Here is a 72089-nt window from a genome sequence, read left to right as displayed (position 1 = left end):
CCCCAGCGGATAACAGCCTACGCAGAGGCAACAAAACCAGAAAATCAAAAGAGTCACCCGAATAAGGATAACCGGGATACTCCACCAACGTCGAAAGGACGTCAGCCAATCATAAGGCATCGCTCACCTCAGAAAGAGCATCTTTGTGTCTGCATCCCCAAGGAATCAGAATTTCCCCAGTGGGCACCAACTACGCAATGGAAAGTTGGGACACAAGAACCTATGAGTAACTGCACATCCCCTAGACGGATCCCTGCGTTATCCAACCCTCAGCGGCACCAAAATCAAAAACAACCGTCGAAGCAGCATCAGGGACTGTGGAGACAAAATCATCACAAATCCCTGGAGAGGGCAAACTCAGCTGCCAACGTCGTCAGAAACACAGAGGCATGCAGACCCTGGAGAGGGCAAACTCACGCTACCAACGTCGTCAGAAACACAGAGGTATGCACGAGCCTGGAGAGGCGACGACTAATACTCATGCTACCAATGTCGTCAAAAACACAGAGGTATGCAGACCCTGGAGAGGGCAAACTCACGCTACCAACGTCGTTAGAAACACGGAGGTATGCACGAGCCTGGAGAGGCGACGACTAATACTCATGCTACCAATGTCGTCAGAGACACAGAGGTATGCAGACCCTGGAGAGGGAAAACTCACGCTATCGAGGTCGTCAGAAACACCGAGGTATGCACGAGCCTGGAGAGGCGACAACTAATACTCAGCTACCGACGTCGTCAGAAACACGGAGGTATGCAGCTGCCAACGTCGTCAGAAACACGGAGGCATGCAGACCCTGGAGAGGGCAAACTCACGCTACCGAGGTCGTCAGAAACATCGAGGTATGCACGAGCCTGGAGAGGCGACGACTAATACTCACCCTGGAGAGGGCAAACTCAACCTGGAGAGGCTACTCAACAATTTTCCCACCTGAAGACACTACAAGTCGGAAGGATGGCTTACTCCCCGGACAATTGGGTCAACTCCTTTACTTGTCAACCGGTACACCAAAAAAGCCGTTCGACTAAGTAAAGGGGGGGCAGCTGTAGACCCCTAAAATTGTCCGGGTCAGAAATAAGACTCAAAGACTCTCGAAGACCGAAGGAAAGTCAGCCGGAAGGACTCCTGGAAGACCCTAGGATGACTCTTTGTAGGTCTAGAAGTCTTAGAGTAGCTTAGAATAAGGGTGTGTGACGATTGGAGCTCAATACGCCCTCCTAGAGGTTCAGTACGGCCGTACTGAGCCATTTGAACTACAATACGGCCATAATGAAATCAATACGGCCGTACTGAAGTTTTTGAACTTCAGTACGGCCGTACTGAATTCAGTACGGCCGTACTGTAGTTCAAAAACTCAGTACGGGCCGTATTGACTTCTTAGGCCGTACTGCGCCTCAATCCTATAAATAGGACGTCATTGGCTCGTCCTTACACACATTTGCATCATTTCTCCACCCTCTTGCTGAGTATTCTTGGGTTTTGGAGCTATTCTCTGCCCTAGAAATCTCTCCGAGAGCTAATCCGACTAAGTTCTTGAGTTCACGAGCCTTCAGCTTGAGACTCGAACAAGTCGAAGGGAAATCTCTTTGATTTCCATAGTTTATATTTATTTTAGGGAAAGGAGCGAGCGAACGTGTAGTGGGAAGGAACGCCAAAAAGCCTCCTAACTCCTTTTTGAATATATAAAAGCCCGCTTCGAAGGTTTCTTTCCAAATCCTTTCTTTTACCGCTTTCATTTATCGCTTTTTGATTGCTGCATTGCACGTTTAAAGCTTTCATCATGTAGATAGTTTACTTATAATCGTTCTAATAAATAGGGGTAGTTTAGTAATTTTACGCTATTATTTATGAAATGATCCGTCATAGGGAACCCGAAAGGGGCGTTGTGGGGTGCTAACACCTTCCCCACACGTAATCGACTCCCTTACCCAACTCTGGTTGTAATGGCCAAAGTTGATTTGCGAAAATCAATTGCCTTATTTCTTTTTCCAATGTTTTGAGTAAAACATTGGTGGCGACTCCAAGAACCCCTTTTTGCGAAAACCACTAATCCATGGAGGGTCCCGTTTGGGATTAACACGGATTGGTGAGAATCATTTAATAAAATTGTTAGTTCGATGAGGTCTCAGTTTGAGAATAAGTCGTTCTAACAATCCATCATTTTTCAAAACTAAAAAGAGTCCAACTATCGTCGCGAATGCCAATGTCCGTTTCGGCGGGTGGCGACAGTGTTAAAGGATTAAAAACAATTTCCTTATTTTTATGAGTGAAGGATATTTTGTTAGCGAGGCCATCATGTATAGTGTGTTTATCAAATTTTCATGGCCTACCAAGCAAAATATGACAAGCTTCCATAGGGATTACATCACATAAAACTTTGTCTTTATAATCCCCTATAGAAAACTTAGCCTTCACTTGTTGATTTACCTCTAATTCCTCACCTTCATTGAGCCAATGAAGTTTATAAGGGTGTGGGTGAGGAATAGTGGTAAGGGCTAACTTGTTAACCAACCTTGTACTACAACAATTAGAATAAGAACCACTATCAACAATGAGAGAACAAGTTCTTTTGGAAACCAAACATCTTGTATGAAAGATGTTCTCTCTTTGAGATAGTGAAGTGGGACAAGGTTGACTTCCAAGAAGCCTTTTGATCATAAGAAGATCACCATCATCAGGATATAACTTTTCAGTTTGAGGATCTTCCTCACTAGTCTCACTATCACTTGAAGTGGTAGAACTAGATTCATCAACACTACTATAAATGTCTTGCCCTCTCAAAATCATCACCTTTTTAGTGGGGCATTGAGAAGCTATATGGCCTCTCCCAATACATTTAAAGCATTTGATGTCACTAGTCTTACTACTAGAAGTGACAATATTTTTATTTTTATCTTTTTCTTGTTCTGTTTCTTTTTCTTGACCCTTACTAGAGTTCTTAGAAGAGTCATATTGACCCTCCCTCTTGTCTTCCTTCTTGATATAAGAGTTAGCTTGAGTTTTTCCTTTAAAAGAATTTTTCCTCAAATTTTGTTGTTCCACCCTTATACAAAGTTGGACCAAATCATCAAGGTCCCTATAAGGGAGTAACTCAACTCTATCTCTTATATCAAAATTTAGACCACTTAAAAACCTAGCAATGGTCAATCTTTCCTCTTCCCTTATTCCAGCCCTCATGAGATACAACTCCATTTTCTGTCTATACTCCTCCACACTCATGTTCTTTTGTTGGAGTCTTTGGAGCTTATCCATAAGCTCCCTACTATAATAAGAAGGAATGTGCCTTCTTCTCATAGCACTCCTCAATTCATTCCAATAAGTGATTGGAGGGTCATTGTGAAGTCTTCTCTCTCTCTCCAAGGATGTCCACCAATACATAGCTTGTCCTTGGAAAGCTAAGGTGGCTAGGGAAACTTTTCTTTCTTCACCTACTTGGTGACAAGTGAAGATTTGCTCCACTTTCATTTCCCAATCCAAGTAGGCATCCACATCTTCCTTTCCATGAAAGTAAGGGAGATCAACCCTTGATTCCCTCACTTTGGGTTCCTTAATGACTCTCCTAGGTTTAGGTTGGTAGTATGCATCCATATTCAAACTACCATCATACTCTTGGCTTTGAGAGTCATTGGAACTCTTAGTGGAACTTTTTGAAGAATTTTTTTGACTTTTTTTTTTATGGATTTTTTTTTAAAGTTTTTCTTCTCGTTGCTTAATCTTTTGTATCTCTTCCTCTAAAGCAATAAGTTGTACTTCTCTTTTAATCTTTTCTTTTTCTTTTTGAAGTACCTCTTCTTACTTTCAATTCAACCTCCTTGACAATTCTTCTAAAACTTTTAGGAGTTTCAAAGTCACTACTACTTTGAGAAATATGACTCATGATTAAACAATAAGAAATTTATATGCTATGCAAAAGATATAAAATGTTTTTGGTATTTTCTAGGAACAAAAATAGCACTTGGAAGTCTAAGTGTACAAGTTGCACTATCAAGGGAAGTGAGCTACTAAGAGCCACTTAATAACCAAGCCTTTTCAAGTGGAAATCACTAAACTCCTTTGTGGTATCTTTGATTCCCCAAAACTTTTCACAAAAAATTTTGTATGCTTTTCACAATTTGTTTGTTTTTGAAACTAAACTAAGCGTGAGCAATTAAAACTACACAAGTCTAGACGAAATTAAGGCAGCAAAGTAAACACAATTAAGGACAAGAAACTTAAAGGAAGCAAGAATAAGTAGCTAGTCGGATAACCCTAAGTGGAAGCTTGAAACATATGAAATTTCCAAGCCACTTCCACTAGTACTACACGTGAGTAGGCTATCAAGGAGTTAGATATACCTGACCAGCTTCTTAATACTCCCTCCAAGCTTTACAAATTGGTTTAAAAATACAAGAGAATTGACAAAATTTAAACTAAACTAGAAAGCAAATAATGGCGGCTTTTGTGACCCAATTAGTGACGGATTTGTAGTTCAACTTTTCTAACACTTGTTCAAGTGTTTTAATCCGCCACTAATCCTTGAAATAAGATGCTCCTTGACCTGCACAATGAACACAACAAAAGTGGTTAATGGAGGTTGCTCACAAGGTGAAAGGAATGGTCACTCAAGTGATGGAAGTTTAGGAAGAGTTTGGTCACTAAATTAGGTCAAATTTTGTAGTCTTAGTGTCCAAACATTTTCCTACTCTTTGTTGAGTCAATGCTTGATCCTTAAGCAAGGATTTGAGGCCACTTCCAGCACAGAAAGTTTAATGAAAGAAAACAAGACAAGCAACAAAGCACAATTTGAAAAGCTTATACCAAAGTGAAGAGTAATTATGTGTATATGACAAGACTCAAAGAGGTTCAACGCACTCCATTAGGAAGGTTCCTAGATATGTACTAGAGTAGATAAACAACACAAAAAAATTTTGGAAGCAATTGGATAAGAACACACCAAATAGTAGTCCAAACAAGCTAAGGAATCAAGTGAATTTTTGTAGTTGTACACCTCTCAGCTTTTGCTCTTTAAATTGCTTTCTATATATTTTTTTTATTCTTTCTTTTTATAAATTAAAATTAAGATTCCAGAGAAGGTATTTGCCTTTTGTTTTCAAATTTTTCAAGATTCCAAGCTATAGAAACCGAGACTACAAGTTAGTCAAAAATCAAGTGAAAAATGATGAAACTAGTGCACTAGTTTTTAGGTTTTGTGTTGGATTCTTTTTGTACACTTTTCTTTTGAACTTTTGAAATTTTCTTTTGTTTTAGGCTCTGTATTTTCCTCTGTATTCAGCCTCTTTACTCTTTTAAAATTTTGAATCCAAAAGATAGTGCACTAGAAGTAGGATTAAGCACTTGAAATTTTAAGTAACACAAATTTTTCTTAAGAAATTTTCAATAGAAAGTGATTTGAAAACTTAAGTACACAATGGAAACCTAACTCTAAAGAAATTGGCTAGAACTAATAGCAAATTATGAACTTAATAAGGTAAAAGAAAAAGCACATATAGGTAGGCAAGAATGAAAGCAAACCGAGACCAAAAATAATGAACAATGCATTCAAAGAAAATTAGGTCAACATGCTATTCAAGGAATTCTTAAACATATAAGGACTAAACGCAAACTCTAAGACAAAACATAGATTCAAAACCAAAATTGATGGAGGACCATCCTTGACTTCATGTGAAGCCCACCAATGGTTAATTAGAGTAGTCTAGTATTAAATTTTGTTTTCCATTTTTACCCTTGTATTTTGGGGTATTTTAGTCATAGGATTTATTTTCTTTGTATTTCCTATTTTGCCCTTGTATTATGGGGTGTTTTAGTTAATTAGGTTTTTTCTAATTGGGCTAGGGTATCTTAGAAGGAGGTGACGCCAATTTGGTAGCATTTTTGGACCATTTTTGGTATTAGAAAGGCTTAGGCCCAATGGTGGGCAAAGGTTGCATGGACTTGTCATGCACCTTGTTATAGCCAATCTAATCCCATAGATTCCAAACTTGGCCACCAAGTTGCATCTAGGGTTAATTTAGCATTGCATTTGGAGTGCATTTGGCTTTGGAGATTTCGGCCATGCAACCCTAAATGCAACCCTAAATGCAACTTCTCCTATAAATACCCCACACCCCACCACTTGTAAATACTTTGGATTATAGTGATATTGAGTGTGCATTCTTGCCTCATTGTCATTCTCCTTAGTCTTAGGAACTCCACGGCCCCTCCCTTCTCCTCCTCCCTAAACCACCGTGAGTGAGTGAGCTTGGCCTTCCTTGGTTGGCCTTCACCACCTTAGTGAAGTGAGCTAGCCAAAAGGAGCATCACCTCCACCAAACACCTTTCCTTCACCTTGTGCGCCACCTTCAACCACCCTAAACATCAACCTTTCCATAGTTCTAGGTTGCCTTTGGCTAACCTCCTCCCATCTCCACCATAAAAGCAAAACCCTACTTAGGTCTCATCCTACACTTGGATGATACTACCTTGAGCAAACCATCTTCACCATCATCTATTTGTGCTTCCGCCAACATCACCACCATTTTGGAGTCTCCTTGTTGAACCAAGATCAAGGGCGTGTATGGAACTAAGCTACACTCCATCAAAAATCTAATGCACATGCATGAGGTCCAATCACGGACACATACAAGGAATGAAGAGACTCAAAATAAACTCCAAATAAGCACAAGCAAATAGGTCCTAAAACATTGATTGTGGAAGAAAATCAAAAGCAATCAACAATGGATCTATAGAGCACAAGAATTCAAAACACAATAGATCCAAAAGAGAAAACTCAAACAAGACAAGAAGAACACATAGAACACAAAAACGGACACAAAAAGATGAAACAACTTATCTCCTTGAAGACATTGCTCTTGATACCAAAATTGATGGAGAAGGTAAGAGGAGTGAATGTTGTTCTCCTCCTATTCTTCACCTAGGCTAGGATCTTCTTCAAGGAGCTTGAATCCGAAGATGGAGTACTCTTGAAGGAGGAAGGAACACGGATTGAATGAGGTCTAGTATTGGATGGAAGCATCCAAGCTTAAGGAACAATGGAGTGCTCACTTCAAAGAGAAGGAAGAAAGTGAATTCCTAAGGTTTGAAGAAGAACTCTCAAGGTGACTTTGATGAAGAAACTCGACAACTATGGCTCTCAAATTTCATAAATGTCAAAGTGAGTACAATAGGTGAAGGAGGGAACATTTAAACATCCGAAAATTAGGAGGACACTTGGCGCCACATGTGAGGCCTTCACATTAGCGCCAAGATTTGAATTCAAATTTGAATTTGAATTCAAATCTTGTCACACATGTGTATGACCGGTCCCATGAGTGCTAGGTGCATTTAGGTTTGATTTAGTGTGCATTTAGGGTTGAATTTGAGTCACACATGTTCAGCCAAGGTGGCATCATCCATGTGACTCAAAATGCAACTTAAATGGATGCTAAATTAAACCTAGTTTTGCCTAATTCTCTTACACTAATAAACCTCCTTAAATCCTAAACTAATGACCTAAATACAATGGTCAAAGAAATACAATGAATAGGAAAAATTACAAGAAAGAGAATGAGCCCAATATTGGGTATCAAAAGCCCAAAGCCCATGAAGCCCAAATACAAGCCCAAAATTCACAAACCCTAATCTATGGTCAAAATACAAGACCAAAAACAAAGTAACTTCTTATTCTAAAAATGTGCAATAAAACATAAGAAGAATGATCATGACAAGATAGGCTCATGTGAAACTTGTCTTGGGCCTTCAAAGCCCATAGGGCCCATTGGGCCTTGACTGGCCCAATCTTCCATGTCTAGCCCACTCCTCTTGGATCTTTGAGTGTGTCACCTCTTGCATTCCCAAGTATGATTCCATCATTTTTAGAGAATCGACTGAATCAGTTTGGTTTTCGATTTAGTTAATTGGAACTAAACCGTAGTGCTACCTGTGATTGCATTTATGTGCATGATTATAGGTTAAACTCTAGGTTTGTCACTCTCATTCCCTAATTAAAAGTCTTTTCTACCAATGCCACCTTTCTCTCTTTAACCTAACTGCCCTCTTTCATATGTCTGTTATTCTCTCCCTTTCACCTAAGTGTCATCCTCTACCATTCTCTCCCTCTGGTCTTTGCACCTTCGCCTATCGCTGCCTCCCAAAGAAGACCCTGGATTATTCAAATATGCTAACAAGAAGCTTTTAAACATGGAGAAATAGAATCATTGTGTTAAGAAATAGCACAAGTTAATCTTTTTAAATCAAGTCAACCTACAACATAGCTAGAATGATTTTCTTGATAAGTATCTATTGTTGGAAGAATGGTTAGTGACCAAGCTTGTCCCTATTATGATCCTTGAAATTCCTCCACCAACTCATGATCCTCCTCCCTTTAGGAAGATTGATTACCCTTCTTTAGAATCTTTAGACAACTTTTCTCCCTCCAAGGAAGAATGAAGAATTTTTTTCTTATGATAAAAAGGGGGAGTAGTAGATAGGTTGCAAATTTTAAATTTTCATGGATTGAAGTTATTGACAATTATGATTGGTTGCACTATGTGTGCATTTTTGCTAAATCAATATTATTTTGATACCTACTTTGTTGTAGGTTGTAATTTGAAAGTTGATACCTCTAATGTTTTGTTTTTCATGTTTTGTTTTTCATGAATGATCTGAATGGTATCACTAATTCTCCTTATATATCTTGACCTTATATATTTTTATAATTATTTGATTGATCAATATATGCATATGTTGATGGGGTGCTGTATGATGTATGATTCATAAAATGAGAGGAACTTAATATGAAATCATTAAATATAGTAAATCTAAAGATTTTATTCATAACTATTGAGAGGTATACATTCTTCTTAACATTTGCCTCTAAGTTTTGTCAATATCAAAAAAGGGGATATTGTTAAATCTTAGTTGAACATCATTTTAATAATGAAAAATTCGTAGACTCAAATTTTATAAAAGAAGAGATACCATTTGTGTGTTAATAAGTTTGTTCAAGTGTTTCAGCAAAAATAAGACTAATCAAAAGGCGACACGACTTAATATTTTCTTGAACAAAAGAAAATATTCACAAGACATCCATATGACATCTCAAAAGAAAATTCAAAATGTTTCAAAAGTGTTAATTAGCATAAAAGATAGTGTCTACCCCAGACAAATAAATGAGTATCCCAAGTTGTTGATTAGAAAGCTTCAAGTAAAACATTTTTTCTCAAGAGACTTATCTTGAAGACTTGGTTCAGAAGACTACTATTTGAAGTTGCTTATCAGAAACCTTCAATTGAAATAATGTTTCTGATGGAAACTTGCTTTAGAACCGGATTGATGTTGATTCCTCTTCAAGTTTCTCCCTAGACCTTTGGCTCCTTAATTCTTCTCAAGATTTTCCAAAGCCTCTAATGGTGGGATAGCTTCAGATTTCACCAAGGTTTGGTGAAGCAACACTCTTCAAAAGGCGCCACTCCTTGGAAGAGATAAGCCACTTCAATCCTCACCACAATCTTACTTGAAGAGGATAAGAGAATTAGATGAATATCAAAGAGGTTAGAGACTTTTAGAAGAGAGAATTTCTAAACAATTTTGAAATTCACTCAAATATATGATCAAAAGTGTTTACAAAGTGAAGGAAAAGGTTATAGAGTAGGGAAACTTGTGGTGCAAGCTAGACTAACTATGGTTCAAGAGAACCATGGTTAGCCAAGCTTGACCGGTCTAGTTAGTTTAGGAGGCTTGTGGAGCAAGCTTCTAACTTAGAAGCTTGGGAAGCAAGCTAAGTTGGAAGCTTGTAGCACAAGCTTCCCAAGTGTGCAAGGCAAGCCAAGTAATTTGGCCAAGGGAACTAGGCTAGGCGGCCAAGGCTTGAATTTCGTATTTAATCTAATCCAAAAACTTGGAGTTGGTTTAGTTAGGTTCACCAAATGATGGTGAGACCTAGCTAAATCAATTCCTTGGAAAATATGAAGCAAAACGAGCCCAATATGTAAAATTTGGCCTAGGTCCAATTTTGGCTCAATTACTAGTTGCCCCTACACACCTTGTTATTTGTCACCCTACTTTTACTACTGAAAATATGAAAATGAATGACCCTTAATACAGGATCAAATAGAGCAAAAGTCTCTAAGTAATATACCCTAAAATCCTAAAGGATAACCTATAATAAAAGAAAGAAAGTGTCTCACAAAAACAAAGACAAAAAACACCTATACAAGCAATTACTATGTACAAGTATCATACAATGTATATATAGTGGAGACTAAGAGACTAATAAGAGGAATCATATTCAATGCTCATGAAGAGTAAAGGTCTAAGAAGCACCTCCTCTATAGAAGCCTCCTAACCATGGACCTAGTTAAAGGCCCAATGGTCTTCAAATGTGAGCCTCCTTGGATCAGCCTTCACCCTTCTTGGTCTTACCTCTTCCAAAGGGATTCTTAGGGATTAGGTTTCCATCAGTTTCTCATAAGACTTGTATTGAAGACCTAGTACAGGAGGCTTGAAGTGAAGACTTACTCAACAGGCACCTTATTTGTGAAGGCTAATAGAAACAAAAAGAAGAAAAAATATAGTTATGTCAGCATCAAGCTCAAAAAGCAAGCAAGTTATAATGGATCTATTGTGTGCCTATAAATGAAAAACAGTGGTCTTATTTTAAAGTAAGCAAAATCAAAGAAAAAAAGATAAAGCACTCAATCTTAACAAGCTATATTTCTTGCTTCATCCTCTGATTTATCAAAGAAATCCACTTCATATTTGTAACTTTGGTTTGTAATAGAAATGTGATATCTTTCTTAGTGGAAACTCCATTAAGAGATCTACATGTGGTCTTTGTAATCTACAAGAACACAAAAGAATTCATTCCTTTAAACACATTCCCTACCCAAAAAGAATGTAGTCGTGTAAGGAAGTAAAGGAAATCACAATAAGTGTTGTGTAGTCTCATAGCAGGTGGTTGTAAGGTTGTTTTCTTAATAAGTGGTTGAGTGAACAATTTCAACAAGTGGTTGAGTGTTTGCTACTAACAGCAAATGGTTGTATAGTAGTTGTTTGTGTCAGCAAGTGGCTTAGTTTAAATAGCAATTGGCTGTGATTTAGTGGAAAATCATACAAGATTGTGTGGGGATTGGACATAGCCCAATTACGGTAAACTAGTATAAATATTGTGGCCATTCTTTCTTCCTTTATCTTTTTACTTGTTTATTTGGCTTACAGTGTTTATTATTATATTGCATTTCATAATTCGTTCACAAGTAAACTCAAACTATTTCACAGGAAAAAAACACTCAGTACTAGAACTCAAACAACTTGTTTTCTGAGCAACAAATTTTAGAAAGTAACAATTTTTAAAAATGATTATGGAATCTATGGTGAAAATGAATGGCAACTTCTCCATCCAAGACTCCTAGCTTCTTTAGGTGTTTTCCATGGACTCCAAAATAACAAAGAAAGTTGAAAATGATGAGGCATGAGAATGAGAGGGTGTGCCACCATTTAAATAAATGGATGAGCAAGAAAGGTTTCACTGGCCACAAGTTGAGTTTCCTTAATGAAAGTGCTTAAGGAGATGAGTTTCTCCTAAGTAACTCAAGAGAGATATGAGAGAGATTTCAGAAAATGAAATGTATAAACTCTCAAAAGTGACACAAATGAGCTAGAGGGCTTATATAGACCTTGGAAGCTTATAAAGCAAATTAGGTTAACCAAAAGTCAAATGAACCATGATAACCTAACCTAAGGTAATATAGGCACCTGATAGAAAAGAATGGCACAATCCAAGAGGGGGGTGAATTGGATTCTATGACCCTTTAAAAATTATCAGAGTATTTAAGATCTTTATTTCACTTTAAACTTTTCTAAGACTGAATTTTCAAATGAAGCTTTTCTAAAGACTTGTTATGAAAATATGAATGCAATATGCTCACTTGATTACAACATAATGAGGTTCAACAATAATGCTCTAAATCAGATTTAAACCAACAAAATTCACATACACTTGTTAATCAAGTTTTATCTTCTTTAAAGTTCAACCAAGAAATTACACAATGTAAAAGATAAGGTAGAAGAAGATTGCACAAGTCTTTTATATTGGTTCAGCCACTCCACATGTGACCTACATCCAGTCCTTAATCAACACTTGATTAAGATTTGTTCCACTATCTTTAAGCAAGAAGGTTTACAAGCACACACACATGCATATACTTCAACACTAAAAGATAACCACTTTCTTGACCCCAAGAAAGCACCCCTTGTAGAAACCCACTACAAGAAACTTTACCACTTGAGAAACCTTTCTCAAGATTTACAAGTATCCACAAAAAACAAAGGAACGAATTCACTTGGAATTCTTGAACAAATCTTTATCTTCCCCTTTCAAGAATATGATGATGATGATCTTCTCACAAGCTTTTCACAAACGTTTTCACTCTTGGATTTCACAAAGAAAACTCTCCAAGATGTCACAAAGACTCCACAAAACGTTTTTCACAAATTGATTATTAGTTCTAACTCTTGTATGAAGTTTCTCAAAGTTCAAACTATTTATAAAAGTTTCAGACCCAGATAATCGATTATTTTAAAGAATAATCGATTATTTTGTTCTTCAGGTTTTCTGGAAACCAACCAAGAACAATATAATCGATTATTTAGCTGGATAATCGATTATTCCAGAGGGTTGTTTCTGGGATAATCGATTATTTTGGAAAATAATCGATTATTACAGAAAGGCATTCTACTCAGCCTATTTGCTGAAATAATCGATTATATTTAACAATAATCGATTATTTTGAGTTAGTACTTAAAACTTCATTTTAAGTCTCAAAATAACTTTTCAATGTTTTAACTCATCATCATATACTCTCTACTTAGTTTAGATATAGATTTGATCATGCACAAAGCATACACAACATAAAACTCAATCAAAACAATTTATAAACTCTATACTTTATTACATAGCACTAATACATAACATTCTCTTGACTCTTCTTTGACTCTTCTTTGACTGTGTCTTTGTGCTTCCAAGTTGTTGTTGTACACTTGTGTTGTGATCATCAAAACTCACTAAGCTCAACAGCACCAAGTTTGAATTTAAAATTCAAATTTGGTTGATCCAAGGATTACCCATGTGCACCCATGTACTTCTAGATCTAGGGAAATTAGAACTTTACTTGCATGCCATGTAAGTTGCATTTGAATTTGATTTGAGCAAGACCATGTGCCCCTCCCACATGGCTGACAACATGGCTTCTCAATTCCAATTCAAATGTTAATTCATGGCCCAAATGAAATTTGTAACCCCTAGGGCCAACAAAAATACATGCACAAAAAAATACAGTAGTTTCTTATGCTACTTGGCCCAAAATACAAGGTCTAAAACAACTAGACTACTAGGCGCAAAGAAAGTATATACAAGCATGAGAGGAAATGGGCTTAAACATTTAGTAGCCTATAGCTTAATATAAGCTTAGACCCATTAACTTTATGTCAGGCTCAATCCTCTTGTATCCCCTTAACCATAACTCCGGTGGTAGAGCTCTTGGTTGTGCCTCTGCCATCAAAGGGAAAATTTCAACCTCTTTCTTGTATTTTAACATTCACTTCAACAATAAGAAAACCAATTACGAAAGGGACGAAACAAAATTTTATTTTATTTTACATGCTCTTGTTAATCAAATGCAGTAATTTAATTGCATTTTTTTTAAATTTCATTATGTTATGAATGTTGATTTTAAAGAATTATTTAATTTAACCTCCTAAATTATAAAATATCACAATTTGTCTCTAAATAGAAATTTGTGACTTTAAAAAAAAGTTCACAAAATTATCTTAATTATAATGATTTAAAAACAAATTGCTATAATTATCTTAGACAATTTTGAAGAAAAAACAACTTTGAAGACAAAATTTATGAAAATATAAAATTTGGGAGAAAAAGTGTAAACTCCAAATAAATTAAAAAATAAGCAATTCTATTTTTCATACTCCAATTAATACTATTAAATAAAAAGTTTAATGGTGACTTTATATAGTGATTATTTCAAAACTTATATGAATTATAATTTTGAATTAACTAATTAATCGGATAAAAAAAAAATTATATTAACAAACCAAATTTTTGAAGTATATATACATGACTTTTAGTCTTTTAGCAGGCAAGTGGTCCAAATCTTATGAATACAGCAAAGAGAAAAAGAAAGAATAAGAAATTGTGAACACTTTTATCTCTCACTTTTTTCGAGCTTAATTGGTGAGAAGCTTTCTAACTCAAGTCATGTCACAATAGAACCTTTAACACTCATAAATTGTCCACTTCCATCTCCATCTTCTCTAATTATTACACAGCTTTTCACCACATGTCTTCCTCTAGCTCTTCAAAATATTAGTGTTTTTAAATAAAAGTTCAATTTAATTCAACATATTTTTATTATAAAGTAAATACTTTTGTTATTTTTAAATTTCATATATTAAAAAGTAAAACATGCATTTTAATGTTTTGAAATAAATAGCCAAAGACATTTTTAGACGACAGCTCCAAAGACACAAATTCAGAAATTAATTAATGAGACATTAATATTTAGAGGATAAGAAAAGGACAGGGTTATATTTGTGATTAATGCCTAAATAATAGTATGTCTTCATGTCTTGTCACACATTATTATAATTATATTTTGTTAATATAGTTATAATTATACCACTACAATATATCTCTGTTGTCCTTAAAAAAAAAATACATGTCTGTCTTCTGACAAGGAAACCGTATTATTAGTTTTTTTTTAATCAAAAACCGTATTAATTAGTTGCTGATATGTATATCTATACACTATATTTATCTATATATAATAATCAAATAAATTTCTTTCATTTAATATTCACTTTTTTTTTACTCTTATTGTGTATTTGGATGATAAATTTTATAAATTCAAAGAATTTGAAATTTTTAGAATTTAAATACTTTTATATTAATTTAAAATTTAAAGAATTTGAAATTTTTAAATAAAAAAAAGATATTGAATAATATAAAAACTTAAAAGGAAATTTTAATACAAGAAAGAAATTTGAACATAAAAACAAAAATAGAAGAAGAAAAAAATAATATAAAATAAATACTAAATAATATAAAAGAATGTATAAAAAGAAATTTCTTCATGTTTGAAAATGAAAACTTAAATTTATAAATAGGAGTTGATAAATTTTAAATTTATTTTAATAAGTTATAAATCTGAATCTTCTTTTTCAGAGCTATTAACCAAACTTTGAAAATTCAATTTTTCATGAAAATCTAAGGTTTAAACTATTCAAAATATAAGAGGTCAATTTTATTGTTTTTACTTTGTTTGTGAAATTAACAACACTTTTGGAAGTGGAGATAATTGACGGAGAGGAATGATGGAAAAGTGGCCCTACCTTGCTAAATGCTAAATGTTAGATGGCAATTTCAATTCTGCAAGAGTTTGGAGCTTTATTATTAGTCTCTCTTCTGCAACTATGACATGTCATCACATGCTATATAACATATTCAAACCATTTATTTCATGCTATATAATACATTTTGATAAATATATGATAAAGTCAGCTACATAGTTGACACATCCTAAAAATCTTTGTAATTGAGTTTTGTCTTTAATTTCATTGGGAAACTTCTCGGCAAACTCTATTGATCTTTGGATTGGAGTAATAGTTCCTTGGTAAATATCATAACCTAAGAATCTGACTTTAGTCATAAATATTTTTATCTTTTTGGCCGATACTACTAAACCATTTTCTTTTACAATATTAATAAATGTTTTTAAGTGTTCTATATGTTGATTAATAGAATTTGAAAATATTAACACATCATCTAAATATACTAAGGTAAATTTCATATGAGGATAAAAAATATCATTCATAATATTTTGATATTCTGAAGGGGCGTTTTTTAATCCAAAAGGAAGAACATTCCACTCATAATGCCCAAAGGGAACATTAAAAGTGGTTTTATACTTGTCTTCCTCTCTAACCCCAATTTGATAATATCCTGATTTCATATCAAATTTAGAAAATATTGTTGCATGGGTAATTCTTTTGATTAGATCTTGTTTATTAGGTAGTGGATATCTAATCCATTTTAATACGTTGTTTAAGGGTTTATAATTAATAACTAATATGGGGGCTCCTCTTTCTAGTTCTGCTGCATTTAATACATAAAAAGCAGAACAACTCCAAGGAGATTTTGATGGTCTAACTAATCCTTTATCTAAATATTCTTGTATTTCTTTTTTACAATATTCTAAATATTGAGGATTCATAGGAATAGGTCTTGCTTTAGTATTAATTTGTTTTTCATTAAAATTATCTATATATGGTAATGCTACTTCATACTTCTTCCTATGCCAAAAAGCTGTAGGATTTAATTCACAAATTTCTTTCTCAATCTGATCTTGCAGAATTTTAACAGTATTTAGGATAGTTTTATTTAATAATTGTTCTTCAATTCTTTTATATTGAATTTCTTTTGATAAAAAATTAATTTGTTTTCTTTTATTTTCTATAATACTTTTTTCTTTTAATAAATTTAATTCTCTTGATCTCGGAGAGTGTATAAATTCAAAACATATTGTTTTATCTAATACTTGTGTTTCTAATCCTTTTGTAGTTACTTTAAAAGGGTATAATAATGATAAAAAAGGTGTTCCTAATATGCATGAAATTGTCATATCTTTAACTAATACAAAAGATGCTTCATAACAAATTTTATTTTTACACATTTTTGCTGATGATAGTTTATAATTAATCTTCATTCTTGAATTATTAGCACTTAATACTTTTTCTGTTGTCTTTTCATAATATTTTGAGGAAACTATTCCTTCTTGTAAGCAGTTAATATCTGCTCCTGAATCTATTAATGCTACTAGATTAAACTCTTCATTTTTTACTATAAGTTTAATATTACAATGCCATTTATGAGAGGTAATTAAATGTAAATAACTAATATCTTCAACAGAAGTAATAGGAGGTGTTGATGATGATGATTCTTTTTCTTTATTTTTCTCTTGTTCTTTAATTTTTTCTTTTCCTTCTAATTCTAATAACCTATATTGAATAGATAAAGTATCTTGTTTTATATTGGTAATTTCTATTTTTAGGTTTTTAATTTCTTCTTGTAGCTCTTTTACAGTTATTGTTTTAGGTTGTCTAAATCTTGCATAAATTTCTTTCATATCTATTTCTTTAATTTCTTCTTGTTCTTTTTCATCTTCTTTTAATAATTCTTCTAACTTATTAATAAATCCTGTTTTGATAGGACCAGGTTCTAATTTACTAATTAGGTCTAATAGAGAATGAGTTTGTTCTTGAGTTAACATATTAACAGTTTTACAATTATTACAGGTGCATAGGCCAGGACCTAAACTATCTTCATCTTGAGATTCACTAAAAGAAGTTTCTTCTTCTAATTGATATATTAATTCTGTATTACTTTCTTCATCAGAAGTAGACGTGTCTTCTTCTGATTCAGAATTTATCATTATAGCTATTAAAGATTTTTTTAATGATTCATCGAATTCTAATTCATTGATCTTTTGTTGTACTCGACATTTATTGGCAAAGTGACCAGTACGACCACATTTCCAACAAGTAACATTTTTCTTGGAAGTTTTGGGTTTACTAGTACTAGGTTTATCTTGACTTTTAAAATAATTTTTATTCTTTTTATAATATTTTTTATAAGGTTTTTTATAATTATTATTGGGTTTATTATAAGGTTTCATGTTTCTCTTTTGAACCTTTTTCTTAATAGCGCTGGGTGCTCTAATAGGCTCTACTCCATATTGCTGGCAAAAAATTCCTATTTCTTTCCTATTAGTTCCTGCTTCTTTTCTTAATTTATTTTGTAGTTTAAAGTCATTACAGACTTGAATTCCTGTTTCTATAATAGCATTATTTAACTGTCCATAGGTTATACTATTAAAAGGTATTGGGTTCCCTAATTGGGTTCCTAATTTCATTCTAACTTTTTCTGCAAATAATTTGGGTAATCCTGCAAGAAATCTTTCTTTCCAGAATCCTTGGAAACCATCTTCTCTAAGGGTAATTTTTTACATAAACACGTCCTTATACCATCGGTAATCAGACATTGTTGGACAATAAAGATTTACTAATTGATTTGCAGCTCTATCTTTAAAAGAATTTGGATCTCCAACAAAGTGTTGCATAATTGTATAGATTAGAGTTGCTACTGCATCCTCTTCTCCATTTTCTTGTTTTCTTGCATTAAAAATAGTTTCTTTTTCTGCTGGTGTCCAAAAATTATCCCACCAACCTTTAAGTTGGCCAGCGAATCCTTGAACAATAATAGCCGCTGTGGCTTTATCAGAGTTTCCTCTTCTTTTATAGGCACTAGCTGCCATAGTCATCATACAAAGATAATCTAGTATTCCCTGTTCACTCATACCATCTATATTCCATTCTACCATTTCATTTCCTGAATAACTATTTTGAACATTTTCTCCTCGTTCTTCGTAAAGAACATCAGCTGGAGTAGGTCTTGGATAATATGTTCTAGGATAATAGGTTCTAGTAGTTGGATTAGGCCTTCTAAGTTTATTTATAGAAAATTCTTCTATATCTAAAGTATTTATTGAAGGTTTTCCTAAGGTTAATTTTGATAATAACTCTTTAATTTCATCTATTTTTTCTTCACTGTCATTTCCTAATTTTACCGATTCTAAATGAGTATTTAATTGATATATTGGTTTAACTTTGGGTTTTGGTATACTAGATATTATACTACTAGAATCACCATTTTCTATTCTTATTAATTGTTTTGACATTGACTCTAACATACTATTAGAAAAATTTAATTGATTATGAATTTTTTTTATATCTTTCTTAGTAACTTGAGATTCTGTCTCATCTACTGTCTTATACGGGCTGGCTATTAATTCTTGATTTTCTATTTCAATCTTAATACTAGTCATAGGAGGATGTTCTACTATAATAATTTTATCATCTATGGTTTTCCATGTTTTATTGATTCTAGTTAATGGGTTTATTGTTTTAGTAATATTATTTTCTTTTAAATAAATTTTTAACCAATCAAATAAATAAACATTAATTTCTTTTTCTTCCATATATTTGTAATATAAATTTCTAATGTTACTAGTTTCTTCTTTAGAAAAGTTTGAAAAATACCATTGTCTTAATTCTTTGTTATAATCTGCTTTAAAGTCTTGATTAATCCATTCTTTATCTATTATAAAAGATTTTTCTTTAATTATCATGTTAATAAACTGTGACATTGAAGGATTATAATCATCTACTATTTCTGGTTGAGGTTCCTCCTGATTTGATTGTACATTTTCATAAATTGGTTTTGCTATTTTTGAATTAATATCTAATTTTGTTAAATCTATATTAATAGTAGATCCATCTACTGAATGTCTTGCACTGTTTCCTTTATAAATCATTTGAGGATTATGGACTCTAAAAGATTTTGATCTATTCATTCTAAGCCTAATATTTGTACCTTCTTGTATTATTTCTCTAATTTGAGTATTGTAAATTTTTGGTTCTTCTATAATATCTTCTAAAAGCCAATCTTCGGGAATTCTAGAAACTACTTCTGAATGACTTAATTTTCTTGGTACTTGTGTTGAAGATTTTCTTAAATTCGCTTCTACTAATATAGTTTCATTTTTGGGTGATGATCTAAGTGCTTTATAATTATAATCTATTTTAGTAACTTAATAATATATTCTAAAAATAAGCTGAATTGGTCCTGATTCTTCATCTAAAATTTCGTCAGGAATTTTTACATATAGCTTTATTGCATTACTAGTTTTGTGATTTCTAATATTCATAGAAAAATTTGGATAACAGTTAAAAAAGGCAGGGCCGTCATGTAAATTACTTTCTAATATAGCAATTACAGAGTCTTGGAATTGTTTCATTCTTATATCTCTTAAAAGTAGTAATATAGGACTATTGATTCCTAATCTATAATTTGGTTTTGCTGCTATTTGTATTAATCCTAGATGTATATAATTATAACCCTTTTTAATGTGTTCATCTAAAACTTCTTGTTGTAATAGATTTATTATTTTGTTTGTTCTTGTTCCTGGATAGCAGTATTCTGATATATGAATTTCATCTTGACTATTAGAGAAAATACTATGTTGTTTATAAACTTCGCATTTTTTAACTATAGGTATTGACCGCTATATAACATATTCAAACCATTTATTTCATAATACTTTTAAATATGTAATCAACCACTTACCTTTAAATTATTTTTCATAATAATTTATATTTATATTAATTTTTAACAATTTAATTAAAAAATTAAAAAAATTTAATAAATAAATTAAATCTATCAATTTTTATAAAATTTAACAATTATATGATATTTCGTTATATATTTAAATTAATATATAATACATTTTGATAAATATATGATAATTTAAATTAATATAATAAAGTATTAAAAAAATAAATTTTATAAAAAAATTGATTTATTCATTCAAAAATTTAATCTATGATTGTAAAAAAAATTGACAATTGAATAATTAAAATTTAATTTAAATCATATAATTCAACTAAAACTTACTATTAGAGTACCTTCATTTCTCCCCTTTTAAATTTATTAACATCAAAGTTAATGTATATTTTTGTTGCATTATGATATTCAAAAACTAGCGGATCCAAATTTGGGTAAAATAAATAAACCCTAAACTAAAGGTGAAAAATGGTGATATTAATCATGTACTTGACTTTGGCATGAGGAAGAAATATATATATATATATTAATTTAAGCTAAGTAGTTCAGTTGTTAGTTGAATGTGATATTAACATTATGTCACCCCACTATCATATATTACCCACCTACACCATAAAGATACAGATAACCCACTCCATAAAATCTGGTTGGATGAAAGCTATGTGCAATCATGACTCATCAATCTTATACTCCTTCATCTCCCTTTTATTCACTAAAATATGTTTACATGTATTCCTCTATCATATGTATATAAATGCTTTTAAATTATTTAAAGATTGTTAATTTTAGATTAACAAATACTTATAGTTATAGATAAATATAATTAATATAGATAAATAAGAACTCATTTGGGTTTAATGATAAAAGGTTTTTATTTTGAAAAATTAGGTTGATTTGAAATCATAACTAGATATATAGAGAAATAATTCACTCACTTTAAAATATTATACATACACCTTCTCTTGCTCTCTTGTTTAACAATATTAATATATGGTAATATTAATTAGGTACATTTGAAGATATAGTTTTAAGGGTTTATTATAAAAATCTTTGTTCTTTCATTCATCGAGATGATGCATATCTCCCATATGAGCTCCACAGATTTATAAAATTAGGAACAATGTATATTTGTTAATTAATGTAGTTTGAAGGTGATTTCACAGATATCAACTTCACAGTTTTAATTTTATTTCAATTAAATAATTCTTAATATGTTTACTTAATTTCCGACTTTTCTATACTTTAATTTCGATACGTTTTAGCATTGAAAGAAAATATACAACACCATCATCAAATAATGTGTTGTTTTTAATTAGTTTCTTAAAATAAATTTATTTTTTTATCTCTCAAATTTAAAATTATTATTTTTAATTCATATAATTTTAAAAAATCTTTATTTTGTTAAAGAATTTTGTCAAATATTATTACATAAAATCTACCTATTAGTGTTATTGTTAATAAAAATATCACATTAAACTCAATTGATATTATATAATTGTCTCGATCTATTATTTTTATATATGTTATTAGAAATATAAAAGGTTAAAATGAGATTTTTAAAAATTACAAAGTTAAAAATAATGATTTTAAATTTTAAAAATAAAAATAAATTTATTTTAAATTAAAAAAATTAAAAATATGTTTAAACTTTAAATAATATATGGATGCGTCCCTTTTATTGCAAGGCAATGTGATACACCATAAAATAAATAACATATCCATTCTTCATTCATTTTTTTATGGTGTACCTTTCCTTCAAATCTTTCGTAGCTGCATAGGTTATATAGGATTAAAAAAGATGATTTAAAAAGAGAAGAACTCCACCATAATTGCGTTTCTTAGAAGCAAAAAAAAGCTGCTGAAACAAACTGAAAGAAGGGAAATCTATACCATTATTTAAGAGATATACTTTTTTTATTTTATCAAAAAAAAATTAAGCAACTTAACATTTTAACTTCACAATAAATAATAAGTTAATCACCTATATATATACTCTCAGTATAAAGTTTTTTTACACTGATAAATAATTATATCTTTTAATTGTGTCATATTACTGTTAAAAGAATGTGTTTATAATGACATGATACAATTAAAAGATATAATTATTTGTCAATGTAAAAAAATTTTACACTGACAATATATATATAAGTGATTAACTCATAAATAATTAGTTAGACCTCAAAAGCATAAAATAATTATAAAATAAAAATCGAAGGGAAATTATTTTGGTACCGGGTCTGTTTGGAGTTGCTGTCACTGTTTTTTCTTATAAATACTGTAAATGATATTTAAAGTGAGTGGTTAACATTTATTGTTAGTTTAGAATATTAAATAGTTAATCATCAATAAATGCTTGATAGTTCAGTCTTGGTGTTGATAATAATCAGAAAATAAAAACATTGGGACAATTTCCCTTTTCTTAAACCTTAATTAATTATCAAATATTTTAGTAATTGTTATGATATTGATATATCATAACAAGCTTTCATTTTTATTCCGCAAATATTATTCTTTTGTTGGAATTAGATCATATTTAATTGATATAAATTTTTTTTCCTTCATTGATACAACTATTCTTTTAACTTATTAGTTATTAGTAAGAGTGGGGATGGATTAGTTCGAGTTAGACTTAATTATGCCTTTTCTTTATTAAAATTACAAAGTCTTGGTTTAACTTTTTACTTGTCATAACTTTTATAGAAATGTCTAGCATGTCTGGTTTGATTTATAAATATATTTAAATATTTATTTTATAATAATTTAACATCAAAGATAAAAAAACAAAAATAAATGTTTTAAGTTTGATTAAAATTAAATCTAACTTGTTTATATGATATTAACATATTTTTAAAATTTAACTTAACATTCATGGTTGTAACACCTAAGATTTTTCTAATAATTAGTAATTATTAATTAAGGAAGTAATAATAATTTTATTTTATTTTATGATTAATAACTTTTATTTTATTTATTTTAATAGATTAATTATTGAGAGGAGCATTAGATATTATTAAAAATAGAGGGGTTTTAGAGAAATAAGATATTATTATATTATATATTAGAAGAGGAGATAGAAAAATTATTATTATTTATTATTCATTTCAGGTTCTCTAACGTTCGGGTGTTTTGGAAATGACGCATTAGGAGAACAAGGAGGATGAATCACTAGAGAGGAGCCAGAAATGTAGATCATATATTTTTTCATCACTCCAGGTAAGGGGGGAATGAGAACACTCATTTTGGGGATTGGGTGTATGCATGGAGAGTAGAGGGATTAGACTCCAATTCCATAAGTTTTATGTTTCATGAAATTAGATGTGTGTTTGATATGATTTAATGAGTAGATTCCAAATATGTAATTTAATTGATGATCAAATATTTCTAGATAATAAATTGAGTTCTTTGTAGAAGGAAGTTAGAACCCTAAAGGATTGACACCCAATTTCATAAGTTTTTTGTTTGATGAAATTAGATGTGTGTTTGATGTGATTTAATGAGTAGATTCCAAATATGTAATTTAATTGATGATCAGATGTTTCTAGATAATGAATTGAGTCCTCTGTAGGAGGAAGTTATAACGTTTGGTGTGATTTGATGAGTGGATTCAGAATATGTGATTTATTTGATGATTAAATGTTTCTATATAATTAATTAAGCGCTTTGTAGGAAGGGGTTAGAACCCTAAAGGAGAGGAATTTGATGACTTAGAGGGAAAGGATCTTAGATGTTTAATTAAAGGGGTAAGAGTCATTGGCATTAAAATTAGAGACTTTCTAGATGTAAAACAAATTCTAACTGCTTATAAATTGTATGATTGTTTGTGGTGATAAATATTTTGAGATTTGTGACCATGATGTGATGAATTTGAAGTGTTGGAACGCACGCAGTGTCGGGCTCAAATGCTTTGCGCCGAGCGCGAGATGACATGGTGTTCTCTATTGTGGTTATTTGTCGGGCACGAGATATTGCATTGGGCATGAGAGATGTGTGGTGCTCGCTGTTATGGTTAGTCGTTGAGCACAAGGTGTTGCACCAGGCATGAGAGATGTGTGATGCTCTTTTTGTGGTTAGTTGTCGAGCATGGGTTTCCAAGCCCGACGTGGATGGTCAAAAAGTTTATTTTGGTGTTTCAAATGATGTTTTATGATGTTCATGATTCATTTATACGATGACGAGTAATGGATGATATGATGATAAATATATATATATATATATATATATATATATATATATATATATATATACTTGATGAATGATGATTTCTATCTTAATCGATGAGAATTGATGTGCATGAGTATAGATGTTGACGAGTAATGGATGATATGATGATGAATGAACGTACATGCCTTGTGATAGATTATTTTTATATTAATGGATGACCTTGATGTGGATAGACATAGATGTTGGTGAACGATGATCATGATGTGATAGTATATAAGCATTTGCATGATGGTGACATGCATCATACTTGCATATTTGTGGTTCTGATGGAAACCTATTTTTGTGGTTATGGTGGGAACCTGTTGGTGTTCTAGTGGGAACACTAGTGTGTTGGTAGCCTAAGGTTAACTCGGGACTTAGGTACCAACTGTATATTTACGATGATGATGGTTAGGTATCCCCTGCATTTAGACGTACGTGCACATTGCATTACATTTATGTTTGTGTGTTGTGAATGAGATGAATGATGTTGTTATTGAAGTTGAAGTATATGAATTGTTGCTATTATGGTTTGAAGTATGAATTGTGATTTCTGTAGTTCGAAGTATGAATTACTATCATCATAATTGTTTATCACGAAGAGATGGGATATCGAGGGTTGCGGCTCATTCCCTATATAGAAAGATTGTTCTCACTCCCTGTTTGTTGTTAGCATGTTTTGCATGTTTTGCAGACGAGGACCCTCAGCTTTGAGAGGAGCAAAGGGAGATTTATCACTACTCCATTTACTTACCTTTTGATGAACTAGTTTGACTTTATATTTTTCTGTTTATGTGAGATTCAAAGGAGATTTATGAACTACTTATGAGAATTTTAAAGCTATATTTTTATCTTTTAATCGGTATCGTACTTGGAAGTAGATGAGTGTCACAATGGTGATAACTTATTTAATTAAAAACACATTTTGTAATAAAGGCTTGAATAAAATACAAATTTATCTTTCAAAAATTTTAGAAGTTTTACTTTTTATATTAGTTAAAGCATAAATTATTTTCATACTTACTTATTAAAACATCATATTTAATTTATTTTTTTGAATAAGATTATTATTTTTTAAATGGAAAATAAAAGGTGAAAAAAATTAAAAAAAGGGAAAGCAATAAATGATAATCTCAAGACACAAATTCTTATGGCATCAATGAAAAGAAGTCATCGAAGATCATCCAGAGCATTTTGAGTTATGTCAGCAAGAATGACATATCATCACTAATTTACAAAAATTAAAAATAAAATAAAGGTAATTTTATAGGACTAAAAAAATGAGACATATTTGTAGATGAAACAATATTCAAATAAATAAAAGTTTAAATATTAGTTCTTTGTCTCTGTCTTTTCTTTGCCTTCAAAATATTTTTCTCCCACCCTTTTCCAAAATGATAATGCACATTAGCCTATATCTTGATCTCACCCTTCAAATCGAAAAAAGCTATCTTTTACCTTAAGTGGTGAGAATAACCTCCTATTAGCTATCTTTTAGGATCTCGAATTGGTAACAAATTAAATGTCCATCACCACATAGTTGATAGGTAACCATCCTATTATCTTCATAACCAACTATTTGTTGCAAAATATACCTTGCTCAATGATAAGATTCATTCACTTATATAAGGAAGTTAGGCATCATTCTAATTCACCTAATACTCTACCATTTAGACCCCTTCTAACTTGAGTGTTAGAGTTTCTTTATGAGTACCCCCATTGTCGGTGTTGGGAGCAAAAGCCATCACCCTCCTATCAGAGCACCCAACACAAATGGCCTCTAATTTGACCTTTAAGCCATTTCACTTCCTTTTCCCTTGTGATGAGCTCTTCTAACTTGTTGTCTTTCTCCTTGAGCCCACCCTTCAAATTGGAAAAAGCTCTCTCAGCATGTTACCTCCCAAAGGCAACCTTAGTCACATAACCCATCCACTCCACATCCATTTTTCACTAGACCATAAAGCCAATGCAAGCACAGTTATGGCTTGCCTTTTAGCCAAGTGTGTGAGGAACACTTAGGAATTGGCTCTACTAACCTAAGCTTGACATCTCTTCCTATAGCCACATTTCTTGCCCATTTATTTTTCCAAAAATTTGCCACATTCAGGGAACGAGTCAACATTAATCTTTCCAAATCCAACCCCTCCATAATGTCAACCATTTTTGTTAGGTCATGATCAAAATTGCTAAGCGCCTCCACTTGATAGAAATAAGAACCCTTCTTGCTAATTGTGGCACCTTCTACCTCACATAATAACATAAAGATATAAAATGAAGGAGATAGAAAAGTGTTCGAAAATAAATTTACTGATTAAACAAAGGTTCACAAATTTCCTTGGATAGTGATATCACATAGTAATACGTTACCAAAAAGAACTAAAACAAATGTCCAGTATAGCAATTACAAAATGAAATCTAACATGAAGTCCTATACATAAAGAAACCAACAAGATGGAAATATTAACTAAACCACAATGTCACATCTTATCAAAGTATGAACCCAAAACAATGTCTAAGCCTTATTTCCAACATGATTAACATTATAATGAGTCTCACCTGCAATAATAAACACGCAAAACAATCACACGAAATGAGGAGTGAGAAATATATCACTCTACTTTACGATGTAGAATATAACCAGATAGTCATACACACAACAACAATATAGCAACAACATAAGGAATAACAACATCAAGACATAGTATTGACAATGATTAACAATGACAAGGCACAACATAGAAGATAATATAACATATAAGAGCTTGTCATGTGGCAAGTGTGAATGGTGTGACTAGTGTACGGTGCATGTAACTAATTGAATTTGTGTAGCCTATGGTGGGGTGTAGAAAACACATGTGGTCACACCTCCCATGTAGGTAGCACCACCCATAAGCCCAATTAGTTCAAAAGGCTATATATGATGGAAGACCATGGGCCGAGGGTCCAATTACTAAAGCTATGGCCAAGAGTATTCATGATGGTTGGGCTGGCTTAGAGGATGGTGGGCTCTCAAAGCCCAAGTTACTCTTTTCATGGTCCACCACTTCTTGAGGCCACATTGTATATAGAATAGGGTTTAGTCCTTGTATTTCTTTTGGCTTGTACTTTTCGCCGAATTTGAAACTAGGCTTTACTTAACCAATATTGGTCTAATTTTCTTTATCTTTTAATTTTAGAAATTTTGGACTAGTTTATTTTTGACCTTGTATTATAGGTCACTTAGTATAGGGCATTCTTAGTTTAGGGGAGTCCTAGGTTTCATTAGCATTTAATTTGAATGACACTTCCATTACATTTGAGCATGGATGAAAGCCACCGGCAGTGTGCTTCTTGCATGAACCAAATGCACTTGAAATGCCTCCAAATTAAACGCCAATGAAGACATAGGATCCATGTGACCAAGCATGGCTTGTGTGGGACGGCTAAAGCCACCCAAATTTGAATTTTAAATTCAAATTTGGGCGGCAAGGGTTAGGAATTAAACATCGCTAGGTTAATTCTTAACCCTAGTTTGTTTGGCTTATCCTACAAGCTTTCTAGGTCTATATATTTGTAACTTCATCCATTTGCATCACTTTTTATGATATTGAGTATAGAATTTTCAGAAATTTTCTTTACTTTCAAAGGTCCAAACCTAGGAGAAAACCTTCTCCTTAAGAACCTTCACAAAGGATTCCTTCCTTTGTGCCTTGGTTCCTTTTTCTCCTTCTTTAAGGAGAGTGTCGCGCCTCATAGCTACATCTTTCAAGCTTTGGAGAGCTTGAAACTCATCTTGAAGTTTTCAACCTCAATAGAAGATGGACGTGAAGATGGAGCTAGGAGAATAACATCCTCCACTTCTACTAATATTTTCCATCAATATATTAGTTGCACCTCCTCTAAACTACTAATTATACCTCAAAAAATGAAATATAAGGAAATAACTCCATAAACTATATGACCCAAATACAAGGTCAAAATAAAAGAAATATTAACAAGAAAAAGGAAATGGACCAAAAGATAACTCAAGGCTCAACAATGATCTTGGTCCTTCTACCTTCAAGCCTAACTCACTCCTCTTTGTTCTTTTTGGAGTGGACCTCTGGGCATGATTTCATCACAATATGGTGTTGCATCTTGGCCACGAGTGGCATACAAAATACCTGTTGCCAAAAGTGGCATAAAGAATACTTGTTGTAAAAGTTTATAAGTTAGTGAAACCTTTTGAGTTCAAAGGTAACTAAACATAATTCAAGTTAAATGAAATAGTATAAAAACATAAAGTTTTTTTTACTCCATCCTTATCCCTCGCATTTTTGGATGAACAAGCTTTTCTAATAATCCATAACTGCTGATTTTTGAAAAGCTTTAAAAAGTCTACACACACATAAAACCCCCTTTTGTGTGTTTATTTTTAATTTCAAGAGATACTCTAAACTCTTTTCTTAAGGAGCTCATAGCTCAGGTGGCTTATATATCGCCCAACCCAGATCATGCTCGGCCAATCGTGTTGTCCTCACGAGCTTGCCTATTACGGGCCCCCTAATCACGAAGCAAATATCAAATAAACCCTAAGTGGTGGCAATTATCACTTATTAGTTATCTCTTAGGATCTTGAATTAGAAACAAATTAAATATCCTATCCCGATACAATTGATAGGTAACCACCCTATTATCTTTGGTAACTAACTATCTACTACAAAATATACCTTGCTCAATGATAAGATTCACTTGCCTATATAAGTGGGGCGAGGTATCATTCTAATTCATCTAATACTCCACTATCTAAACCCCCTATAGTTAAAGGTTAAAAGAAAACACATAAGAAGGGATTGAATGTATATGTGTGTATTTTAAAACATTTTGCTAATGGACAAATGTAAGTTTATAAAAGCAACTTGTCCAAAAAGCTTGACGAAAAATAGATTGAGTAAAAACACAATATATTTTTATATTGATTCACTCAACCTGAGTTATGTCCAATTAGCTTCAAACTTGAAGAGTTCCACTAACTTGAAAACTTTTACATACAAGTATTTTTCGCTACCACTTCTAGCTACAAGTATTCTTTATGCCACTTTTGACCAACTTACAACAACACATTGTGGTACTCTTTAACTAGCCTTTTTAGGTTTACAATAATAAATGATAACATACATGTTTATAGCTAACTCTCACAAAGAGAATATGTAGGTTTAGGTATACTCAAAACTTAAGCTATTCTTTGATCGTCCATTGACGATGATATACAAGAGTTATATACTTTGAGAGATTTTTATAGAGTTTTGACAACTTGAAAGCGTATTTTACAATATTCATATGAACTCTTTTTTTTTTTCTTCAAGTTTTCTTGTATTTATAGGCTTTAGAGATGTATCTGTTGGTGAAAGTCTTTGTTTGTTGACTATTGAAAATGTGATATTTAATCTTCACAAAATGATCATTTTATATTTGTGTTTAGATGCTTCAGGACTTCGTAAATGCTTTTACATAATAAGGGAATAAAATGCGAAGTAAGAAATTTTGAACACACTATTATAGATGTTGATAATTCTCTTTGTAGTTGATTTTCCTTTTCTAGATGTTGCACTTAGTTTAGATGTACTATACTATCTTGCATATAATCACAAAAGATGAAATAAAGTTAAATAATATTTATAACATCCACATATTATCAAAATACTTATCAATTAGACTTTTTGAATGTTTGAATATGATTTTTAAAGGCATGAAATGTTCAAACAAGTTTTAGACTTATGAATACCTATAGGATGCAGATGTTCATCATAATGCATTGGATGTTGGATGTTGACATTGACTATCCTAGTTGCTATGTGTTGACTTATCTCATTTTTATGCATTTGTAGAATATGCTATTTAAATAAACATTTTTGGTTCTTCATTTCTTTTACATCTTGGACTTATGTTTCCTAAAATGACTTAATCAAATATTATTCATTCAAGTTCATCACTTTATTATCATCAAAACTAGGGTATTAGACGTACATAAATGTCTTTAGCTAAACACTAATTTGAGTGACAAAGTCTCTTTTTTGGTACTCATCACCGATGATGGAGAGCAAAGGTCATCATTCAACTTATCAGAGCACACACAGATTTAAATAACAACATTGTACAAATATAAAAGTCACAATATAAAAATAACACAAATGTAAAGACTAAATCATAAAATGACAATAATAAAATTTGCAATTTTAAAAAATAACTAATAATAAGAGTATGTTTAAAAAAATGGTAAAAATTAATTTATTTCAATATTCAATTATATGATTAATAAATTAGATTTTAATTATAAAGAAATGTTGTGATATCTAATTTCATTTGAATATAATAAAAAAAATAAATTAGCTTAAAATAAAAACAACTATCAAAAAATAATACAAATTTTAAATTTTCATTTTCATAAAAATAACTTAATTTGTTTAGAATTTATTTTTTTACAAATCTAAGTTTTATCCGAAACATAAAACTTATTTTACAAATATTTTTGTTTAAAAAATAGATAAAAAATGACTTTTTCCCCATACATACTAGCTAGCATTATTCGACATTTATCATGAAAATCAAAACGCTTTCTATAAATATTTATTAATATTCAAAAATTGAGAACACAAATCCTGATTCATGATAAGATTTTTTCTATTTAACTAATAAGATACAAGAAGAATTTAATGTCTCTACTAAAAATAAAATAAAAAAGAAATTAAATAATAAAAATATATTATTTTAAATTGAAATGATTTTTATATATTATATATTATTAATAGGTAAAAATATAAGGAAAGTAAAGTTGAAGAAGAAATGAGGGGAAAGTTGGGAAGAAAAAGAGAGAAAAGAAAAGCATAGCAGATGAAGGAAGTTGGGGTAAAAAATAATAGAAAGAGACATCGGGTCCGACACCTCTTGGCTGTGTAGTGTCTACATATGAACCCTCTTTCGCCTTTTCTCTCTTTGGACTTCTTTTGACTTCTTTTCACTCTCTCTTCTTCTTTCTTTCTTCTTCTTCTTCTCTCTCTTTCAATGCTCCTTTTTTCCCTTCCAGATCCAGCAAATGCTCCACATTGCGCACTCTCTCTCTAGCGCCTGACCCCCAAACGACGCCGTCTCGCCCCGTTTCCCGCGCGCGAAACCCTAGATCTGCGATGCTTCATCTCCGCCACCGCCGCGACTCCACGCCGGCGACCACGCGCTGGCGCAACACGGTACGTCGCGCTCCGACCGAGTCCTCGCGGAAACGCTGCGTTTTGGAGTGACGTGTGGTTGTGGTTGTTGTTGTTGTTGTTGTTGTTGTGCAGTTCGAGGAGAATCTGGAGCAGTGGCCGCACCTCAACGAACTGGTCCATTGCTACACCACGGATTGGGTCAAAGATGAGAACAAGTATGGACACTACGACACCGTCGGAACGCCGTCGTTTCATAACCAGATATATGAGGGCCCCGATACGGACATTGAAACTGGTATTTTTAATTCTCTCTTTTTCGTTTTTTGTTATATTGTATTTGCTTCTGCATTGTGTGATTTTTATGTTTTTTTTTTCGAAATTGAAATGGGGTTTAAATGTGAGTGTGCTTAGTTACTGGGTAATGCTATTAATGGCATGTGACATTGACACTGAGACCGGCATTTATCTCTTTCTTACTATGTTTCTTTTACATTTTTGGCCTTTTTTTCTTCTTCATTATATTGGTTTCTGCATTCTGCAATTTTTTGTTTTGTTTTTTTATAAATTGTGAAATGGGGTTTAAATGTGAATTTGTTTATTCACCGGGATAATACTAAATTACTAATAATAGCATGTAACATTGACGCTGATATTGGTATTTATTTCTCTTTTATTATATATATTATTGGCTTCTGTTTCGGTCTTTATGCGCCATGACACTTAATAGCATGTAGGTGGGTTTTGGGTTGTGTTTATTGCTGATTAGTCGTTATAGATTTTTTTGTATATATATTTTTGCCTTTTTTTTTATTTATAATTTTTTGCCTTTTCTTTATCGTAAGATATTGCCATTTATTTATTTATTTTTTAATTTTTTAAATTGGGAAATGGGGTTTAAATTGTGCTTATTTATTGGGATAATAACAATAATAATAAATTAATGATAATACTTAATAGCATGTGACACGGACACAGTATTTCTCTTTTTTTATTTTTTTGTTTCGCTGCTTCTTCATCATATCAGCTGCTGCATTCTGGGTCGTAACACTATTAATCGCATGTGGGTGGGTTTTGGGTTGTGTTTATTGGTGGTTAATGATTGTAGCAAGTTTGTTTTTCTTGAACAAAATTATTGGAGTGTGCAGAAATGCGGCTTGCCGGGGCAAGGAGAACAAAGGGAGACGATGAGGATGACATTCCTAGTACTTCGGGAAGGCAGTTTACCGAAGGTGCAGATGGTGACTTGCTGCATTCGGATGTTCAGAAGGTTGATGGGCTTTAGTTTAGTTCCTTGTGTTAATTCTATTGCAGATTCCGTGTTAGTTTGCAATTTGAATTTGTAGAAACAGTATTGTTACTGATTTAGTTTTTATTTATTTATTTAATGTGCAGCATATTGGTCAATCTCCTCTTCCTGCTTATGAGCCTGCGTTTGATTGGGAAAATGAGAGGGCGTTGATATTTGGACAAAGGATACCAGAAACTCCTCTATCACAGTATGGCATTCATGAGATGTTTCTGATTAGAATATACTTTGATCTGCTTTGTTGTTTCTTATTGGCCCAACTGAGTTATTCTTTGTCATTCCTTTTCTGTTTGGCATCTTAGTGGAATGAAGATCTCTGTAAAAGTTCAGTCTTTACAATTTCAAGCAGGATTGGTTGGTGAGTGTTATGCGGTTGATATTTGTGGAATAATGTGGTTGACAAGTTGCTTCGTCCCATTGTGCTGCTGCCAATGCTATGCCATTTAGTTTTTTAGTGTTTTTGCTGAAAATGGATTAAGTGTCTGATGAAGAGCTCTATTTTTGCTCCCATGATTTGTAGAGCCCTTTTATGGTACAATTTGCTTATACAATAGGGAGAGAAGAGAAAAGTTATCGGAAGACTTTTACTTTCATGTCTTACCAACTGAAACGCAGGATGTAAGCTACATGAGACCAACTAAATTTCTTTATGTTTATTTATTTCTTTTAGAAGTATGAAATCAATGGGTGATTTTGAAGTGACAATGACTTGCCCTCATCCCTCCTTTTTACAATTTCCAGGCCAAAATTCAATCTGAACCTCGTGCAGTCTTTTACCTAGATGTGCCATCTGCTTCAGTTTGTTTGTTAATCCAGTTGGAGAAGCATGCTACTGAAGAAGGCGGTGTTACTGCTTCTGTTTATTCACGTAAAGATCCAGTATGTATTGACATTTTTCTCCCTTGTTGTAGTATTAGTAGTTGTTGTTGTTGTTGTTGTTGTTTTCCTTGTGCTTTAGCTAAGATTTTTGAGCTGTTGTTCTACTATTACACACATTAGAATATAGGAGCACCTTTTGGATCTTAAAATAGGTGAAAAATCTATTTATTAAAAATATCCAGTTATAGCTTAATTCTAAGAAAGATGGATGGTGCACTGAAATCAAAACTCAGTTCTTGAAGAGCAACCTGTCATTGCTCTCTTTAAAAAAAAGTCTTGACTATAGTAACATATAGTGTGTTTGTCTAATGCGTATCCCAAATTCCAAAGCTCTATTGAACAGAAAAGATATAACACAAAACTTTTCTGTTCAATGGAGAAAAACGAGAAAACAAACCTACCGTTAGGCTTTTAATCCTAAAGAGTCTAAAACTTGTTACTTCCCACGTCTTTCTAGATTTCAATTTATTAGTGTAATATGGAAAATACTACTCTTCATTTTTGTCTTTTTTCATTCTGTTATTTCATTAGAATATTCTGGTTGCCACCTGTCCTATTTGTTTTGATTTGTTATTTTGTAATCATCACTTTACAGCTGTACCAATATGGGGTGGCTTCTATAAAAGGCTCCCATTGTATTCCTTTACAGAATGAGTGAAATTAAATGAAATATACCCTTTTACAACTTAATTTTACTTCCCACATCTTTCTAGATTTCAATTTACACTAAACTCAATAATGGCATTTTTTATCTTCTTTTCACCCTGGTCCATTTCGTCATAAATGAACCCTATGGATGGCTTCTCATTTGAATTGACCTAATGAAGCACTTTGAATGGAGGATAAGTGCCGCCCAAGCAATTCCCAATTTCTTCTAAATTCCCTTATCCATAACCATATTTTCCATAGACTTCTCATCCTTTGTCCTTGCTAACCGGCTGTATTTCTATTTCTATTCATTAAATTGAATATTCTTATTAATGCTCTGTTGTTAGTGAGTCATCCCAAAGTTAGGTAAAAAATGTGGCAAAGCAAGCAAGTAGTGTCTAACCAAATCTTTCCCTTTTGTGAAAGCATTGCAATAGGGAAAAGGGAGAAGTCCTCAAATAGGTATAGGTTGTAATATTGTCTCTTTGGAATTGTCTCTTGATCTGGTATCGTCTTTACAAAATCCTCCAACATTATATTAATACAATGAGCTGTGCAAGGTATTCAATGCAACCTTTTCTTGTTCTCAATCAACATCAACATTTCTTCTGCAGGTTTGTGATTTGCTGCATTGTTTGTCACAAATTGGACAATTTGTTGACCAATCTTTTCAACAATGCCATCCATTATCTTAAAAGAGTGCCTTAGATTTTTTTGATATGTGAGATGCATCCATAGGCTTGAAAAGTACCGTTCTCTTAGATTATGTTTGGATATCTAATGATGAATGAAAAATAAATAAAAAATATTTCTATCCATTGTTTAGATATTTTCTAATGGATCATGGAAACAGTTATTATCCTTATCTCACTTGATGCTTTTTCCTGGTTCCTTCTCCAAATTTGTGTCTCCATTTTTGTGCATCTCAACCCAGTTACCTTGTTGGAAAGTTGAGAAGATAGAGCAATGAGTGTGGGACTTGCATATAATGTGGGTTGCCCCTATTGCAAAAAGCAGCCAACAATAATTTGGGACTTGTCGTTCCTCTATTTTATGTGTCACTGAATGTGGTATTTAGGAATAATTTGTGAAACAGTGGGGTAAATAAAAAAGGTCAATCAAATAGTCTAAATAAATTTGTGCGGGGAAGAATTATTGCAAAGATGAAAGAGAGGGTTTACTTATGAGTAAATGGCCTAGGGCATAGAGTCTGGATGCCTTCAATTGTGGGAGGAAGAAGCATGCCCTTGCAGAGGGAGGAAGAAGCACAATAATGCAAGAAATGAGTCTTTGGGGGTTGGGTGTTTGATGCATTGCAATTTAAGTACTGGTTTTTTATTGTGTGCTCATGGACATATGATAAGAAGATAAAAAGAGGGAAGTTTATATTGTGATGGAGATAGGAAGGAGAAGCGAATTGAAGAACCTCCCTAGCCTTTCTCCTCACAAGATCTTTGTCCTTGATTGAAATTCCGGAGAAGGAAGACTTGAATTGAGACCGGATTTGAAGTGATCCAAATCAAGATGGAAGCACTCAAGCTTAGGAGAGCAAGGGAATGCTCACAGATTCTCCTAGAAGGTCTAGAATTTCCTAAAACTAAGCAAGGCTTCACGGTGACTTTTGGAGAGAAAAATAGCTGAATGAATGTTCAGATTTCTCAAATGCTCAAAAGTGAATACAAGAGTGAAGGTGAGCTACTTAAATAGGCACGAATCATGCATCATTGGCGCCAAGCTAGAAGACTCACATTTGGCACCTAAATTTGAATTCAAATTTTCAGCTCCCATGTGCTTAGTTGTGAATCAAGGCTCCATCGTGCATTTATATTTCATTTAGCAAGCATTTAGGGTTGATTTGGGTGTGCACATGTTCAGCCACCCATGGCTTAAAACATGTGACCCAAATTCAACTTAAATAACTTCCAAATGAAACCTAGTTTTAACATTATTTGCCTATTTAAGTAATCCTTCAATATTCCTATTCTAATGGCCTAAATACAATGGCCAATCAAATACAATCAATAGGAAATAATAAAAGAAGGAAAATGAGTCCAATATTGGGTGCCAAAAGCCCAAAGGCCCATAAAGCCCAAAAATAGGCCTATGAAGCCTAAGGCCCAAAATCCTATTCTAAGTGGTCCAAAATACAAGATCAAGAAAAGTAAAACCTATACTACTTATTAAAGATAGTAACATGGTGGTCATTGTAAAGCCCATGTGAAGAGTATCTGGGGCCCACCAAGCCCATTGGGCCCACCAAGCCCATTGGTCCCACCAAGCTCTGAAGCAGTCAAATCTTCAAGTAACCTCCTGGTCATGGCTCTAGTGGTTGGATCGTTGGTCCATGCTCTTCCATCATATTGAAAGAGAGTATTTATTATATTGAAAGCACCAACATAATTTAATATCTTTGAATGTGGGTTTTGGGCCTAACTTGATCCCAAAAAACTGATTTGTAAGGTGAAGACTTCTCGAGCTTTTTAAGCTTTATTTAAGCCATATCTTTAGTCTATGTGGTACTAAACTAGCACCCTTGAGGTTACAAGTTAGGCAGCCCCCCAAAGAGGCTGCAACTAAGGCAGGCTAGGGGTAACCACAATTAAGTTGAGTTTTCAACACTCCCCCCATGCCCAAGACTCCTGGTCTGGAGCATGGTCTATGCTGCAGTTGGCTCAACATTGGATCTAGGATAGGCTTTGATTCCATCTTAGAATGTGGATTTGTACCTAGTTCGACTTTACAAAACGACTTATAAAGTGAGACTTGCCTCTCAATTATATATGCTAATATAGGTACATCACTAGTCAATGTGGGACTAAACTACCACCCTTGAGGCTACAATTAAGGCAGCCCCCAAAGAGGCTGGGACTAAGGTGGGTTAGGGGTGACCACAATTAAGGTGAAATTCCAACATAATACATCCTTTTTAAAATTATTTGAAGCATTTAATAGGTCATATTTAATGCTTTCACACTGTGTACCTATGGGCACACAATAGACAATTCCATTTAAGTAATCCAAATTCCAAATGATGGTTTTGTACGCGTTAAAATGCTATTTCACTCCATTCCATTCCCTTTTCCAATTTCCATCCATCCAAACAAAGCCTTAGAGTTGTTCTCTAAGAAAATTATTATGGTCTTCCGTTCCTTAATATTTTTCAACCCACCTGTCATGATGCTGCATTCTGTTTTCTTCCAATAAGCTATATTTTCTTCAATAGCCTCCATGGTCAAATTCATTGGTTGATTTTAATATTTGACTGTAATCTCAGGATAGGATGGTGGCTTATATCTTGTGCCATGTCTTGCAACCAATTCCAAGATCTCATGGAATTCATCACTCCTATCCACATTGAATGGTATGGCATGGCTTTGTAGAAAAAGAAGCAATATCTTGACTTGCTTCCGCTATCAATATCTTCTTAAAAATGTGATTCAGTGTAGATTGATTGCTTACTCTGCATTTCATAAAAGTATTTCTAGAGCTCTCAATCACGTCATTCCATTTTCTTTTTTCACCAACTTTATTCTCATCATTTGGTGCTTGATTTCTTGATTAATCTCTCTCGCAACCGGGATGCAATTGCCCACATTTCTTTCTTTACTCCATCAGTATCACATCTGCATGCTACAACATCCTTTGTGTCCTCACCCTATGTTGCTTCATTTGATAAACCCATTGGTTGTTATTATCTACTAAAGGGAGTGCAAAAGTGTGATTTCTCCTGTGTGGGACTTGAAAGATGCACTGAATATGAAACCATATGCCTAAAAAAGAAACATATTAAAAAATGTCAGGGAACCTAGACAAAGTGACTAGGCTTTTAACTAAGAAAATTATTAACCCTTTTTTCTTTTTCTTCTTTCATCTTCTACTTTATTCATTTAGATTCCTTTTTGTGTTTGGATGTTTATAAAAATGGTGAAGTAAAAGTGTTGGGATCCAATTGCAAGGTACGGGACTTACTTGAGTCCCACATTGAAAATATGTGATTCTAGTGTGGGGTTTGTAAGGCCTTGTGCTCTCCAACTTCAATAGCTAGCTTTTGTGGTGCGTTTCTCCCAAGGATCTTATTAGAAAGACATTAATGTGCGTGTGTGTGTTTTTTTTGTTTTCCAGTTTTATATTTTTAATTTTAAACAGGTGTTCTTAGGATCTTGGTTACAAATTTTTAAATTGTTAATTGAAAAGGGAGACGCAGGGTGTAAATATGCATTTTCTGGCTTGGACTTTGAATTTTTTTGTAGAAATTAATGTTATGTGGATTTTTCTTGCCGACTGTGGATGCTTGCTTATTATAATTTACACGGTGACTTCTATTTGTGTGTGAAATTATATTGTATCGGAATATATCGTGTTTTATATTCACTTCACTTGGACAGGTGCACCTGACTGAGAGAGAGAAGCAAAAACTGCAGGTGTGGTCTAAAGTCATGCCTTACAAAGAGTCCTTCGCATGGACCATGGTATCATTATTTGATAGCAGTATTGGTGCAGCTTCAGTAGGGCCTGCTTCCCCAAGCAGCCCTCTTGCTCCAAGTGTATCTGGTTCGAGTTCTCATGAAGGTGTTTTTGAGACTAGTGCAAAGATCTCTTTAGATGGAAAGATGAGTTACTCTAATGGAAATTCTGTGGTAGTTGAGGTTTCAAACTTAAATAAAGTCAAAGAAAGCTATACTGAGGAATCACTTCAGGTGTGTGTTTCAGGTTTCCTGACTTTCCTTTTGTTCTTGGTGGCTAAATTGAAAGAATAAAATTTCTAGCGAAAGTTGGCTGCTATTTATAGTACTTTAAAGTGATATTAATGAGTTTGACAATTTACATGAAGCACTATATTACAATCATTTAGTATGCATTAAATATCATTTATTTATTGATTTTTCCCTCTTATATGGGTTTAGTTTATCTATTGATTGATTTATTATTGGTTTTGTTTATATGTGCTATATTACTAAAATTCAGCATGCATTAAATATTTTATTTATTGATTTTTTTTCTGTTGTTTGGGTTTTGTTTTGCTGTTCTTCCATCTGACTAAATGTTAAATTGTGATTACATCTTTGTCTATGATCCATTGGTTGTATTATTCCATATGAAATTCAACTGTGTTTTTAATTGGTCTTATTTTTTAATGATTATCAGATAATTGTGGTTGGTCTATATGACTCTATGCTGTGCCACTTATATTATTAAGCCATAGTTTTTTGTAATTATGCATTTCTCTTTTCTTAGAAGGCAAATTTATATGACTGTTATGATTAAAAAATTACTGTCTCACACTGATTTGTTCTTTATGGCTGATATTTCTTGAAAAATGTGTAGGATCCTAAACGTAAGGTGCACAAACCTGTCAAAGGTGTTTTGAGGCTGGAAATTGAAAAGCACCAGATTTCCCAAGCGGATTTGGAAAACATGTCAGAAAGTGGTAGTATTACTAATGATTCTGTTGACCCTGGGGATCGGATTGCAGATTCACTGTCTGGAAAGTATCCTAGTAATGGCTGTGATGATCCTCAGGGTAGCATCCAAAGGGTAGTATCTCCAGTTTCAGGAAATGGAACAACTCAACATGGAATTTCAGATTTTAATGCCGATGATGTAAGTATCAATTCTTTTGACGGAGTTGCCTGCCTTTAGTTAGCCAATGGGGTTAATTGTTTTTTAGAGTAGAATTTACTTTTAAAAGGATTTAATTATAAACAAATTTTGTCTTAAAAGTGAATCTATATAGCTGACTACTTGGTTGATATTTTAGACTTTAGATTCTTTGCAAGTAAGATAATGATAACAGTGGGTATTTTAGTGTATGATCATGAAAACAGCTTTGTGATGTACTGTACCTGGGTGACAAGTTTTATCATTGTTGAGTAGATTAAGAGAACAAAGTAACTAGCTGTTATAAGTGACTCTTCCATCATTACACCAAAATGCATTGATGATGATGTGGGTTGCATATACTAAAATTGTGTTAATACTTGTGTATAATCTTGAACCACTTAAAGGAGGGTCTAATTTTTGAAACTTGATGTTTCTTAATTGTCACTTCTCATGTTGATCACTTCGTGAGGCATCTATGCATGTTGCTATTCTATGTTGTATTTGGTCAAGATAATAATGTTGATAGTGCTTAATTTTGCTATGGTAATGAAGATATTTCGTGATACTGTGGTTTTAAGTAGTTCTCTTTATACATGCCATGCCTCTGCTGATGTGCTCTATTATTGATTAACATATAGTTCCATGCTTTTGACTTCCGCACTACAACAAGAAACGAGCCTTTTTTGCAACTTTTTCACTGCCTGTATGTGTATCCGTTGACTGTAAGTTTGGGTAGGAAAAGGAATTTGTTTATACGGGTTGAACTCAGGGAGGATGATGGTGATATTCGTAGGCAGCCATTGGAGGTAATGACCTTTATTTTGTGTTCTTAAGGAAAGTCATGGCCCAAGCTATACTTCCTTCTTATTTGTCTTGGGTGACTCAATCTGCGTAGGCAATATATCCTAGAGATCCAGGTCTAGATGCATCATTTCAGAAGTGGGGTCACACCCAAGTTGCTGCTGGGGCTAGGGTTGCTTGCTACCACGATGAAATTAAACTTTCCCTTCCTGCTACGTGGACGCCAAATCACCACCTTTTATTTACTTTATTTCATGTTGATCTGCAAACAAAATTGGAAGCTCCTAAGCCAGTAAGTTCATTTATGTGTTCCACTGAATTCATTGTTTTTTCATTCCTGCCTTTATTGCTTGTGTCTGTACATATGGATTGTTTTGAATTGATTATGCTTTTTAATTTTTGACAGGTGGTTATTGGATATACAGCACTTCCTTTATCATCCCATGCTCAGTATGTTCTCTTAATTTGATAATTTTCCCTTTGGTTATATTTAAATATTTATTTTATTAATTAATGATAGCTCTTGGTTTATTGCTTTGCATACTGAAACCAAAATGTATTGATTACCATAGAAATCTTAATTACAATTTTAATGACCATGGTATTGATGCAAGCTGGGATCTAAAATTTTACGTCTGATGAAAATATTTACCTCTTTTTGTACTTGCGTGGCATGCTGATTTTATCTCTTTTCTGGTGTTATACATGAACATATTAACTAATAATTCAAACTGGCAATATGAAAAGTTGTTCAGATTTTAGCATATGTGCTTATGTAATGAGTTGATCCTAAGTTATCCAATGAGCACAAATTTGAATGAGTCATGTTGCATGTATGCTAATTAACCAAAGTACAGCATTTAAGGGATTATTTTCAGAAAAAGCATTAATCACCCATATTGCATTGGAAATCTTTATTTGCAACATCTTTTATGCTAATGCCTCTCTTGTAGGTTTGGTTTCCCTCTAGATGATAATTGATATTTCATTGCTGATGTGATTCTTCATTTTTGTTTTCCCTGATTCCTATTTTCCTTTCTTATTGCAAGTACTAGTTATGTCTTGAAGACTTGGTGCTTATTTGGATTTGTGTACTTTGTGGCCAAAAAGTTTTATTTTCTTTCTGCTCAGTTCTTAAATAGCCTTTTAAGAAGTTCCTGTAAAAATGGTTACCAAACATGCCCTTATACTCTTAACATGATATATGAAAGCTTATGCTTTTGTGTTCTCTGCAGGCTGCGGTCGGAAATAAATCTTCCAATTATGAGAGAATTGGTTCCTCATTATCTCCAGGATGCAGGACGGGTATGTGTAACTGTCTGCCTATACATGTAAATTAACTTGCATGTATTCTTCACCCTTTTCTCTTTGAGTACTGTGAACCAATGGGTATGTTTGGATGGTGGATGGGAAGGTTTACTTAAAACTTTTCTCTTGTTTAAGAGTTCTACAAAATGGTGAAGAAAATGAAAGATATTCATGTAATCGTTCAAATCCCTGTTTATAACATTTAAGTTGCAATTTTTGAGGATATTAAATATTCCAAGACACGGAACAAAACTTATTAGGATGCTGCTTCATGCATCAGTGAACTTATGATATGGTTGTCTAATTATTGTAAATTTGTAATGATGGTTACTGGTCTTGTAATTGTAATGTTATGCATAATATTGTATTGTACTGCAGCTGGCTTTATGCGGCTCTGGATTAGTTTCTGTTATTATATTTATGAATTTTGAACATAAAGTCATTTTATATTTTGGTTTCTTATTTTATGATAGGAGAGATTGGATTATTTGGAAGATGGGAAAAGTGTCTTCAGATTGCGTTTAAGGCTATGTTCTTCTTTATACCCTATCAATGAACGCATTAGAGATTTCTTTCTTGAATATGATCGGCACACTCTTCGAACAAGTCCGCCATGGGGTTCTGAACTTCTGGAGGTATCATTCTTGTCTAGCTTTATTTTTGTATGATTTTGGTATTCTTGTTTATCTTATTTGTTTATTCTGGACTTATGTAGATATCATTTTATATATGTTGAACTCACTGTTGGGGGCTTATTCCATTCTAGAACTGGAGGAGATATCTTAGATCTTTTTGACTCAGTTTGTGTATGTCTATGCATACTTGCAATATGCTTGATATGATGTCTCATTGGCCTTTTTTTTTATAAAATAAAAAAATAGTTCAGTTATGCAATAATGAAAAACAGTTGTTGGAAACCATAAATCATCTATGCCTCTCTTCTTTTCATTGTTTTAACACATGCTGGTAAATTGTATGGTTTTATTTTATTTTATTTTATTTTTATAGTGAAATACTTTGTTGCCTTTTTACAGCTCAATAGGGATAAATTTATAGATTTGGTTTAAGTTTCTTTGATAGGATAATCAATGGAATGGAGAACAGTGAAAAAATTACAATTTTTGATGGTATCTCAATTCTCCATTGACCTGCTGTCAGGTGTTCAATACATATAGTGGCTTTCCAAACTTCTCAATTACAGGCATAAAATCTTTAAATAAAGACCCTTTAATGGATTCAAAAAGTTGTCTAATATAACAATAAAAGGATACTTGTCTTCCTAACACAAATTAACATTTCTCTCTCAAAGTCAACATTCCTAACCCTTAAATTGATATTGAAGAAAACCTCACTATCTGAGCATATAATGTACCAATGGAGACCGGAAAAGAAAAAAACATAAATAACTAGTGGTTTTTTTGTCAATAAAAATATTTAATAGAATTGATTTGTTTTGTTCCATTTGGTTCCACCTTTTACAGTCCATGTTCTGTTGTTATTTTCATAAAATGAATCAAGCATAGGATTAGGATAGAACATGTGTTATGTTCTCTTCTATACACACATGCCAAATGCTACCTTAGTTTTATATCTAGCATGCCTTCTCACGCCAAAGGGCTTGAAGCTTGGATAATGCTTATGCCTACTCTTTATTTGCTGAAATTCAACCTAGTTGGAATGGGATTGGCAGTCTTAGATAAATTTCAGCGAGAAAATATTAAACTGTAAATGGAGTTTTCATTTCATTCAGCCCACCAAAAACAGAATACAGAGGGAGCATTTATAGTAGCTACCCTTGTTGGCACAGCTGTAAAAAGTTGATTACAAAAATAACAAACTGTGGCAGCTGGCACAACAAACCTAGAATATTCTGTTGATATAGCAGAATGAAATATTACACTCTATTACCCCCCTTAAACTCAAGGTGGAGGTTTGTCGGAAAAACTCTTCACATTGAGTTTGCCTCTAATTAGTTCAAATCTGGCTGTAGAAAGGAGCTTGGTTAGCACATCTGCCCATTGATCCAAAGCTGGAATGTGATAAATCAGAAGCTGCTTGGATAAAACCTTTTCTTGAACAAAAAAGACATCAGTTTCCATATTTTTAGTTTGATTGTGAAAGACAGGATTGTGAGCAAAAGCTACTGCACTTTGGTCATCATAGAGCAGGAGAGGTGTAGAAAAAAGAACCTGAAGTTCCTGTAACAAAGCTTGAACCATGGGTAACTCAGCTGAGGTCTGACCTATACTGCGATATTCAGCCTTGGTGCTGGATCCGGCTCTAACTTGTTTTCTTGACCACCAAGAAATCAAGTTAGGTCCTAAGTAGAACTAGAGGTAGATCTTCTGTCATCAATATCATAAGCTCAATTAGCATTACGCATAACTGTGATTGATAAAGGTCTTCCAACTGCAGCTGGTTGCATGTGAAGACCATGAGAGAGAGGGCCCTTAAAATACCTTAGGATTCTTTTCACAGCCACCCAGTGAGAATCTAGGGGGTTTGCCATGAATTGGCAAATTAACTGCAAAACTTATTTCAGGTCTTGTGAGTGTAGCATACTGCAAGGCACCAACTACAAACCTATAAAGAGTTGGATCTTGAAGTAAATCACCACCAATTTTAGACAATTTGCAGCTAGAGAGCATAAGAGAAGAAATAGGTTCTATGTAGGAGATCTCTAATGTACTTGCTTTGAGTCATAGGTAGAGACTTGTCAGGTAGGTGCTTGATCCCAATACCCAGGAAATAGTCCAATTGACCCAACCGTATCAAAGAAAATGTTAAGTTGTTCAGTAATATGCTGAATGAGTTGAGGTGAGCTGCCAGTGATGATATATCATCCACATCGACCAGAATAAAAATAGTGTAAGCTTTATGCTTGTACATGAACAAAGAGGGATCACATTTACTAGCTTGAAATCCAAACTGAATAAGAGTGAATTTAAGTCTGTCAGACCACTGTTTGGAAGCTTGTTTCTGACCATGAAGAGCCTTGTTGAGCTTACAAACAAAAGTTTTGTCTTCAACTTCAAATCTTGGGGGCTGCACCATGTAAACTGTTACTTCCAAGAAGTCATTAAGAAAAACATTATTCACATCCAATTGAAATAATTCCCAATTATTAGTAAGGGCAAAATGATGATTTTGATAGTGATAGGTTTAACAACAGGAGAAAATGTCTCATGAAAATCAAAACCATGAGCTTGGTGAAACCCTTTTGCCACCAACCGAGCTTTATATTTATTTATGGACCCATCTGCATTTTCTTTGACCTGAAACACCCATTTACATCCTACTGCCTTTCTGTCAGAGGGCAAGGGAACTAAATCCCATGTATGATTTTGCATTAAAGTAGTATATTCTTGCTGCATGGCAGAAAGAGAATTTGGATCAGCTAGTGCTTGTTTAACACCTTTTGGTTCACTAAGTGAAAAATTAAGAGGGGTGCAACCTAGAATTATGAAACCCAAACTTGGACCTGGTTTGCATGGGATGATTATTAACAGTTCTGGGAATAGTATCATTTTGAGCAGAAAACCTAGGAGAGGATGAGTAGCTAGAATCTATCTATGACACAGGTGACACAAATGAAGGACTATCTTGAACACCATGGTCACTAGTTTTAGAAGAAAGAATAGGCTGTTGTGAAGGTGCATTAGGATTAGGACATGGGGGAGACATATCTAGATTAAGAGTGAAGTATTGATAGGGAGAGGTATCCTTAGTGGAACTTTGCTAGAAAAGGTCAGGGTAAGGAAACCTTTGTTCATTGAAAATCACATCCTTAGAAATGTAAATTCTGTCTGAAGCAAAAATACATTTATAGCCCTTGTGAGAAGTTGAGTACCCTGAAAAACACACTCTTGAAATCTAAAATTTAGTTTATTAGTATAGGGTCTTAAGAAAGAAAGGGAAACAAGCACAATCAAAGGCCCTTAAAATTTCACAATCTTGTGTTTTATTGTACAAAACAGTGAAGGTAATGTCAAAATTCAATGATGCAATTGGTAATCTATTAATTGGATAAATTAGTGGTAAAAGCAAAATCTCAAAAAGTAAGAGGCATAGAGCCATGATGGAGAGTAAGACCAATTTCAACAATATTTCTATGTTTCCTTTTCACCACACCATTTTGATGATGTGTGTGAGGGCAATTCAATCAGAGTTATACCATGGGTGGCAACAAAAGCAATAAAAAGTCTATTCCCCTCCCTACTTAGATTGAATGCGTTTAATTTTAGTATTTAATTGAAGTTCAACCATAGCCTTAAACTATTGAAAGACAAAAAGATTTCATATTTTGACTTCAAAGGATAGCTCGATGTGAATTTGTAAAACGCAACATTAAAGGAAACATAGTAAAGATATCCAGAATGTGAGGTAATATGAGAGGGTCCCTACAAATTAGTGAAAAGTAATTCTGAAGGGATAGAGTAAACAAATTCAGAAATAGAGGATGAGAGTCTATGGGACTTCCCTACACAATAGGAAGAACAAAACTCAAATATTTTATTTGATGGAACAATTTTACAATAATTAAGAACAAGTTTAAGAACATGAGAATTAGGATGACCAAGCCTAGTATGCCATGTAGTGTGAGAACTAGGGGTCAAAGATACATCAAAAAATTTATTTTCGTTAGTAGAATTAAAAATAACACTTGAACAAGAGGAGATAGTAGAATTTGGAGATGTTTAGTTGAAGAAGACACCAACACAAAGGGGCCTTGAAGCTTTTAAATTTGGAAAGGAATAAAGTCCATCAGTACCAACAACACCTTGAAGTAAAATCTCATTGGTCCCTTGAGATTTGACAAAACAACAGTGAGAGTGAAACTCAAAGAATACATAATTGTCTGGCAAATTTACTTACACTCAACAAATTTTTTGTGATGGAGTGGACATGAAGTATATTGTGCAATTTAAAGCAAATATTTGAGTTAATAAGAGATAGGAAAGAGGAACAACTAGAACCATTAATATGCAAACCTTTACCATTTCCAATGAAAATTTGATCTGTGCCATCAAAGTGACTTGGTTGATGTACATTTTGAGGCTCACTAGTGACATGGAAGGATGCACTTGAGTCAAGGATCCATGTAGTTAGTAACACCTTGGGATGAGGCATTGGCAACCATAGCAGTAGGAGTGATTGATTTGGTATTAGTGTCTCGATTGAGGCACTTTATGTTGGGATTCACCCAAGTATTAGAGGTTTTGATGTTGGATTGAGATGTGTTGAACTACACCGGTTGCAGTGTTGTAGGATCATATAGAATGAGAGATTCATGAGGCTGATAATTTGCATCAACTCTATAAAAGCAAATATTGGCAATGTGACCATACTTCAAGCATATTTGGCATAGGAAGTTTACAAAATGCCCTCCACGGCCTCTACTAGAAGCATCATCGTGATGAGCACTGTTGCCTCTGCCTCGATCTCCAAATCCACCACGGTTTCCACGTCCATAAGCATATCCTTGAGTGTAGTTAACAGAGGGAGAAAATGATTGTTTTAAAAACTTGTTAGCTCGAGATTCATGCGGATCAAGGAGTGCCTCAACTTCAATAATGGGAGGAACTTTCTTTCAATAATAGAAACAACCGGTGCATAATCTTTTAGTAGGCCTTCTAAAATTGCATCAACATATTCTTCATGTGGCACTAGATTTCCCACTCCAGCGAGTTTGTCAGCAATGTTCTTGATTTGAGACAAGAACTCGCTCTCGCGCATTGTTTTACCATCAAGAGAAGTAGCATGAAGATCGGTACGAAACTGACATGAACGTGCCTTTGTCTTCATGTGGAAGTATTCGTGATTTTTATCCTAGACTTGATATGAGTGAATGGAGCCAATGACACAAGAGAGAACCGATTTTGACAACGTCGATTGAAGCCAGGTGAGCAACATTTGATCCTAAACTTCCCAAGCTTCATATGCAAGATTGACATTATTAGTGTTGTGATCTTGATTGGTCAGATATCGAGGAAGAATTGAAGGATTAACTATGAACTTTTGAAGCTTGTGCGATTTGCTGATGGGTTTGATTTGCTGTCGGCAATGAAGATAATTCAAATCATTGAGTTTCTCAGCTATGGAGCTGGAAAAGGATTGGGGTCGTTGATAGGGTAGAAAGGTGCGCCCTCCTCTGGCAAACACAATGCCGAAAATCGCTTTGGGAAAGACACCGCCACGCGCCACCACCTTCGTCGGCGCGTGTAGCGCACACGCCTAGCTCTAGCGAGACCCACTCGCCGCCACTTCCGGTCGCCACATCCGATTGTTGCTTTCGGTCGTTGCCTTTGACCGTTGCTTCTGGTCGTCGACTCCGATCGTCACTTCCAGTGGCAACCTCCAACCGCCACTTCTGGTGGCCGCCTTCGACTGCTGCTTCTGGTCTCAACCTCCGACTGTCGCTTCTGGTCGTTGCCTCCAGTTGTCGCTTTCGGTCGCTGCCTCCAGTTGTCGCTTTCGGTCGCTGCCTCTGGTCGCTGCCTCTGGTCGTTGCCTCCGACCGCCACCTCCGGTTGTCACGTCTGACTGTCACTTCTGGTCGCTGCCTCTGACCGCCCCTTCCGGTCACCGCCTCTGACCGCCGCTTTCGATCACCGCCTCTGACCGCTACCTCCGGTCGTCGCCGGCCGTTCCCGTGACTAGTTAGCAGATGTGTTCACAAAATCGCTTAAAGGGCCTCGGGTTGATTACATTTGTAACAAGCTTGGTGCATATGATATATATGCTCCAACTTGAGGGGGAGTGTTACAGATATTGTGGATATATTACAGATATTGTGGATACAAATATTATGGTTATTATTCTCACTATCAATTAGGGATATGATTAGATTAGTTTCCATAATATTAGAGATTAGTATCTTTATCATTTATTGTATTCTCTCTATAAATAAGATTGGTGTGTGTACAACAATCCACACAATTCCGGAATCACAACATTTATGATTCCGATTATGTAGTGATATAACAATAAATGCAGTAAGCTAAATAAACAAGTAAAGAGATAAGGAAAGAGAGAATGAACACAAGTTTTATATTGTTTCACCTCAACTAGGCTACATCTAGTTTCCACACAACCTTGTGGGACTTTTCACTAAAGCTATAATCAACTGTTGCACAAATTCAGCCACTTGCTGATACAAAAATTGCGTATAATCACCTGCTGTTAGCAGTAACACTCAGCCACCTGTTGATAAACTACACTCAACCACTTGATGAGAAGGATAGTCTCACAATCACCTGCTATGAGACTATAGACAACACCTGCTGTGATTTTTCTTTCCCTTCCTACACCACTATACTCTCAGTACTTGCTAGGAAATGTTTACAAGAAAAAGGGTTCTTGTGTTCTTGTAGAGAGCAAATATCACAAGTCAATCTCCTACTATTGAGCTTCCACTAAGGAAGATATCTCACTTTTTCTATAACAAGTCAGAATTACAAATATGAAGTGGATTTCTCTAACAAATCAGAGGATGAAGCAACAAAGACTATAGCTTGTTGAGCTTGAGTGATTTCTCTTTTTCTATGTTTTTGCTTACTTCAAAATGAGACTATTGTCTTCCCTTTATAGGCACTCAGCAAATAGATCAGTTGGAACTTGCTTTGTTTTTTACATTTGATGCTGACATCACTGTACTTCCTTGTATCTGTGAGTTTTTACTAATGAGGTGCCTTCTAAGCAAGTCTTCACTTCAAGTCAAGTCATCTGAACCAAGTTTTCAAGACAAGTCTTCTGAGAAGAAATGTATTAGTTGAAGGTTTCTGATCAACAACTTGGGATAGTCATTTAGTTACATGGGATAGACATTGTCACTGGTGTTAATCAACATTCGTTGAGATTTCCTTAATTTCCCTTTAAGGTGTCATAAAGATGTCTTGTGAATCTTTCTTTTTGTTCAAGAACATATCATATCATACAGTCTTCTGATAGTCTATTTTTCTTTTGTTGAAACACTTGAACAATATCATTAGCACACACATGGGTACTCTTTTTTCCTAAATTTGAGACCAAGAATGTGTCATTATTAAAATCAGGATATGGCAGGATTCAACACTTTCTTTTTTAACAAGATTTTTTTTAAATCCCAATTCTGTGCATCAGAGTGTGGGGCCATGCCCGTATCAGTGTCTTCGACAACTTGGCCGTGTCAGTTTTTTGTGGGCTGTGTCCAACATTGCATTCCTGCCGCATCCATGCCATTTCTGTGTCAGATTCGTTTCTGACCCAGGGATGCTGCAGTCCAAAGGCGCATCTGTGCTTCCTTGACTTAAGCAACAATAAGTTAGTGTAAATTATTTTGGAGAAGTTTTAGGTTTAGTTATGTGTAACCAATTTGATGACTGTCTGATTTTGGACTCTTTACTACTTGTTTGTATTGTATACATATTTCATGGATTCTTTGGTTTGAAAGCTTAATTAAGATTCACTTATTCTGGAATGCAGGCCATTAATAGTTTGAAGAATGTTGATTCCACTGCTTTACTTCAGTTTCTTCACCCAATTCTTAACATGCTACTTCATCTTATTGGCAATGGTGGAGAAACACTACAGGTCTGCACATAAGTTAGTCATATTTTTGGTTTTTTTTTTTTTTTTTTTTTTTTTTTTTTTTTTTTTTAAAGTTCCTTGGAGCTGCATTTACTGTTATGTTTTCCAATTAAATATGTTGGTTTAATTCTCCCTCTCTCTCTTTTGCACCATTCATTGTACATGTGGTTTGCTTCTTTCATGATATTCACCTTTCCAATATTTCTTTTAGGTTGCTGCGTTTCGGGCCATGGTTAATATTGTAACCAGGTATGCCTTTTAACTATATTTGATAAAATTATATTTGATGTTTGAAAACAAATTAAGGGCTGTTTAGTTTGTAAAAAAAATGTTTTTGGTCTTCACTTTTAATTACAAAAATATCTTGTTTTCACTTTGTTCTCTGGAAACAATAGAAAATTATTTTCACCATTTTCTTTATAAATCTTTGAAAACAAAATGAAAACAAGGTGATAATGTAAGTGAAATGGAAAATAGAAAACAGAAAACATTTTTTCAAACAAACAGCCCTTGGTAGTTTCATATATAAATATTTTTTTTAGGAGCTCTTGTTCTTGTATTCTGTATGTGTGAGTGTTTTGTAAGAGAGCAGTTTCTTCACTGATACTCGAGTGTGTTAGTCTGTTATGATTAGTTAGTTAGAACTATCATCATGACAGACAAACACACACCCGAGAGTCAGTGTAGAAACTGCTCTCTTACGATACACTCACACATGGAATACAAGAACAAGAGTTCCTAAAACAAATAAAAGATTTATATAAGAAACTGCTCTTCTTAGAATTTGGCTTTAAGGCCTAACAGAAGCCTGCAAAACCAGATTGTAAGGCGAGAATTTTCCAAGCTTTATAAGCTCTATTTAAGTCATATCTCTAGGCAGGCCCTGAAGAGACCCCAGGCATTACCTGTGTCTGACATCCTTAATTGGTGCATACTTTTCCTTGTAGAGAAACAACTTCCAATGAAGTACCTTGATTAAGCATTTCGTTTTTTTAATGTAATTTGGTAAAGCCTCTTTGAAGGGCATTTAAAACAGGAGAATTTGGGGCAAGCTAGAAGTATTTGTTGTCTATATTATTACTTGTAGTTTCTTGGTCTTTGTGCCACATCCAGTTAGTAAATAGGCATGCCAATCTGTCTCTCTCTATTGTGACCAGGTATGCAAAGTGGAAAATAGGTAAGGAAAAAGGAAATGTGAATGCATAGGCATTAAACCTCTAATTTGGAAATTGTTTGTCTTTTAAATGTTGTGGAAATTTTACTCTTAGAATTTGTAACTGATTTGTAATATGGGAGTTTAATGTAGGGTGCAGCAGGAGTCAGTTGATGATGCTGAAAGAAATCATTTTCTAGTTAACTATGTTGATTGTGCTTTTGATGATTTTGGTGGTCGTCAACCACCTGTATATCCTGGGCTGTCCACTGTTTGGGGAAGCTTGGCACGGAGTAAGGTATTGGCATGTTCGTTATCATTTAAGATATGAATTACTAAGTTAGCTGTCTCTATTTTTCCTGTTCAACAATTAGACTAACTTTGCATACATGATAAATGTACTTAATTACTGTTCTATTTAGCATGTGCTACCTAATTTTGACTTTCTTGTTTGTTAAAATTTTAGATTTTTTGGATGAATATCATGCTATTGTGTGATAATAAAAAAAAAAATTAGTTAATTCACATTAGCATGATTTCTCAAATGTATGCTTCCTTTCACCCTTCAGGTTAGTAAGTAGAATGGCTTCATTTTGCAGGCCAAAGGGTATCGTGTTGGACCTGTGTATGATGATGTTTTGGCTATGGCATGGTTTTTTTTGGAGCTAATTGTTAAATCAATGGCATTGGAGAAGACTCGCCTCTTCTATCACAGCCTTCCAATAGGTACCTTTAAAAAGTTTATGATCCGATCTATGTGTGGCCTCTTATAAAATTTACTCCTTTTCAACTCTCAAAATATTTCATTTCTATTTGTTATCCCATTATGAAGAATATTAGAGCCCGGGAAATGAGCTTTAGTATATGGACTAGCACATTCAAACTTGGCTTTAAAAATTGTTATCTTTCTCATAGGCTGTAGATTGCTTGAAATTTAAAAGCAGTTAAACCAAGTACTGACCTGTTTAGCCCATGGATGAAATTGGTTAGACTATTATATATATTTGTGAATTTGGAGGGAATAAATTGCACCAATATACCAACTAATTATTTCACCATTCAATAATTTATAATTGGATAATTTCAACTCAAAACCTACTGTTGGAGTAAAAGTTCCTTTCACAAAGATTATATTTATAAAATTTATTTTAATTCAAAATTATTTTATACTTGTTTGATTTACATCAAAATTAAAGTAAGTTATACTTTTAAGATGTGTACAAATGTGAATCATATGAGTATGTTCTTTTTCTTGTTCAATTTTGGCAAAAAATGATTCAAATAATCAAGGTAATATATAGCTGTAGTTTAACAATTTGATCATTGAAATTCACATTCTTTTTGATGTTATTTATGGTGTAATAGTTGGTGTAAGTTACTCAGGTGTAATTTGATCAATTTCCTCTGTATATATAGGGTCTGTTTGTTTAAGCTTAAAAAAAATGTTTCTAAAAAATGTTTCTTAAAAAAATAATTCTTTGAGAAGTAGATAGGAGTTGCTTCTGAAAAAACAGAAAATTGTTTATTAAAAACAGTTTTGACAAACACATAAAAAAAGTAAAAAATGGCTTATTTTAGTTAAAAAATGCCTTTTAGGAATAAAGGACAAACACATGAAAAAAGTAAAAAAAAAAGTGCTTATTTTATTAAAAAAAAATCACTTTTTAGGAGAAAAATGTTTAAACAAACAGACCCCTAAATAGGAGAAAATATAAAAGTATGACATGTTTTAAGAGCCATAATAATTTTTAGTAAGTTTTCATAATTTCAGTTGGTAAATAGGCAACTTTGCATGTTTGGTATAAACACCTAAATAAGATCAACAAAAGTCTTTTCCAATTTTCACTGAGGGGTTTGCTACATGTATCAAATGTGGCACTGTGTTATGCCAAAAGCAAAATCTTTAGATATGCCATTTAGATTCAAGTCCTTTTTTTTTTTTTACAATTTTTCTTAGATGATTTCTATTGGCCTTGTTCTACCTCTATCTATTGGGCTATTCTTCATCTGATCAACTCTTCGTATTTGCACATCTATTAATCTTTTAAATAAATATTTATTTTGAGGATAAAAATTTATATATTTGTTTGAAATGACATTTATTATTTTTATTATTTTTATGTGTCTGTTTTTACTGCATATGTCCATATCTGTTTTCCTGCACTTTCTTGAAGTTAGCAAACTTTTGGAAACAGAGGTCTACATGAATCTGTCCCACCACGTGTTTTGTAGGCCCATGGTCAAAGACTTTTTCATACTGCCTTTTGCCAAAAAATTATTGACTTTACAGTAGAGAAACAAACTACCTTATTTAGCTTTAACAGATGCAATTAACCAACTAAACAGTTTAGTAGTATCTAGTTTGGTTGTCCCTATTGTTGTTTGTGTTTAGGGTTTAGGGTTATCAATAGTTAGTACTATATGATAACTATTGTTGTTTTCAAAAGTCAAATTAACGACATTAAAAATTAGCACTACCCTACTCTGAAATTTTTTATCTTAATCTTTCTTTCCTTTATGATGAAAAGGTGAAGATATCCCCCCAATGCAGTTGAAGGATGGTGTATTCAGATGTATAATGCAGTTGTATGATTGCCTACTTACTGAGGTGCATGAGCGCTGTAAGAAGGGTTTAAGCTTGGCGAAACGCTTGAACAGTAGTTTGGCCTTCTTTTGTTATGATCTTCTATCCATTATTGAGCCACGGCAAGTTTTTGAGTTGGTATGTTATTTATGCTCCTCCCTTTGTTTCTATATATTTGGGTGTTATTTTTTTCTTTACTTTTAAGAATAGCTTGTGCATATCAACTATAAAATAAGACTTTCTATTTCTGACTAACATAAGACATTCCTTTATCTGTCTATGTTGCTGTACACTGTCTTGTAATCTTGTACTTCAGCTAAATTAAATGAAAGTTATTTGATTTTGTGAGTTAATTAGTGCTTTGTGATTTGAATCACACAAATTGGTACATTTTTTTTCTTCGGAATCCAGCTTAGCTAGTTATGGATCAAAGATTGGTTTGGATTATGTGATACATGAGAGAATCATTTGAGACAGGCTGATCAGATTTTGTTTTGGCCAACTGAATGGCAAAGAAAAGTTCAGTTGTTGAAAATTATAGTAAGGTGAAACAGAATATACTAGACAAAAGAGTTCCAAGTTCCAAGTTCAGAAAATTTTCTAAGGGATTAGCAATGTGATAGGTCACAGTCACAGAGGATGATACAACTTCAATACCTTGTTGAATTTATATAATGAATAATTTGAAATGGATATGATTTAATGTGATGCTGAAGACAAAGTCCTAATGCTATTTGACTGATATTGAATATATATAATGCAATATTCGGACCACTCTTATGAGATCATTTAGGAAAATCTGTTTTTGACTGTTAATGGGTTTATATAGACAAGGTTGGTTTGGTACGAAATTGATTGTCCCAAGCTCATCCTAGTTGCCAGAGGATATACCTAGATCTTTGGGTTGACTATCGGACAGATACCTGGCTTGTTGCATAGGAGGGTTTTCTTGTCTGGCTATTGTCTTCAGAGATGGAGTCCATGGTGCAGTTTGGATTTGAGGTTTGCTGTTCTAGACAAAAGAGATGATAGAGAGGGTTCGGTTTGGGCTTGCAGGTCTCCATTCTGGAGAATAAATCAGAGAAGGAATTGGGTCTTGATGTGCATCGTGCTTGAAATTGGCCAGAATGCCGAAGATATAATAAATTTCATGGGACCGTTTAAAAATAAGTCAAGAGCAGATGTTCCTTTGCAGTTTGCGTGTGTTTTTTTATTTCCTCACATGGTCTCTTGTATATTTTTTTCCTATTCTATTCAGTTGTTTACTTGGGCTTCATTATTTTTAAATTAAACCCAAAATGTGCTTTTATTCCTATGCCACACAACCTTTCAGCACCACATCAATTTATTTCCTATGAAGCTTAAACATTAAGCAAACTGTTATCTCTCAAAAGAACAGCCACTCCACTCCACTGTTCTTTAGCAACGCTGTTGGTTGCATATAGCTTAATTTTTTTTTTTTTATAGATATTATATTTTAACTGCTGTGACTTTTGCTATTTGCCTGCAACACTTTCCTCTGTATGATATATCATATAACATTTCTTTTAGCTTTTCATTATTTTCTACAATCTGATATTGACAACACTGAGTAAAATAACATCTCTATGATGCCACTTTCTGTGCAAAGGTCTTGGCAGTCTCTGGTTTCTTGGAAATTGGAATGGCATATTCAGATATTCTATGGATTTTATATCTAGGAGGAAGTTTGGGTGTCCTTGAGGAAACCAATTTGTTGAATGTAAAGCCTGTTGACATCCATATGGATAATAATGTCAAACTTGTACTAGATTAGGGGAATCACTATCAGCCCTAGGAAGATACAGAAGTTTGGTTGGAAAACTAAACTGCTTCACAACACTTCTTTCATTGTCAGATATCTCATTTTCAACGAGTGTAGTTATCATATAGTTTTCAATTCCATGCGTGAGGCCATTGGGATGTTGTGATCCTTTTATCCTAAATATATTAAAAGAGTTATAGGAAAAGGTCTGATTTATGAAGATGAAGGATACATTGAAATTGTTGGATATTCACAAGCTGAATGGGCAAGTTATCCTACTAATAAATGGTCTACATTTGGAGTATTGTGTTCTCTCATTGGGGTAATCTGAAAAGGTAACAACATAAATTTTGTTGCAAGATCATGTGCTAAAGCTGAGTTTCAAACCATTACATCCATTGGTTGGAAGTTGGAACTCATTTGATTAACATTTCCTTGAAGAATCTTCAACAAGGAAGTGGCATAATTGACACTTGTTTGTGATATCCAAGCTTTATTGCTTATTGCCTCCATTCTTGTTTTCCATGAAATGACCAAGCACATTGAAGTAGATTGGCATTGTATTGTAGCAAAGATCCTAATAGAACAAGCTTCAAAGAGTGATGGATGACTCTTCAAACCTTCCTCTCCCAAGATCTTTCATCCATGAGGTGCATTGTTGAAGAAGAAACTCAAAATGTGGAGAAGACAAGGAGTGAGTGGCACCACATCTGAAAGATCCTTGATAAGTGTTGCATATGGAGCTGCACTATGATAGGAACTTTAAGACTCTTGAAGTTGAGAGAAAACTCAATCTCATTCTCATAAATCTCTAAAGTGATGAAAATGTACAAGGAAATACCTATATATAGGCTTGGTTAGCTTGGGGTGCAAGTTAAGTAAACTATGGTCAAGTAAACCATAGTTTGGTTAACTTGTACTCAAGCTAACTAACCAAGGTTGTCCAAATTTGAATTTTGGCTCCCCAATCATTAGATCCACACTAGCCATTGAGAAACAAACATGTGGTAAGGTGTGATGGGGTTTGTGGTAGTAAGAAAGGAGGTGTAGAAGCAAACATGAAGAAGGAGTGGCTAGGTGTGAAACATGTGACTAGTGGGGTTGTGTAAAGCCAATGGGAGGCTTTGGAGAGCCCAAGATGGACTCCACTCTCATCAAAATGTTCTCCTCCCTCTCTTGGCCCAAACAAGCCAAATTAACACATTTTCCAATTACTAGTTGCACCCCCCCTAAAATACTAGGTACACCCCTAAAGGAAAAATTACAAGAAATAAATTCCTATTCTAATTAACCCAAAATATAAAGTCAAAATAAAAGAAATAAAAATTTACAAAGAAGATATGGGCTACAAATAAGTAACCCAAAGCTCAATATGAGCTTAGGCCTTCTTCCTTTATGCCTAGCCCACTCCTCTTGGTTCTTTTTTGACCTGACTTTTGGGCATGATTCCATTAGATCCAATCTAGAGACATCAATACTAATTATGTTAATTCAGATGAACAACCGATAGACTTTTTTTTACCATATTTTCGAGGTCTTTAGATGAGTTATCTTTATTACAAGTTTGATGCATATAAATTGTATGCCCTAGCTTGAAGAAGAGTGCTGGAGCCTGGATATGGTCAATGAATTAAACAAGTCATGGACCAGCTGTTGGGTTGAAATCATAGGAAGCCCAGGATTTGGAATGTTTGTACACATAAGAAAAAGAAAGGCTTATGGGGAGATAATTAGTTACAATTGCTGAGTTGGCAAGTTTGTTAGGCCATGCAACATAGTTAATGGGGAGAGGGAGTGTAGAGGGTATGTAGTTATTCATTTTGGTTGTTATTGGTAGAAAAGTAGTTCTCTAAGGAGCTTAGGCTTTGGTGTTTCCTTTTAAGAGTTTAGATTCGTTTCTATTTTCATTAATAATATTCTCTTTTTTTTTTTTTTTTTTTTTTCCCTGGTGTTCTATCATAGAGACATGAATGTGCAAAGAAGGCCATTGTAAGTGCTGGTAAGGAGTGTGGATTGCATGTTTTTTAACCCTGTGAAAAAGGGTAGAGGGAGACTAAGGAGGACATGGGAGTAAATTGTTATGAGGGATTTCATGGTGAATAATATTCCCTAGGTGGGATAAGCCTTTTGCTGTTGTTGTGTTGTGGTCTAGTAGGTTTAGTGTATCATGAAAATATAGTAATTAGGAAAATTGTATCTTAGTATTTATTATATTCATTATATTAGCACCTGTCGGTGGTATGAGACAATTTATGGTTTATGCTTTTGTACGTCAAATTTGTGTTTGTGATATGGTTGCTTGTGCATGCTAAATTTTGTTTTGGTTGGTAAGTGTTGCCTATGTGTAGGTGTTTTTTTTTTTTTTGACTTTTTGCCATGCTTTGATTCTGTTATTTAATGCAAAATTAATTGTCTACTGCAGGTATCATTATATCTTGACAAGTTCTCTGGTGTATGTCAATCGGTTCTTCATGAATGCAAACTTACCTTTTTACAAATAATATGTGATCACGATCTATTTGTGGAAATGCCTGGAAGGGACCCTTCAGATAGGTACTTTATCATGTCATCATTGTCACAGATATTAACTTACAAATATCATAATGCATTCAGTGAGATTTTTTAATTCTTAAGCTACTATTGTGCATTATAAACTCTTATCAATATTGTTTACTGATGATAATTGTTTTAGTTGACCTATCTGATTGGACATGGTTTTCTTTTATTGACCTGAAACTGTTATACTCGATTGAACCGGAAGCTGGTGATAAATAAAACATGGAACAAATGGATTACCTCTGTTTTGACTTATGATATTTAATGTACTGGTGTAAGTTTGCCAGGGGAAATTCTGAACTTTTATATATTAATGAAGCCCACATGTTTGACTGTGTATTCTATTGGTATAGGAACTACCTTTCTTCAGTATTAATACAAGAACTCTTTATTACTTGGGATCATGAAGATTTGTCTCTTCGAGCAAAGGTGAGTTAGTTAAAATTTAAAATAGACTAATTTTGATTTTCTTTTGCCTGATCAAAGTTTTATAATTTCTGATTCATAATTTTTCATTTAACATTATCATCCTTTTCCATTGAATCTGTAGGCAGCAAGAATTTTGGTAGTGCTCTTGTGCAAACATGAGTTTGATGTGAGATACCAGAAGCCTGAAGATAAGCTGTATATAGCACAGCTATATTTCCCACTTGTTGGACAGGTATATAAAATTACTATGATTTTAATTTGCTTACATCTTATTATTTTAGTTGAAATTTTGTGTGTTGAGTTTTGCATTTCCCTGTTCGATCACTTTTTATGTGGATTTCCATTTTCCATGTAATACTTGGAAAATCCTCCCCCCTATAGTTAGGCTCAATCCATTTCTAATAATATGATTGATATACTAACTACCAGCCCCTTTACTTTCTTTTGATTTTTATTCCAACAAGTATCTATGTTGCAATCAGATATTTTGGAAAGGAAAATCCTGGTTGTAGACTTGCCATCAATACTTATCTCATGTGATAGTAGTGAAGATTTGGTTGTATTTTGGATTAGGGATGTGGGGAGTTGAAGCAAAATTGTGACTAGTGGGAACTATATGATGTTTGGCCCAGTTTCTTGAATTGGAGTAAACTGCAGAATAATATTTACCTATTTTTCCTTTTAAATAATATTTTTTACTAAATTGAAAGGGTGCAGATCTTAACCTGTGCCCACCTGTACGAATAATATTTACCTGTGAATTGAATTGGAATAATTAATATTTGTTATATTGCCACAAGGCAAATGAATGTGATCTTTAGGTTAGTTAATCATGTCATTTTTTTTAATTTATTCCTTGATGTCCAATTACTTTAATGTATTTTGTTGGTCTTTTCAGATATTAGACGAAATGCCTGTTTTCTACAACCTCAATTCTGTTGAAAAGCGTGAAGTTTCAATTGTAATTTTGCAAATAGTTCGAAACCTTGATGATGCATCACTTGTCAATGCATGGCAACAAAGCATTGCCCGGACTAGATTGTTTTTCAAGCTAATGGAGGAATGCTTGCTTCTATTTGAGGTTACACTTTATGATGTAACTTGTCAGTTGTCATTTGTTTGAATCATGTGATTGATTGCCTTTGATTAACATAAATCTTGATGTTGCTGAGCACTTTTGCTAATTTGGACAACTAAGATTTATTTGGGCTTTAATCTTGTTTTTGTCAATTGTCATAGTTGTTCTCTTAACTCTATCTTGTTTTACAGCACAAAAAACCTGCTGATGGCATGTTACTTGGATCCAGTTCTCGCAACCCAGTAGGGGAGGCACCCACTTCCCCTAAGTACTCTGACAAGCTTTCTCCTGCAATCAACAACTATCTGTCTGAGGCCTCAAGGCAGGATGTCAGGGTGAGACAACTTCTGCAGAGCTAATTAGCTATTACTAATATAGTGTTTTAATTACTTTTCTTCTGTTTGATATCTTGTTACTGCTTGATTTGATTCGTTATTTGGCTTAAGTACTATATGCAGGTGGTTGCATTTTGTGCATCTTATGCCTTATGTTTTTGTGGCAGCCTCAGGGAACACCAGATAATGGGTATTTATGGCAGAGAGTAAATTCCCAGTTAAGCTCTCCTAGCCAGCCGTATTCCTTGAGAGAGGCTCTAGCTCAAGCACAGTCTTCTAGGATTGGAGCTTCTGCTCAAGCATTGCGAGAATCTTTACATCCACTTTTGAGGCAGAAATTGGTACTCTTTCCTTTATTTAAAATATAATTTGTGTAATTTAGAGAAGAAAAAGATCTTTATTTTTGTACATTCATCAGGATTACATGAGGGGATTATATAGACAGAGATGATTAGAAGAAATCCTAATCATCCTGATTACAAAACAAATGTAAAGATAAGAAGAAAATAAAGAAGAATCAAATCAGGTTTGAATAATCTGATATTGATCCTATCTAACTAAATCTCTATAACAAAAGTGAATAAAATCAAATTAGAGGAAACCTGATTTTGATCTTAACTACCCCAATTTACAATTAAATATAAGTATATTCGGGCTGTCAACAATTTGTTTAGGTTAAAATGTTCTCATCAGTAAAAAGAGAAGAATGTGGCATGTTTCTGCCAAATTTTCTATATAAATTCATGCTGTGAACTGCTCTCTTTGGGCTTAAATTATTACTTTATTTTATGGGTCAAGGATTCCCATGCTGATATGCACAATTCTGAAATTATCTTCAGCTGAGATGGCACCTGAACTTGTATATGTTTACTGTTCATTTTGGATGGAACTTCCATCTACTTGTTTGTGTTTCTCTTTTTTATTTACTTTTGGTAACTAACACTCTGCTTTCTTCTGGTATGGGTGTGTATATATATTGTAGGAACTTTGGGAGGAAAATTTGAGTGCCTCTGTCAGTCTTCAAGTTTTGGAGGTGACTGAGAAATTCTCCATGATGGCTGCATCCCATAGCATTGCCACTGATTATGGAAAACTTGATTGCATAACTACTGTATTCATGAGCTTTTTATCGAGAAATCAGCCATTGACTTTTTGGAAAGCATTTTTTCCTGTATTTAACAGTGTATTTGATTTACACGGGGCAACTTTGATGGCAAGGGAAAATGATCGTTTTCTAAAGCAAGTGACTTTCCATCTCCTTCGACTTGCAGTTTTCCGTAATGAAAACGTAAGGAAAAGGGCAGTTGTTGGGCTCCAAATACTTGTGAGGGTATGTTTTAATCTATTTAAACTTCAAAAGTTGTTACTCTGTTTGGTTTCATATCATATTAATCAAATCCTTATTTTTGTTTTCTCCAAATTGTGCAGAGTTCATTTCATTACTTTATGCAGACAGCTAGACTGAGAGTCATGTTGATTATCACATTATCAGAGCTAATGTCTGATGTCCAAGTGACTCAGATGAGATCTGATGGAAGCCTAGAAGAAAGTGGTGAGGCACGGAGACTTAGGAAGTCTTTAGATGAAATGAAGGATGAAAGTAAAAATGCTTACCTGTTGAAGGAGTGTGGATTGCCTGAGAATGCTCTTGTAACCAAACCAGAAAAAATGACAGAAAATAGATGGTCCTGGTCTGAGGTGAAATATCTCTCTGACAGTCTTCTTTTGGCCCTTGATGGTAGCTTGGAGCATGCGCTACTGGTGAGTTTTAATTATTTATGCATCATTATAGGCTTTACTTGCAGTGGGATCAGTTATAGAGTCATTGTTATTTACTCTGGAATAACCAATTTGGACTGTTTTATAATATATACGGTGGGCTTAAGTTATCTATTAAAAATACTGAGTCTGCTTTTTCTGTGATATGTATGGTATATTAAATGTTTTCATTTGTAATGGCCGATGATTAATATAGGGTCTTTTTCTTGTACCAAATGTCAATTTATCCACTCCTGGAAATATTTAAATAATGGAAACAACAATTATAAAGAATCTTAATTCATGCTTCATTGAATGTAAAATCATTTTTTTTTGTATACAAAATAAAATGTGAGGTGTTGTAGAATTATAAAGCCATTATTACACCTTCACCCAATTGCTTAGGTCATCGAGAGGTGGTTCATGACATGGTATCAAAGCCTTTGCTGTTCTCAATCTTCTAAATAAAATTGAAATTAACCACAAGGTAGGTGGGCTTGTGCATTATATATTTCAAGCTTAAAGGATTGTTGTGGGAAATACCTTGTTTATAGGTGTTATAAAAGTATAAAACCATTCATGTAGGTGTAAACTTTTCAGGAGATAGTTCATGACCGTAACATCTATTAGTTAAGAAAGGTAAAATACTAGAGAGGGTAGGGAATCATCCAAAAGAAACTGCAAAGCTGAAGGTAGGTAATTGGTTAAACTAAAATAATCCCCCCAATGAAAAACTATCAAACAAACACATCCAAAGGAGAAAATAGAAAAAAGGAGTTACACTTGTAGAAAACCCCACCATAAAACACGTGTTTAATCAACTTATAGTTGTATCTGAATTCATATCAAGATTGATTATTATGGACAAATATATTCAATGGGTCTATATAATTTAGAAGAGACACATCTTGGGCATTTGCTGTACCAAACAAGAAAACAAAAAAGTCTTTGTGTAAGGTGTATAGGTGGGAGAAGTTCATGTATGGAACCCTATATTCATGCCTTTCAGCTCCGGTTCCTTTGTAGTGGACAGTTGGTAACTCTGCAAAATTTGTATATTTGTAATTTGAGTCTATTTGGATACAAGCTTAGAAACGTTTTTGAGAGCTTCTCTACTAGGAAAACCTATTTATTTTCAGTAGAGAAGCTCTTAAAAGTGTTTCTAGCTTGTATTCAAATAGGCTCTTTGTCAAATACAAGTTACAACTCTTCAAGCTTGAGACATGTTTACGAGTGAAATCCCTAGTAGTCATTTGGAGCTTGGTAATGATATGTAAGAGGTTAGCTTTTGGAAGATTGGGCTAATCGTTTTTGGTAATAGCTATCTGCCCCTTTTTATGTTAAGTCAAAGTATCATTGTAACACTGAAAAACTTGTATATTTGTAATTTGTCATTAACAAGTTACAACTTATCAAGCTTGTGACTTGTTCACGATTGAAAACCCTAGTAGTCATTTGGAGCTTGGTAATGATATGTAAGAGGTTAGCTTTTTGGAAGCTTGGGCTACTCGATTTGGATAATAGGTATCTATGATGCCTATTGTGTCATTGTATGTAGACCACATTGGCGCCTATCACCTATATATTTGAAATTGTTATCCATTAGGTGTGATGCAGAACATGTCCCTTTGCCTCCTGTTCTATCATTTTTTATCTCAAGATGGAGGTGGAAGAACCTGTCCATGATGCTTATCTGTTATGCCTTGGTTCTTGATCATTACTTGTTTAATGGGCTCCAGGTTATATAATAAGTGCAATATCTGTTTCAGGCCCCCATGATGACTATGGATAGGTATGCTGCTGCTGAAAGCTTCTATAAACTGGCCATGGCATTTGCCCCAGTCCCTGATCTTCACATAATGTGGTTGCTTCATCTATGTGATGCACATCAGGAAATGCAGTCATGGGCAGAAGCTGCTCAGTGTGCTGTTGCAGTTGCTGGAGTTGTAATGCAGGTAAAGACAGATTTATTTATGCATGAACAGTGCACACATGAATTTTCTCTGATGCATAAATTATTTTGGACATATTCAATGCCAAGATAAATTATTAATGCCAATGTGATCTATAAATATGATTTATTTTACTCAGCATATATATAGATCATTGTAGTTATAATTTTCAAAGGTTGCTTCTGGATATTGTGTCATTGACCGCGTAAACTGTGACCAGACAAATTATGCTTTGAAGCATCACACATTTGGTTACAATCTACAGATAAATCAAGTAGCAATGTGTGAATATCCATGAAGCAATATTAACTTTATTTGTAGAGTAAAATATCTCTAACATGTTTGCTCTTTAAAAAAGATGCTCGAACAAAGTACACCTAGTACAAACCTACCTGTAATTGTTCATATTAAATTTATTGATATTAACAAACTACATCCGGTAAAATGTTAAGAGGTTCATGTAAATCTAACTCATGTTGAGAGGGAAGTGGAGAGGATGTAATATAAGCATTTCTCAAAGGAGAGGAGTGTAATTTACTCTCTCTCTCTCTCTCTCTATATATATATATATATATATATATCTATCTTTATAAGAAAAATCTCTTTTCTGGCATTTATATCAAAATTTTAATTTGAAATTTAAATAATTCTTTGACGTTTCTTTTCCCTTTCTTCAAAATTCCATCTTTTCTGATTATTAATAATGTAGCAAATTGTAGTACTTTCTTTGCTGGCATTCTTTATACTTTAACTCTTTCTAACCTAGGTATTCAACTTGCCTTTCTTATTTCAAAATTCAAATTGACACACAACCCAAGTTCTCTTGGCAGGGTACTACCCTGATAAATCCAGAGTACTCTCTAGGCAAAGTGCTCCTTCCACTCAAATATAATATACTCTTAATAAAGGTGTTGAAATTCTGGTGTTTTAGAAATGCAGGGAGAGAATGAAGAAAAAAGAAACATTGAATAATGTTGTATACTATAATAAAATCTAAAACACTCATCCTATTTATATTATTAGTCCTAATTAAATGATGCAACCCAAGTATTAGAAAACACAAAAATTAAGAAATAACCCTAACAGATAGTTTTTTTGATACTCTAAATTATTGATATATAATATTGATAGTATAAAATATTTCAACAAAAGGAAATATCAAGATCATAAAATAATCAAAGCTATATGAATGTTTACAGGTTTTATTTACTTATAGATCCAATAAAGCAATAAACTCAAATGATAATCAATCCAATCTACTACACAAGTTCTCTTCCACAAAATTCAGTCCAGAGGCATCTGTCTCGTGCTCTAGAAATGGATTCCTGGGTTTGTCATCCCTAGGAATGTAATGATTGGAAATCTTATTCAGGGTTATTTCATAAGAATGTATTTAGTTAGACTTCATTATGTTCCCAGCAACATTTTGTAAATTCAAATGATAGAGTTAAAAGGGAAGTATCTTGTTGGGATGAATGGTAACTTTCAATATTTCCATGGGAAAACAATATTTTACTCCTCACTATGTAGTATGATATAAGAAAGTCACTTTTCCTGAAAAAATGCCCAGGAATATTTCTTTTGAACTTGTACCAAACACAGAATATCATGCTCCCAAGTTCACTTTCTCGGGAATAATTTTCAACCTTAAACAAAGTGATTCTTTTTGGGAAGTTAAGATTGAGCTTTCGGTGGAGTGGTGGTTCTTATTAAGGTTTAATACAAATGATCTAGTGCATATGTAGACTTATCCTGAAGCCCATTTATCTAGTGATTCAAGCATATGCCTTTTTAAATATTCTGAAACAAATGATGGCCATTTTTAGCAATTTGAGATAGCTTGGAAGCTTAGAAATTTGTAGTTTGGGTTGTTGTAGATTATTGGATATGTCCACCAAATTTGAAAGTCTCTCTGTCTCTTCACATTAACATTTTAAAGGTTATTGGGGTAGAAAGGGAAAACTGGCCATTAGGATTTTTGCTCTTTCGATTCAATTTTGGTGCATTTAGCTGGAATGTATTACTGAATCTTTTTATTTTTTTTCCCTGTTAATTTCTTCCAACAACTTTTTTGGGATACGCCGGCTTTACTTGCTTCTTCATGGGTTTTGAAGGGAAAGAAGAGATTAGGTTGCCCTTTTTGAGTTGATGTTTTTGTCCATTTTACCTCTTGTTTCTTTGTGCCCATCGGAGGATACGTGATCTTCATGTTTTGTACTCTGTTGGTTTGATGATTCTTTTCATTAACATAATTAAAGCCTTGGACAATACATTTAGTCATGACTTAGTTAATTATCTGAATGGATAGAGATTTTTAATTACTTTAGCTTAGTCAAATATGAAACTAATTCTTTTATATATACACACATGTGAGTGTGTGCACACATATTAACTAATAGCTGTCCTTTCCTTTATAGGCATCATTTTCATTTTGTCATGGGAGGGAGAGGGTCGAGCTGAAAAGTTCCTCTGATTTATATTATATGGTGATACATTTTTTTTGAGCTTACACCATTATTAAATTTGATGCAGGCCCTTGTTTCAAGAAATGATGGTGTTTGGAGCAAAGACCATGTTGCTGCTTTACGTAAGATATGTCCTATGGTCAGCAATGAGATCACGTCTGAAGCATCTGCTGCCGAGGTTGAGGGATATGGTGCTTCAAAACTAACTGTTGACTCTGCTGTGAAATACCTGCAGCTTGCTAATAAGCTCTTCTCACAAGCTGAGCTTTTCCATTTCTGTGCAAGCATTCTGGAACTTGTAATCCCAGTTTACAAGAGCAGGAGGGCTTATGGACAGCTAGCTAAATGTCACACTTTACTGACCAATATCTATGAATCAATTCTTGAACAGGAATCTAGTCCAATTCCTTTCACTGATGCAACGTACTACAGGGTTGGATTTTATGGTGATAGATTTGGGAAACTTGATAAAAAGGAGTATGTATATCGTGAGCCACGTGATGTACGTCTAGGTGACATAATGGAAAAGCTTAGTCACATATACGAGTCTAGAATGGATGGTAATCACACTTTGCATATTATTCCAGATTCTAGACAAGTGAAGGCAGAGGAGTTACAGCCTGGTGTCTGTTACCTTCAGATTACCGCTGTTGATCCTGTCATGGAAGATGAGGATTTAGGAAGTAGGAGGGAAAGAATTTTCTCTCTTTCTACTGGAAGTGTTCGGGCCCGCGTATTTGACCGTTTCTTGTTTGACACCCCATTTACTAAAAATGGCAAGACTCAAGGTGGATTGGAAGATCAATGGAAGAGACGCACTGTTCTTCAGACTGAGGGTTCTTTTCCAGCTTTAGTAAATAGGTTATTAGTCATCAAATCCGAGTCTCTTGAATTCTCTCCTGTAGAAAATGCTATCGGAATGATTGAAACACGAACAGCTGCATTAAGAAATGAGCTTGAAGAGCCTCGAAGTTCTGAGGGGGATCAACTTCCAAGACTCCAGAGTCTACAAAGAATCCTCCAAGGCAGTGTTGCAGTACAAGTATGTTTTATTATTGGTTCTTAACCATCGTATGCTTTGTGCCTTTTTTTTTGTGAATACAAGAAATTCAGTCTATTTCTGATCTATTTTTTGGCCTTTCCCAGTGGGGTGAGGCGTGTTGTTGCTAATTTAGTTAAAACCCAGATTTGAACATTGCATACTTAAAGTTTGGTTTTTGAATTGACACCACACTTATTTTTTACAGGTGAATAGTGGAGTCTTGAGTGTTTGCACAGCCTTCTTGTCTGGGGAGCCTGCGACAAGGTTGCGATCACAAGAACTTCAGCAACTCATAGCAGCCCTTCTTGAGTTCATGGCTGTTTGCAAACGTGCCATCCGCGTACATTTCAGATTGATTGGTGAGGAAGATCAGGATTTCCATACTCAACTTGTAAATGGATTCCAGTCCCTAACGGCTGAGTTATCACATTACATTCCTGCCATTCTCTCAGAGCTATGACAATGGCACGAATATGTTTTTTTTTCTTCTAATATTACTTGGATGGGGCCATATAGTGGTCTTCCCCATTCCTTCCCCCTTTTGTCTCGCTTGCAAAGATGTGTAATTGCTTTTGCATCATGGTTCGTATGTTTAGAATTATGCGAACCAGGTGATTCCAGGAATAACTCGAATCATCCTGTTTGTGTATCATGTTTCTAGTATCCCCACTTTCCCCTTTTTAGTTTGTGGTGCGGGGAATGTTATTTGTGCAATATCTTATTTGTTTAAGTTGTTTAGCCATACAGCTATTTTGAATGTGTATTCTGTACTTTAGTGTACACAGAATCCTAGGGCGCTGTCTATAAGGAATATGATTCACAATTTAATAAAATGCATGCAAGAACTATTACTAACTTATTAGGTAAGGGTCTATTAGGGTTAATGGAGGAAGGATTGGTTAAGAAATACAAGGGGTGAAGGTGAAGGGAAATTTTATTTACTTTTATATTTTTATAATTTTAAAAAATAACTAAGAATATTATAGATATTACACAATATTTTAAAATTGCTCACTTTCACATCTTTCCAATATTCGAGGGAAGCCAAAATTAAGTCGGGTTTTTAGCTCTATTATTTTCCTTAAAAATATAAACAAATGATAAAAGTTTTTTTTTAAAAATATCCCTCTTCTCTACTTATCTTCAACCAAATTCTATAAATCTAAGTGTGTTTTCTTCTGTAAATACAGTTACATATTTTTGGGTCTAATTATACACTTTTGAAAACTGTTAGTATATAATAATAATAATAATAATGATGTTCCATGCATAAACATGTGACATGGCAAAAACATTTTTTGAAATTTAATTAAGGTGTAAAGTCTAGGATTTAAACTGATTGAGGAAAATTTGCGTTTTTTGATTCTGTAATTTTTGGTAAAATTTGGTTTCTCTAAATTGAAATCGATAAAAGTTAGTCTTCCAACTTCTGAAAATATAAATTTCATATGATGAAGCATATATTGTTGCAAAAGGTATGCTACTATTGTGATTTATAGTGGTATAAAAACAAATTTTGCCAGTATAAAATTTTTAAGATTGTATTCTACGAGAGAGAGAGGAGAATTCAAATCATATTAGTGTAAAGTATTACATCACTCAATAATTTTATATTAAATGTAAATTTTATAAATATAACAATTGAATTGTCCAAGAAAGAGAAGAAGACTTCATAATGACCTTCTAATTTAATATTGAAATGAATTAAGAGCAACACTAAGAAGGAGATACATTCCTTCATATTATGGAAAGGAGTTAATGAAGAAGCTCCGAAGGCTCCAACAAAGAAATATGAGTGTTGAAAAATATACGCATAAAATGAAGTTTTATATAATGAGAGCTTGAATTAAAGAGGAAGAAATACTCACCATAGCTAGGTTTTTAAGTGGCCTTAATCTTGAGATTAGAGATAAAGTGGAACTCTTACCTTGATTTGAATGATCTAGTCCAACTTTGCATTAAGGTGGAGCAATAATTATCGAGACTATCTTCTAAGACTTTTCACTCTAACTCGTATCCTAGGAAAGATTACAAGAAGGAAGAAAGGTCTTTCAATAATTATTCCAAAAGTGAGTCCTCTAAAGAAATAGAAAAAAGATTAAGATAAAGAAAAAAAGGAGTGTCATTTCACACGCTAACTCTAAGACTAGTGGGATTGAGGATATATTCCCTAAGGAAGGTCCTAAAGGATTACCTCCCTTGAGGGGTATAAAACATAAAAAAGATCTTAGATCTAGCCTACCCAATAGGCCTACTTATAGGACAAATCCCAAGAAACTCAGGAAACAGAGTCTCAAGATCAATAGTTGTTGGATAAGGGTTGAGTTCAAAAAAGTCTTATCCCTAGTGTAGTTCTTGTACTTTTGGTGCCCAAGAAAGATGAAAAATGGAGGATGTATTGTGATTATAGAGGCATAAACAACATCACCGTTAAATATAGGCACCTGATTCCTAGACTAGATGATATGCTAAATGAATTATATGATTTCACTATATTTTCCAAAATAGATCTTAAGAATGATTATAACCAAATTAGAATCAAAGAAGGTGATGAATAAAAGACTGATTTTAAGACTTGGTTTGGACTATATGAGTGGTTAGTGATGCCTTTAGGATTGACTAATGCACCAAGTTGATAAGATTAATGAATCATGTCTTGAGGGATTGTATAGGAAAATTTGTAGTTGTATACTTTAATGGCCTTTTAGTTTTTAATAGGAGTCTAAGTGATCATTTAGGGCATTTGAGAAAAGTTTTGTTAGTTCTTAGAAATAATGACTTTTTTTTTTGTTGCAAATGTAGATAAATACACTTATTTTTTGTGTAGATAGTGTAGTCTTATTAGGATTTGTAGTAAGTTCAAAAGGGGTCCATGTGGATCTAGAAAAAATCAAAGCCATCCAAGAATGGCCTACCCCCCCTAAAGTGTTGGAAACATTAGAGGTTTTCATGGCTTGATTAGTTTTTAAAGAAGATTTGTGCCTGACTTCTCCACACTTGCTTCACCACTCAATGAGTTAGTGAAGAAGGATGATCCTTTTCTATGGGGTGATAAAGAAGAAAAAACTTTCCAACTTCTAAACGAAAAGCTCGCTTCGCCTGATTTTTCAAAAACATTTGAGCTAGAATGTGATATATCTGGGATTGGAATAGGTGTGTGTTGTTACAGGGAGGACACCTAATTACTTATTTTAGTGAAAAACTACATGGTTTCCCACAAGAAGCTTTATGCTTTAGTAAGAACCCTTCAAACTTAGGAACGTATCTTGTGTCTAAAGACTTTGTTATCCATAATGATCATAAGTCACTCAAGTACGTGAGGGGTCAAGGAAAACTAAATAAGTGACATGCTAAATGGGTTTAGTACTTAGAGTAATTTCCTTATATCATCAAATATAAAAAGGGAAAACAAATATGGTGGCTGATGCACTATCTAGAAGGCATACTGTGCTTGTTTCTCTTGGATCTCAAATTTTAGGATTTGAAAATATAAAGGAATTGTATAATTAAGAAATACCAAGACTTAGCTAATCTATATGAAAAATGAACACATAGGGCACAAAAAAGATTCTATATTTCTGAAGGGTACTTGTTTAAAGAAGGAAAATTATGTATAGCCCAAAGATCTATTAGAAAACTTTTAATGAAAAAGAGCCATGAAGGTGGACTCATGGGACATTTTGGAATAGACAAGACCCTTGCCATACTAAAAGAAAAATTCTTTTAGCCCCATATAAAAAAGGATGTCCAAAGACATTGCTCTAGATGTATAGCTTATCTTTAAGCTAAATATAAAATAATGCCTCATGGTATATACACACCTTTACCTATATCGATTTGTCTTTGGGTTGATATTAGTATGGACTTTGTCCTAGGACTTATAAGAACCCATAGAGGAATGAATTCTATATTTGTGATAGTGAACCATTTTAGTAAAATGACACACTTTATTCCTTGCCACAAAGTGGACGATCCTAGCAACATTGTTAAGTTTTTCTTTAAAGAAGTGGTTAGGTTGCATAGGCTAACCAAAATCATAGTTTTAGATAGAGATACTAAGTTCCTAATCCATTTCCAAAGGACACTTTAGGGAAGGTTAGAAACTAAGTTAGTATTTTCTACTACCTGTCACCCACAAACTAATAGGCAAAAAAAAGTAGTTAATAAATCTTTGACTATTATGCTAAGGGCAGTATTAAAAGGAAACCACAAGTCATGGGATGAATACTTACCTCATATAGAGTTTGCA

The 72089-nt window shown here is 33.7% G+C and overlaps 1 protein-coding gene across 2 annotated transcripts; it reads left to right on the top strand.

Moving 5' to 3' along the window:
- The first annotated feature begins 31330 nt into the window (after window positions 1-31330).
- On the top strand, window positions 31331-68597 carry SPK1 (guanyl-nucleotide exchange factor). 2 transcript variants are annotated; one of them, XM_020382866.3, is made up of 31 exons: window positions 31331-31633; window positions 31727-31889; window positions 32740-32861; window positions 32987-33090; window positions 33203-33258; window positions 33421-33518; window positions 33642-33779; window positions 38813-39124; window positions 39753-39912; window positions 39976-40028; window positions 40667-40834; window positions 40924-41121; window positions 41236-41279; window positions 42065-42134; window positions 42611-42772; window positions 50601-50708; window positions 50917-50954; window positions 52012-52156; window positions 52458-52584; window positions 54387-54580; window positions 58648-58778; window positions 59135-59210; window positions 59332-59442; window positions 60109-60291; window positions 60480-60623; window positions 60791-60964; window positions 61606-61953; window positions 62052-62384; window positions 64151-64336; window positions 66866-67840; window positions 68046-68597. In XM_020382866.3, exons 1-31 carry the CDS (start codon window positions 31574-31576, stop codon window positions 68298-68300), a joined length of 5436 nt encoding a protein of 1811 aa, XP_020238455.2. In that variant the 5' UTR covers window positions 31331-31573; the 3' UTR covers window positions 68301-68597. The 2 variants fall into 2 exon arrangements, with proteins under 2 accessions (XP_020238455.2, XP_020238454.2); XM_020382865.3 differs by having other exon boundaries at window positions 31408-31633; window positions 39753-40028.
- Window positions 68598-72089: the final 3492 nt, after the last annotated feature.

Source organism: Cajanus cajan, chromosome 8, assembly GCF_000230855.2.
Source record: "Cajanus cajan strain Asha chromosome 8, NIPB_CcT2T_4, whole genome shotgun sequence".
NCBI classification, from domain to species: domain Eukaryota; kingdom Viridiplantae; phylum Streptophyta; class Magnoliopsida; order Fabales; family Fabaceae; genus Cajanus; species Cajanus cajan.
Note: the sequence above shows the minus strand (reverse complement) of the source record. Positions and strands in the feature narration are given on the sequence as shown.

Coding starts and splice junctions, on each gene's coding strand:
- SPK1 (XM_020382865.3), top strand. CDS start 31,574: ATGCTTCATCTCCGCCACCGCCGCGACTCCACGCCGGCGACCACGCGC. Junction 50,955..52,011: donor ATGGTTAATATTGTAACCAG/GTATGCCTTTTA, acceptor AGTTTAATGTAG/GGTGCAGCAGGAGTCAGTTG. Junction 52,157..52,457: donor GAAGCTTGGCACGGAGTAAG/GTATTGGCATGT, acceptor TTCATTTTGCAG/GCCAAAGGGTATCGTGTTGG.